Here is a 70,657-nt window from a genome sequence, read left to right as displayed (position 1 = left end):
ACAATATAAAAAGAAATTTCAAACAAAAATATGGAGTGTTCTCATCAATATTAGAGATTGGACCTTGCTATTTTGGATACTATATCAATTTGTATCCATTAATATCTCAAGTTGATTTAGTTTCTTAGGTTACATTTGGCTATCGAGATTTCTAATTAGGATTAGACTGAATAGAATATGAAATTCAAGTGATTATAATAATAAAGTTGGATATATTCACATCATATTATATATATTGTTTGGTGTAAACTCCTATATAAATCACAAATTTAATAAATTGAGATGGTAAAAATCTCTCACAATACTCTTCTCTACTTTATTTTCATTTTCCTTTTTATTTGATTTGCTCTCTTTTCTATATAATTTCTTTTTTTTTCTTCCTTTTCCATTAGTCTCTAATAAAAATTTATTAAATAGAAAATTATACTAATATACCTAAAATACTAAAACACCTAAAATATGTAATAAATACGCATTTTATATTGAATTTATATTATAAGATAGAATTAAATTCAAATATATATATTAAAATAAGATTAAATTTAAAAAACTAAATTTTTATTTTTTTTATTTTTTAAATTTTTTATATATTATAATTCAAATATCATTTATATTAAAATATAATTTTAATTTATTAATTTAGGAAATTTGTTATTTGAGAAAAAATTTCTTATTGTGAATATTAGAAATCCTATCCGTCTTTATCTCACCTCTTTTATGGAATAATTTTATCCAGTTTATATCACATTTTTATCCGACTTTATCATATCTTGAGTAAATAGCAAATGTAGGATAAGATAAATTTTATCTTATCCTGAATTTTATCTTGACCGCCAAATTCAACCTTAACTCTATCATTCCACTTAGAAGCATCTTCATTCAAGGAGAATTTCTTTTATTTAAAGGCATCAGCACTAGCAAAATCTTCGGGTAGTAAACATATGTCATTTGATTTTTTGTCAAAATAATAATAACTTTTGAGCTAAATAATTTTCCACAACCTTTTTTTGTAGGATATGACATTTATGAAAAGAGGTCCCAAGATGCAAAATTTAAAGCCACTGATTGAAGTTGAATTAAATGAGACAACTTTTTCAACGCAACCCATAGTAGAAGCAAGTATTGACTATGCAATTCCACTTGTGAGATAGAGAGAGTGGGAGAGAGGTCATTTATCTTCGTGACTCGGGAAAATATAATGCTAACTAAGGGCGCGTTTGGTTGCGTTTTCGTTTAAAAATTGTTCCAGGGAACAAATAGAAAAAAGTGTTTCTGCTTAGGGGAACAATTTTTGAACAAAACAACGCGTTTGGTAAACTTGTTAGGGAATAAAAAATAAACGAAACATGTTTGGTAAATTTGGATAATTTTTTTATTTCTTTTATTTTTTCTATTTTTTTCTTATTTTTCCTTTTTTTCTTATTTTCTTTTTCATTTTTTTTTTTTCTTTTGGCTGGCCGCCGGCCAAGGCCTTGGCCGGCGACCGCGGCGAGGCCGAGCTCGCCGGGGGCGGCGGCGAGGCGCTGGGCCTTGCCGGGCCACCGCCAGCGACGCCGACTCGCCCCGTGATCCGGCGAGGTCGAGGCTCGCTGGGCCGGGCGAGCTCGGCCTCGCCGGACTGGCGAGATCGAGCTCGCCGGGCCGGCGCGAGGTCGGCTCGCCTTGATCCGGCGAGGCCGAGCTCGCCCGGCGGCGAGGCGCGGCTCGCCGGCCACCGCTGGCGAGGCCGAGGCTCGCCGGGCCGGGCGAGGTCGGCTCGCCGGATCCGGGGCGAGATCGAGGTCGCCCGGGCCGGCGCGAGGTCGGCCTTGCCATGGCCGGGCGAGCTCGAGCTCGCCCGCCCATGGCAAGGCCGACCCTCGCCCAGCTACGGCGAGCCTCGGCCTCGCCGGGGGACGGCGAGCCTCGGCCTCGCCGGGGGCCGGCGAGCCTCGCCGTGGCCGGGCGAGGCCACCGCCCTCGTCGTCCGGCCGGTCGCCGGCCATGGCCGAGGGCGGCGACCGGCCAAAAGAGAAAAGAACAAGAAAATAAGAGAAAAAGAAAAAAATAAGTGTTTCTCAAAAGTGTTTTAAACAAGAAACACAAAATTTGTGTTTCTTGTTTTGTTTCTTTTTTTGTTCCTGGAACAAAAGAACAAAAAAGAACAAACGCGTCCAAACGTTTTGCCTTTTTTGTTCCCAGGAACAAAAAAACGAAAAAATGTTTAAAAACAAGAAAAAGAAACACAAACAAACGCCTAAGGCTCCGTTCGTTTCGTGGAAAATAATTTCCAAGAAAATATTTTCGGATTTTTCGACGTTCGTTTACGAAAAATGAATTTCTTGAAGAAAATGTTTTCCATGAAAGAAAAAGAGTCTTATAAATTAGGGAAAATGTTTTTCACTTTTGAAAAGTGGAAAACATTTTCCTCACTTGATCTATTTTATCTCACACTTCTACAAATCATCACTTCCTCCTCCCCTTTCTTCTTCTTCTTTTCTTTTTTTATTTGAATTATTTCTTAATTTTATTTTTCTTTTTTAATTCAAATTATTTTTAATTTCCTTTTCTTTTCTATTTTTTTTTTTTTTTTCTTTTTTTTTTCTTTTATTTGTTTCCCATCTTCTTCTTTCTTGGCTAGTTATCGTAGTTGCTAAGCGAACCTCAAGCTCGTCGATCTCAAGTTCGCGCTCTACATTCTTGCTTATCATTTTCTTTATTTACTCTACCCTGCAATTGTATATTACTCAAGCAAATGGCTCTATATACTTTGCTTCTTCTTTTTTTCGTTTATTAGAATACAAAAGACGCATGGGAAGAATATGCCACTCAATTAGAAGATTCTCATTAGGGCTATACATGCTTTGCTTCTTTGTAAAATTCATACGAACATTTTTTAGAGTAGATGAACATTTGATGACAATGAAGGAACACATATATGAAGCAAGTTTACCTAGATTTAAAGGCAAATTCATATTTGATAGATTTATAAGTTAATAAGTGATGCATGCCTAAGTGGTAAAGTTTTAGAAAATATTTTTCTTACCAAACACAGAAAATATTTTCCGAAACATTTTCAAATTTTGGCTGAACACTAGAAAATATTTTTTGGAAATAGCCAATTTTTCGTGAAACGAACAACTCTAAAATACTCGGAAAAGGCAAAGAGCAAACTTCAAAAAGGCTTTTGCTAATATGAGGCCGGGCCGAGCCCAATCCGAAAGGAAGTAGCCATGGGCTTTTTCCTTCGCGCTCTTCATGGGCCCATTGCTTGGTCGACCCGGCCCAGTCGCACCGCCAGGTTAAACCCTCGATTCCCACTTCCCTTCCCTTCCCGTCGCCCTTCTTCTCTTCGTCTCCCCCCTAGTCTCTCTCTCCATCGTATGTTCACCTTCCCGCGCCGTCGCCCTCGCCCTCGCCGTCGCCATCGCCGTCGCCCTTCCTCCCGCTGTCCCTCCTCGCCTCCAGTTCGTGTCGGCCGGTCACCTCCTCCCTCGCCGTAGAAGATGCTGGAGGCATACAGAGCGAGCTCGGTCGACTGGAAGCCGACGCCGGTCGTGGCCCTAGCCACCAGCGCCGACGACTCCCAGGTCGCGGCGGCCCGCGAGGATGGCTCGCTCGAGATTTGGCTCGTCTCCCCCGGCTCCGTCGGGTGGCACCGCCAGATGGTACGTCGATTCGCCTCCCAAAGAGCTCCGCCGCTCCTGAGAAATAAGGATGAGGAGGGGTTTATTTCTGACGGCGCCTTCTTATTTTTTCTCTTGTTTCTTCCAGACTATTCATGGAGATTCGAATTCGAGAGTGTCGTCGCTGGTGTGGTGCCGGACCGGCTCGAGAGGCTCGTCTAGCGGACGCCTGTTTTCGTCCGGCATCGATGGTTCGGTCTCCGAGTGGGATCTATTCGACTTGAAGCAGAAGGTTCGAGCTGGGACCCGGGATGCTTAATAGTGCTGTGACTTCTTTTGGAACTTTTCTTGTGCATATGACAGTATTGGAGATGAACGGTGCTGGTTGATAACTACATGTCCTCGAGCTGCTAGCTTGGGTTGGCCTTTGAAGTTGAATTCACCTCTCAGTACTTCTAAGCTTGTGAATAGAACTCTGGTTGGGCAATTCAAGCACCTGTAGTATAGGTTTTGTTCCAGAAGAGATCAATCTCTTGACCTCGTACAAAGACTAGGTTGCACATTTGATGCGGTTTGACTGATGGCAACTGGATAGAAATATGAATGACGTTACCCTTCTTAGCCTGCTTGGCCTATTCCTAAAAACCAATCTTTTTTCATGAGCTTGCATATCCTTTCTTATTTTTGTCATGGTGTAATGTGCTTTTTATGAAGTTGCTTTCTTATGTTTCCAGTTTCAAATTGTTGTGTGCTTGGCAAACAGGTCATTTATTATTTGATTACCCATCTGCTTCTTTTTTGCACTTGCAGACTGTTATAGATTCAATTGGAGTCGCAATATGGCAAATGGCTGTGTCTCCGTATGATGATAAGGAACCCAAGCCACAAAAGATGGAAAATGGGTATGTAGATGAAAGACTGGATAATGGCATGGATGATGACGATGGTGAAGTTGAGGATGATTCTGAATCTGTCGAGCTTCATGCCGCACCATACACGGAAGATGTGTGTATAGCCCTAGGCTGTGATGATGGCTGCGTGCGGTTATACACATTTTCTGAGTTGGAAGATTTGGTATACAAAAAATCTCTGCCTAGGGTCAGCGGTGAGATTTCTGATCCGCAGAAACTGTTGTTCAAGTTTTTTTTGGTGTCCATACTGATCTCAATCCTCTTCATTTCAGGGCGAATTTTAAGCGTCACATGGAGTCCTACTGCAAATATGATATATTCAGGAAGTAGTGATGGGTTAGTGTTCTTATTTCTCGTATGCTTCAATTAGCAAGAATGATGTTGGATCTGAATTCTGACAGTTCAATGCCTTCTCTTGTACTAGATATTGCTCATCTTGTCACTGTGGTTTACATAGAGGTACTCATATCAATCGGTTTCTGCAGATTTATAAGATGCTGGGATGCTCTTTCATCTCGCGAGATCTATAGGATTACAGTAGGCCTTGGAGGTTTGGGCAGTGGACCAGAACTTTGTGTGTGGTCATTGCTTGCACTGAGGTAATGTAACATATTAAGCTGTTTAACTTGTGAGGTTAATGTTTCAGCAGCTTCTATGGCAATTTGGCCTGATGTATAATGGGTATATTTCTTTTGTCAGGTCAGGAACACTTGTTAGTGCTGATAGTACTGGCAGTGTTCAGTTCTGGGACAGTGAACATGGAACACTTTTACAGGCGCATTCTTATCATAAAGGTGATGTGAATGCTCTCGCAGTATCTCCTAACCATAACAGAGTGTTTTCTGCAGGATCTGATGGTCAGGTATGGAATTTAATTTCTTCTGCAGTTTATATCCATAAAGTACAAAGATATCGATTGTAATAGATATGAACATTGTGTTTGATTAATAGGACGTGCTTGCTTTTCCATCATCTTTTTAATTTCTGAGAACTGCATCATCGTACATCATTGTGCTGATCAGGTTGCTTCTATAGATGTTGGTTTCTCATTTTTGCCTTGCAACAAATAGCTAGAAAGCTTCTCTCATCAGACTCTTCACCAGTCATGATGATTCAATGTTCCTCTGGGGCTACTGTAACTTTGGAAGCATGTTAATTGTTTTAGTGGAGCTCCTGTAGCTTGGCTAATTTCTGCATCTAAGTTTGATGTGGCCTTTATACTTTAAAATTAACTTGGAGAAGTTTCTTGCCAATCATGAGGGTACATGGGCCTTTCTTCAACATCGATTTTGATTGGAAAACTCCAAGTAGCTTTTCGAACAGTAAATTAAACAAATGATTGGAAGTATGAGAGATAGACTCCAGTATCAATCAGCAATAGTTACTTGTGATGTTAGGTTGATTGATCAACTAGGACATTTTCACAGTTGTATCTTGTCTATGCACCTTAGTGGACCTTATCAGTGGGGTGATAACTTTCTGAAGAATCTTCCATTCTGCAGGTTATCCTTTATAAGCTTTCCAATGAGACATTGTATGGTGATGACAAGATTTCTCACAAAGAGATGAAGAAATGGGTCTACATTGGTTATGTGAGAGCTCATACGCATGATGTTCGGTCATTGACGGTTGCAGTACCAGTAAGCCGGGAAGGTATGTGTATATCTACGTTATCTAACCTTTCTGAGTAATGACTATTTCATAGTTCTCAAGATATACTTTGCTAGTTTGCAGATTCCCTGCCAGATGAAAAAGTTAAAAGAGTTCGTCGCAGGAAGAAACCTGTTGATTTTAGTTACAGTAAATGGGCTCATACGGGAGTTCCCATGCTCATCTCAGCTGGCGATGACACAAAGCTCTTCGCCTACTCTGTTCAGGAATTCACCAAGTTCTCTCCACATGATATTTGTCCAGCCCCTCAGAGGTTGCCCTTTCAACTAGTGCGCTCAGTATTCGACCAGACTCCTTTACTTCTTGTTCAGGCTCCTTACTGGTTAGATATTCTCTCTGTACGGACCAAGAGTGGTACCTTTCCGAGTAAGGCTTCTGGCCCTTCTGGGGGCTTGGCAGCTACTGGACTACTGGCTCGAGTGAAGAGCAAGGCTTCTCGAAAAATCATTTGCAGTGCTCTTTCTTCTTCGGGGGAGCTTTTTGCCTATTCAGACCATGTGAAGCCAAATCTTTTTGAACTGAAGAGGCATGAGGATGGTAAAATTTCATGGACTGTGGCTAAAAAGCAACTTCCTCAGAGATTACCATTTGTTCACTCTATGGTGTTTAGTGCCGACTCTAATCGGTTAATAATGGCTGGACACGACCGAAAAATTTATGTAAGTTTCTTTTGCCTTTTCATACCTTTTGGAACTTGAGAGTTCATTGCTGTATCTGTTACATCAGGAGAAAAGGCAAATATTACTTGTTTTGTCTTATTAGAACTTCCTCTAAACATAAGTGGTTCAAAGTTTAATAACAATGGCTGAATTTGTGTCCTGATGGCTACCCCTAGTAGGCAGGCACGTATGAAACTGCTCATTCTAGGTTGAGTTGCGAAGAAGTTGCTTCTTGATAACTAATGTTTAGATTTTTCTGTGTGATTGTTTTTATGCAATGGTTTTGGTTGATGGATGATCTGAGCTGAATTAATTTTCTATGTGAACATTTCTACTCCTTGTAATGAGAAATGGAAGTTAGAGTATTATTCTTGAGGTCAATCATCAGCAGTATTCTTTTGGGTTTTTTTTTTTTTTTTTTTGGGGGGTGGTTTTGGTTATTTGATTTTGTTAATGAATGCCTCAGGAGCAAATGCTCCTATTAAGGAAAGTTTGTGATTTTCAATCTACCGTCTCTCGTGTATATGTAATCAATGCATTTCCTTATTAAGCATACTTATCTAGTGCACCGGGGAACTTATTAAAAAGACTCTATTTTATTATTATATTGTTATTTCTTCCTTTTCTGGACTGCGCATATGGCTATAAACTGCGGTAGGACTAGTTGTTTCTAGAAACCCCCCCCAAAAAAAAAAAAAAGCAGTCACTCTAACATGGAGGTGCTTGCTTTGTAGCTATTTCCATGTAAAAGACAATTAGCTTGAATGGAAAATGAACAGATCTCTGGTTTACAATTAATCTTTTCATTTGACGTGTTCTGTGGCACTATAGGTTGTGGATGTCAGAAGTTCTGAATTGCTATATACCTTCACACCATCTCGTGAGGAGCCTTCCGACGAATTATCTCCTGATGAGCCACCAATAACAAAAATGTTTACCAGCTCTGATGGGCAGTGGTTAGCTGCTATTAATTGTTTTGGAGATGTATATGTGTATAATCTTGAATTACAAAGGTAAGAAATTTTCTTATGTTTACCTTATTCTTTGTGAAATGAGGCTTGAGATATTCATTGATCCAAATGTTTTTAGATGAGAATATAATGGTTTGTTGTGTCTACTATGTCCATGATCATTTGATAACTAAATTCGTTTCAGTTGTCTTTTCATGTTATCCAGGCAATTTTGTGTCTTGATATGATTTTGAGTCTTTTTGCTGCTGATTATCATGTGCCATGGAAGATGTTGCTTTTGGTATAATGTCCATAGCCAGTCTTATCTATATAGTCCTGCAAGTTTATAAAGATGCTGTCCTAGGCCTTATTTATTTGAAATGTTGTTGCGGTTGTTTCTCATACCAAATGTAAGTGCTGATGTTAAATCTGATTCGGAACAGGCAGCACTGGTTCATATCTAGACTGGATGGTGCCTCTGTTACTGCTGGTGGATTTCCTCCTTTGAATAGTAATGTGCTTGTATTCACCACATCCTCAAATCAGGTGTATGTACTTGATGTGGAGGCCAAACAATTAGGAGACTGGTCAATGCGAAACACATTCTCTTTACCCAAAAGATTCCAGGAGTTTCCTGGGGAGGTGATGGGACTTTCTTTTCCACCCTCCTCATGTTCATCATCAGTCATTATATATAGTGCCAGGTATGCATCGAGTTTTTATTGTGTTTTATCGTATACTTGTATTTGTAGGAATCTGGGAGTAAGGTCAACGACCTTTCCCATGAAAGGATCAGAAAGGAGTTGCTACTTGTCGCTTGTGAACATCATTAAAAAAAAAAAAAAATTACTCTTATCACTCATGCTCTTGCTTCCTTTGTTTTGTGACCACAGATTCTCTAGCATAAGCCTTACTTAATAATTCATCTGAGCAGTTTACCAATTCAGATCGACATTAAACGGTCGTGATTTGCATCATATTTAATTAGTTGCTTGCTGCATTCTGTGAACAGATTGTACAAACTCACTCTCTTTTCAAAAAAAAAAAAAAAAAAAAAAAAAAAGAGAGAGAGAAGAAGAAAAAAAAACAAAGAAAAAGATGCTTGGCTCCTCCTCTGTCTCTTTGATTAGAGGATTGTGTAAGCTACTTGTATGGACATATTTGCGGACTTTTTAGAAAGATGTCACTTGAGCTTCATAATAATGACAGAAATTGAAAAGCTGTGTATAATATGTTCCCACTTGCCCCAGTAGTAACTCCTGCTAAAGTCACAGGTTCACAATAGTACATACTTTCTGAAGGAAAAAGAGAAAAAAAAACCTTAATTGAGTTAGTAACAGAATAGTGTTATCTGCTCATCTACCTTTGCTGTAGCAGTTACTTGATGTAAACTAGGTTGTTCTGGTTAAATTGCCAATTTTGGCTTGGGGAAAATTGGAATTGAGTTAAAAATGTTTACTAAATTGTTGGCTTCTCTCCAGGGCAATGTGCATCATTGACTTTGGACTGCCTGTGGACCGGGAGGATGATGCAGAGTTGATGAATGGTCGGGATTCGACATTGAGGAAGTTACATTATACGCCTGTAAATGGGAAACTGAAGCGTAGTTTACAAGCGTACGAATTAGATACAAAACAAAATAGTAGAAAGAATTTTGAATTTTTTGCTTTCAGAGATCCTCTTTTGTTTGTTGGGCATCTTTCGAAGAATTCCATCTTGGTTATAGACAAACCCTGGATGGAAGTTGTTAAAATGTTAGAAGCTGCACCTGTCCACAGACATATCTTCGGGTCATGACTGCTTTTGCCAAGATGGTTTTTATGCAGCCTAGGAAGGAGAATTGGGTCAACAGTCAGTCCCTTAGCAGGTCACTTTCTTCCCTGTGATCATGGGGCCTACAGCTTGTTCTTCATTGTATCCCTTAAGTCAATTCTTTTCTTTTTTTAACCTTTATGTTACAATTTTGTCTCTAAATTTTGATCTAATCCAAGTTTCATTGCTTGAGATATATGCATTCATTGGTAGGCAAGGTTTCCATGAATTTTTGTGTCTATCAATCTTCGAAGAACTGTTGAAAATCTTCTTTCTCCATATTTTGAAGATTAATATTGACACCCTTTTAAGGATCCAAGTGAGAATGAAAGAGTTTGGATAATGCAGTTGGAGGTCCACCGTCACTTGCTTTGCACAAGTTGTACTCTTGCTAATGTGTTTGCTGGTTTGGAGGCAATTATTTATTAATGATTTACTTTATCTAAATTAGCTGGCCATACTAAATTTCCTGAACATTTGCTTAATTTCAAGGGCCATTATGTTCCCCTTCTCCTGTTAGCTACATAGTCTTCTTTGTTTTCATGCCTTCCTCCTCTGCACTTTACCCTCTCAACTTGCCCATTGCTCCAACAACCATGGACATTTGCACCTTCTTGAGCAGACGAGTCCTTTTCATGTCTTCAGATCTGTTTCTTAATCATGATTGTGTTCTGATGGAGGCGATGGCATGTTTGTAGTGGTTACTGTAAGAGAGGGATTTCAGGGGTTTGTAGATAAAGCTTTTGAGAAGAGATGCCAGAGGTATGCAGTGAGGGATCACAAAATGCTTGATGGAATAGATAGGCTATCTGCTTTGCTGTCCATCATGCATTTGAGATTGAACAAATGAACCCTTTTGCTATCGGGAAAGGAAAATGGCAGCTTTGAACACCCATGCAGATTGGAGGAAGCCAGAGGTGTTACAGTGGGCTCATGTTCTCGCCAGATCATCAAAAGGTTAAGAGGCATCTATAGATAGCATGATAGCTTCTCTATCCGATTGGAGAATTTCTTATCCTTTGGTAGTCGAAACCTCGTGGCAATCATTAGTGGCTAATTGTAACTGTTACGCACATGAACTTGCTCGAGTATGTTCACCCCTGAATCCTGGTACGGTGAGGTGTTGTGTAATGACTGGTTGGTTGCAGCTGGAGTCACTAGATAACAATCTCTAATTAATGACATGCTATTGACTGGGTTCCTCCTCCTTTGGGTAGCTCATCTATAGTCATTGTTAGTAGTTCTGGCGCCATTGGAGAAGCCTCTGCCGCTCACATGTTTAGGTCAGTGATGTTTTCATGGACGTAGATTTTGAGACATGCAGAGTGGAAGCTAGTTGTGTTTTCCTCCCATCAGATTCACATAGGACTCAAACCTTGTCGCAACCTTTGTCTATAGACAACACCAAAAGTCGGCAAAGGTTTTACGGGGAGAGAAAAAAGAGAAAAAAAGCATCCCCTGATGAGACATGGAATGGAGTCTTGTCCTTTTCCTATAGGCCAGGGCCTTCGTTTTTTTTCTACCTCACTTTTCTTTGGCGAGATATGCTTTGCTGATTGCTGATTCTGGTGATGGGAGCCACTTGAAATAAAAGATGGGGTTCCCCCACCAGGACAAAAATTCAATTATTGTACCGGCTGATCATGTATTTTAGATCGTATTCTCAGTTGGCTAGTGGGTAGTTATCAGGGGGAAGTGATAGGTTGCCGTGTCTGCTGCCTTTCTGGTGGAAAACGAAACTTACCTTTTGGGTCCTTCCCCCTCTCCACGTTTGTCCTTTTATCTCACAAGGAGTGGGGGCTTCTGCTCACCAAGAGATTTCCCGTGCCATGTCCAAGTTCAAGCTAGGCTGGCATCGGTTCAGATGGAGAAATTGAAGTGGTCAGCTTGATTCTGACTCTCTCTCTCTCCTACTGTCTTTTGTTGTTTGTGCGTGATTTGCTGGGCCTTCTCATTTATTCTCGTCTCTGTTGTTTGCGTTTGTGGCTTTGAGAGAGAGAGGGTACGTACTATTTCGAGCTATTATGTTGAGGATACACTCTGTTCTGAAAGGGACTAAACCGATCGTCCTCTCTCGACCCTTCTATCCATCTCCCCCATTCTTATTATTCCTATGTATTGAGTTAGAAAATTGTTCAACCAGCAAAGAAGTGATCTGTTGATTTTAGAAAATTTGCTAGCCAACCAGAAATGTTAGATGGTGAATCTCCTGCCCAGGACGGCAGAAGATTTTTCTTTCTTCCAATTTTGGGTGTGTTAGCTTTCAAATTTCTGGTACAGCGTTAGAAATACGCCTGTTGTCATTAGATAACCACGAGCGTTTCTTCTTTTCCTTTTTTAGGAAATGTAAGCATCTCCTCAAGAAGGGCCCTTCGTAGTACCCCGTTCCCCGTTCCTAAACTTCAGCTCGCTTTTGAAGGTTGACGAACTTATCCTGTTCGCAAATGTGCTATTCCGTTCCTGGCGGGAAGTTTTGAACCGAAATGTGGGACGGCGGTCAGGCATGGGCAACGCCCTTGCTAATCAGGATACAATATTATAATTACAGGTCCGCAAATTTTTGTTTTTGCATAATACGAAAGAACCACAGAAGAATTCCTTAGATACAGAACTAGCGGCTGCCTGATGAATGTGGCTTTTTGGACACCTAGAAAGCAACCATACAAAGATATTTTATTTGCCCCAGGTGGTTTCCCCTGCACCGAAGGTCAAAGGTTGGAAAGAAAAAGAAGTTCGGATAAAGAGAGAAAAGGTAGACACAATCTTCTCTCAGGTTGAGCATCCTCTTTACATCGAGACAGGTCACACCATTGTATTACCAAAACTTGCCTTTCAAACCTCCTGCAGAACAATGGGAGAAGAAAGAAAGAAAGAATAGGATCATGTTAGCAAGCGCCTCGGAGATTCAGTCGTGCTCACGCGATTTATGTCGATGAAGATGAACGTCTCACCCTTTGTCTCGGAAGCAGCTTTCTCATGGTGGTGCTTCTCCAGCTCAGATTTACCCTGTAGAGATCGGACGGCAGAGTGCTTACCCTAGTTCAGAAGGCAAACTGAAGCAACCGAAACTATGCACCACGGTCACTTAAGAGAACATTTAGAGTTTTCTTACCTTTGCCTTGGCTGCATCATTGTCCATTTGAGAATATTTCTTCTGCAAAGCATCAAAGAGGCAAACCATCAGAAACTTCTCTTCTTTCACATTGCTTCTACATGTGGGGGATAGTGTTTAAGCCAATATGCTACAGAAAAGAGACTTGCCTTGCTGAAGCTCATTGGAATGGAGGTTGCAGTGTCCTCATAGCACAAATGCTGCGGCTGCTCCTCTCTCCCGTGCTCTTTCGCCTTCTCCTTCTTCTTGCCACCACCGAAACTGAGCTTTCTCGAGCCAGGGCCGAACGAAGAGCGCTCGTTCTCGTTGTATGAGTCCTCCTCGACTTCATAGAACGGAGGACCGGAGGACGCGTCAGAGACCATGGACGAATTCTCCTCTCCTTCCTTCTCGGTTTTGCCTCTTCTCGACCTCGTGTAAGTGTAGTTCTTGTGCTCTTCTCCCTGCCATTGCTCCAGCGCGACAGTCCAACCAGACTCACAGTCTCCACTGGATTGCGAGGTTGATGTATTATTCATCGTCACGAATCTCTGTGATTCTACAAAAACTCCACAGGGACTTTTTATAGGAACAGAGGAGCAATTTAGTAATGCCCAAGATTTTTCTTTTTCCAAAAAAATTGAGAAAGCAGAATTTCCAGTTCCAGGTGAGAATCTCCCTCCCTCCCTCCCTCCCTCCCTCCCTCTGTTCTTTTTCTGTATTGCAAAAGAGAGAAGGAGAGGGCTGGGGAAAAGAACAAACGTATCACACTCAAATCCTAGACTTACTTTGTCCTTTGCTCTATCCTTTTCCATTCTTAAATAATTTTCGTTTTTGTATGCGAATCAAAAAAAATTGCCAGTTGGCCGCATGGACCTTTCCCTGTGCATGAAATGTATGCATATGTTGGATTGGACCGTGAAAATATATGAATAAACAAAGGAGGTCAGCTGGAAGAACACGAATTATGAAGTGGTAAAAAGGAAGTCATCGTTGATTCAAGGAGCCCCAGCATACATCGGGGTCCGTGCCGGTGGTCGCAATATGATCCATTTGAGTCTCGCCGCTGCCGCCACTATCAACTGATACGATGGGCTCGGTATCGAAGACCTAACTAGTATTTCAATTTCGTATTTCATGACCATACCAGCTATTGGCTTTTATTGCAGAGTCAAGCTTTTGTTTTAATAAATTGGCATGGGAGCTCGAGTCCGTTTCATGATATCCCCACTAGATTGTGAAATTGGGAGCGTACCAGCTCTATTTCTGCCAGCTATCAATTTATAGAACAAGATGGGAAGAGTCTTTTCCTTTGTTGAGTTATAGGAGGAAAAGCAATAAGAATGTAGGATTGATGCAATTTGACTTTGTTTTCTTCACCTACTCCTTCCTTTTCTTTTTCATTTTTCATCATTTTTTCCCGTTAATTTCTATTTTTATCAAGTTATTTTAAATTGTAGAACATAGGTAAGTTCTAACATGACATGTTTCCACATAAAACCAATTAATTTGTTTGTGATATCTACAATTTAGTTGACACTTGTTTTTTAATATCACTTAGAATTCAATAATCGAAGTAAAATATATGCCATGGCCGGTCGTAATGCTTATTGTGTGGACTTATTCTTTTGCTTTGTTATTTTAATTTATGATTTTCAATATGTGGTCCTCTTCATCCTTTACAAGCATAATCAAGCGAATGTGGATATAAAAATTCAATAAGTGTCTCATTTTATTTATAGTAGATATATATTTTTAATTTGGGACCACTAAGAAATGACTTGGTTTGTCATAAATCTCAAGTTAAAATATAAAGGATATGGTGTTGTCATTATTATATTTATGTCATAACTTAAAAGATAAAATGAATATGCTAATAAAAAATGATCGTGCGTAGAAAAGCATGAAAATGTTGTTGGCGAAAAGATATTAGTGCGTTCCCTACTTTCACCCTTTTTCCATTACCTACTTCCACTCACTCTTATCCTTTTTTAATGTTTTTATGTCCTTTTTTCCCGTCCTTTTCAGTTACTAATGCATCATTTGGCAAAAAATGGAGGGAAAAAAAACACTTGCACATCCATTCATTTATTCTATAAGCTAGAGGGGATTTTTTAGAAGGAAATATTACATATGTCACTTCCTCCCTCATTTTTTTTTTTTTTTTAAAAAAATCTTGTTTCATATGTTAAATCTCACTTTTGCCCCTTTTTTCTTCTCCTCCTTTATGTCACTTTTTATGTTATCTAATCCACTTTACTTTATTTTCAAGCTATATTAATTTAATTCCCTGTCTTTCATCAAATGTTTGAATGACCTTAGGTCACTCATATTGAAGTGCGGTTACCAATTTTAATGTTAAAAATTTATGAGTGTCCAAATTTCTTTGTAAGTTCCTAAATAAATCAAGTTCAAACTATTGAGATTTAACAGAAATGGTTGCATGCCGGTATGTCCTTTACATCATTATGAATTCACTATTTGCAAAGGAGACACATAATTTATGAATTACCTTTTTTAACTAATCAAGTAATCAAAAAATTTAGAGTTAATATGGTATATAATTTAAGCATTTATCCGTTTGATTTATTATAATAAAACATGGATGGTATTGGAATCAATCATTTTAATAGGTCTCCCGATTCTAAATTGAATCTCGTTCTTACATAGAAATGTACTTTTGGAGTGAATTTTTTCATTGTTTGATGAAAGGATCCTATAGTATCTTGACATACATATATAAAACTATTCAAACTTTACTTTCATAACGTATTTAGATAAATTGAGATATATAGACAATGCCACAAATTCAAAAATTATAAAATTGATTAAGAAAGTTACAATGTCAAATTTTTAGTATAAAGAAAAGATTTAAAATGTTGTGATTGATAAAATCTTTTTGGTTCAACGGCAACGTGCGGATCAACATTCTATTGATTTATCAAAACATGGTAGGCTTTATCTTTTACTTTAAATCTACACGGGAAAAAAAAAAAAAAGAATTGGTCGTCGTTTTTTTATAAATATCCCGTACATCCCCCATCAGACATGAGAAAATAAATTATCTTTTTCCTAGGTGCTCCATGTAAAGGAGACAACTTTTTATAATTATTTGGTATGTCTGATTTCTGTATATCAAGCTCCACGAACAGTGATGTCATTCGAAATCCAATATTGAGTCAGGCAAAACTGACAAATCAAAGAGGACAATATTATGGACCAGATTCATTCAAGATTTTTGTGTATTTTTTGGGTGGGTACCATTATATGGAGATTTAGAATCACCTCCAAAACCACTTTTTTTGTGGGACTCTTGCTGTACGCATGCTTTGCATGGATTTGGCATTGCAAGCTGTGAACGAGCCATGCTACCCGTTTACAACATACCATTATAGCACCTTCACTTTTGCATGTATTCGCCATCTTTTGTAGGAGAGTCCCGACTCTTCTTTGGAAGGTCCACCATCGCTGGTTTAGTGGTTGGAAATAAGTGCCCACCTACCAAGAATGGCAAGAAAGATCACATAGGGTTGCCACAAGATTGGATCAATTCGAAATAATTGGATGGAATCCCACCTAATCAAATCGATGAGATGATCTCTGGGACACTCATCCATGGTCCGAGTTGCTATATTCGTGAATCACCCTTTTCTAACTATGTGGAAACATTTCCGAGTGTTGCACGTGGGATTGACTTTAACGTGCATTTAGTCGCTAATTTAATCCTTGGGAGCCTGTTTAAGTGTCATATCAGTGGAAGTACCCCTTTCGAATGAATCACAAATGAAGATCACCGCTCTGTTTCCGCACTTTATGGTCATTTGGATACTCCTTTTGAGGATTTGGCCCATGTGGAATAGACAAGTTGTTTTAGAGTAGGGACCCCCTTAGGATACAAATGATAATTATTATGTTCCAGAAATCAATTTCTGCTATTTTTATTCTCTAAACTAGTTTTAAAGCAAAAATACACGTTTCATAATAATACAAAATTTATGTTTCTTAAATAGAAATTCATTTGATGACGACACAAAATTTATTCCTCCCAAGTGGTAGTGGAAGGCAATCAGTAGCTAGGGATCGGTGGCTGGCGGGCATTCAACGGGCGTTTGGTGGTGAACACCGAGTGTCTAGAAACCGACGGTGGGGGTCTAGCAACGAATGATGGGTGTTCGGCGGCCAGCGATAGGTGGCCAGCATTCAACGATGGGCATTAAGCTTTGACGATCAACGGGTGGTGATGGGCAATCGGCGGTGGGTGACTAGTAGGCGGTGGGTGGGTGGCAAGCAATGGACAAGTGGCGGGTGACTAGTAGGCGACCAAGGAGCGATGATGAAAATGAATTATGAGAAAATTTTTTATTTATCACTTTTATTTCAAAATTAAAAAAATAAAAAAAACTCAAAAATTTGTTCGAAGTAAAAATTTGTTCTAGAAACAGAAAAAAAAATTTTGTGTCACCAAATGAATTTCTATTTCAAACATATTCCTAAAAACAAAAAATAGAAAAATGGAGAAACAGAATAATTATCATGCACGCCTTTAGTAGGTGTATGGGAAGATGAACTAAACCTAAAACCTAATTTAATGAGAGTGGGAAATGGTTGCTAGGGCAAGAGCATTTAAATGGGGTGCGGTTATGGAATCTAAAGCTCCATTTGACAAAGGTGGGAAGTGATGATTGGTGCATGAGGATGGAACGAGGTGCTGTTTTTGACAAATTTCTAGAATGGTGAGGGGGTGAAAATGAAACAAACTATATATTGAACGAGGATGCAAGTAACAAGTATGTTGCTGCTTTAGAAGGGAAAATGTGCTACATCCTAAACCCCATATCGGATGTAAGAAACCTCCTTGAGTAATCATCGCAAAAAAGCCATCACCTTATTTTGTCAATTGGGTACATGGGCCGGTAGAAACATCTCTTTCTCAAAATTTGTATTAATTTTTTACCACCAAAAACTCTAAATTGATACATCCGTGACAAATTCATCCTCTATTTTAATCGTCAAATTGCTAAATTGAATAACACATCAGTTGCTGAATATACAAATTTAAAATTTTTTCAATTTGAATGAAACTAATATATGATAAATTTATCACAAATATACTAATTTGAGATTTTTTTTTGATAATCAAAAATTAAAATCAATTTATAATAAAATATAGAGTTTTATAGTTAAAAAATTAATTTAAAATAAATTTATCGGAAGTCTATCAATTTGAAATTTTCCTTTAAGCCATGTATTCTGTCCAATTCACCCCCTTTTGTTTCTTTTACTTGGTGGTCTCCTTCCGTTCTTTTTTTTTTTGTTTTTTTTTTTTTTTTTTTTGTTTTTGGGGGTCCGGTCTCCTTCCTTTCATTGGGTAGCATTCAGCGAGAGGTTTCCAACGATACCTTGTTCGCTCCAATCCGACAGGTAAATCATGAGAAATTATGTCTTTTGTTCTGGACCATCCAATCGCAATGACTTTTGCGAAATTCCTACTTTGTCCGGTTCATAATTTTTTTCAGTAAAATCCAAGTCGCGAGCTTTTCAACCTATCAAGTATCAAATCAATTGATTTCAAACGACTAGAGATTTCACGAGTAAACTTTTCTTTAAAACACAAAAAAATAAAAAAAAACAATAATAAAAATAAAGCTAAGCTAAAGAACAAGACGAATAAGAAATAAGAAAGGCAGGCCCAGGCCTGATGAATTTCGAAACTCGACTGGATCTCTAAGAGAGAAAAATAACTCAAAACGAACTACGACCGAGAGAGACGGCCATGTCGATTGCTAACTCCTGGGACATCATTTCAAGTTTTCCGATGACCGGTCCAAGTGGAGCCGCCTAAGCCATCAAAAAGATGGCCCGGGCCTGAGTTTAAGATCTCGACATCGAAAATGTGATTCGGAAGAATATTTAGAAACTAGCGTCCGAAGTACTCAAATTGTAATCATGAAAAGGCAGAGTAGACAAAACATCAGCGCCTTAGGACGTAAGTTGTTAGCAGAAGCACGCGTGCCATGATGAACATCGATGCCTCTCACCTGTGCCCAACTGAACTGTCAACACAGAAGAACATCGAACGTAAAACTAAATCTAGCTAAATCCCCCCGAAATCGATTAGAAGCTTGATGGATGATATGAAAAGGTTTAACAGAACAGAAAAAATACAAGAGAAAGGCAAGCAGTAGAGGATGATATTTACAAAAGTGAGCTGAGATGACCGAGTATATACAGGCAAGAGTCATGCCAGAATGATCCCAAACAGTACAGAGAATCGGCTCAATGGATCACATTACACGTTAACTCTGCTTCTACCAAATGTTCGTTATCCCTATCGTACCCCACAACTTCAGCAAATCTGTACACAAAGCTGTTTTAATATAAAGCGTGCATGCGCGTGTGCAGAAACAGGTGGAACCAAATGCAAGCCACACAGCAAAGAACAGGCCCTACAGAAAACAATCTCGAAGTATATAATCTTGAGTTTTCCAATCGATACAGTACAATTGCCACGGAAATGATATTGCCTCAATAAGCATCTTAACTAGCCAAGGAGAGATTATCAATTCAAGCACCTACAACCATCTGTAATTGTAAATCCTCGACAATTTTCAGCATAACTGCTTGATAAACATGCACCAAGTTTTATAGACTAGTATGAACTGAGACAATTTACTTGAGCGACCAGCAAATGAGTGAAAATGAAATAGGACACGAAATATTAATCCCAGCTGACAAATAGTCTCAATCAAAATTCATATCTGTGCGCTGCACTATGATTGCATTACTGATGGTCTACATGCAAGAAGATTTTAATAGACTATCTTCATTCTTTCATCAACCAAATATCAGATGCATCTGTAGATACTGACCTTCATCAAACAGCCTCAAGAGAACGATCAAAGACTACCACATCGTTTTTAACCAGATAGGTATCTTTTCAACTTTAACTATTTTAACAGGTGATCAACTTTGGTAGATATACAATGGCTTAGGTTCATAGAAGAACATCACACTACTATGTCTTTTTCAAAGGCTTGATGAATTTAATGAAGCGCAAAGTTCCAATCTTTGTGATATTTCCTTTTGTCCCTGCATGTTCTTGAAGCCTAAGGAGTTCGATAAAAAGGAAAGAAGGAATGACCAACCACCCCAACCACCAATCATGTGGAGGCCGTTTTGATCCCACTTATCCACCAACTCTGGAGTTCCTTCAACCAACAGTTTTCATGCTTAAAATGCTGTCTATACATCTTAATGCTGTGACAGTAGAAAATCTCCAATCAATGGATCTCTGTTTTCCCTATTCCACATATTTGATGAAGAAATGTTAAAAGACATATTAATCATCTTGCATGGACATAGCATTTCAAGTTGGATTCTTTAATCCAAAAGTCGGACTTTACAAGTTCTCCAATATCAATTTCTTATGACACATGAACATACTATCAAGCTGCATATCACTACAGTGAAGCACCAATATTACTTGCGCTATCCACAGAAACTCTGGTTATCAGATGCACCGGGGACTACTGGCCCAAATGGAAGAAACAAATATGCACTGGAGACCTAGAGGCCTTTATTAGATGAAAACTTATAGACATTCACAACTTCCATGGGAATGAAAATAACACGGTTAAAAAGGAATTTTAATCTTGATAGCCTAATTAAAGTAGTCATCATCAGAATGGCCCTGACATCTGCATAATCCAACAAGAAATCGTTGCACACTCCTGATCATCTGCCATATAATCTATTTATTGAGGATCCTATATCTCCCACACCAAATAATTGTCCAATTTCATATCAATCGTGTGACAAGTATAGTGAACTATGATTTTCCTTAGTAAAGTAGACTGCATCACCGGTAGATTAAGAACTTAAAATTTCTGTACAGGCAAAGAGAGTTAATCAGCCACACTTCATGCTGCATATGGATAAAGAAAACACCTACATCATGCCAACAATTACTTCACCATTCTGAAGCAGGTCCAAATGGGAAAGATAAAATGAGAAATGACACAATATCAACATCTTCATATTCACGATGACCATCGCCACCAACCCAGTTACATGGATTGATGTAACAGTACAATCTCCATCTATCCAACCCAAATAGTTTAGAAATCCAGACTAACTATTCATAGCTAAATGCATTGCAGTTGTGGATAACAGCAAATATAATAGGAGGAATTGAAAAGCAGTGAGATAGAAGGAACACTGAAGTCACAGGCAGAAATTGGCAGAAATTGCAAGGAAGTTCAACAAATGCAATCTCACTGCAGATGAAAAACAAAGCCAGTGGCGTCAAAGAACCAGCTTAGCTCGAACTTTCACCAGCATGACCATCAGATATATCTTCTTTCCTAACCCAAACCATATCACTACTCTGCTTTATCACTCTCCTTTGTTGCTCCTTACTTACGAACCCCCTGTAACCCTTACCTTCTCCATGATTAGGCCTCCCCAACTGGAATCCACTCCTTTTACTGTTCCTCAATTTTTCCTCGATCTCCACCTTTGAATTAATGACCCATACTTTTTTATTCAAACCCTCAGCTTTTGCCCTCACATGACTAGCATTCGCAGCAACATTCTTAACCTCCACTCCCACTACTTCATTGCTCTCCGGCATGTCATCCTTGCTCTCCGAACCAGCAGGCTGAAACAGCTTCTTCGCCTCCTTTGCCGTCATGTGCGCTACAACTTCCTCCGGCTTTGCCTCCACTCGCAGTTCCTTGCTCTCCAGCATCACATTCTGTCCCTCAGAACTGGCACGCTGAAACTTCTCCTTCTTCACCTCCTCCGCTGGCGTGTTCATTTCACCTTCCTCCGGCTTCGCCCCCATTTCCTTTGCCCTAACTATGTCCTTATTCAACTTCCCCTTTCCCTTCTGGTTGTTCTTCCTCTTCTTCTTCGACTCCTTGGTTTTCTTCACCTGCTCGGCACTCTCGGCATCAGCAGAAACCACGGCAACCGGGGCCCATTCCGCCTTCTCGTCAGTACCAATACCTGCGTATCTACCACGGCTCGATTTCTGCCAGGACTTCGGACCGTCCGAGTCGATCGCCTCACGAACACCAGTTCCCTCCTTGACGCTTGTATTGCTTGGAACGGCCCAACATTGAGCAGTAGAAGGTCGAGAATCGGACTCGTTCCTCGGCCTCGCCTTCCCTCTCTCGCGCTCGGTATTGGTTTCGCCTTGCGGAAGCTCTTGCTCTGGCTGTTTTCGCTGGTCCTTCACCGAGGCCGATTCCGCTTTCTCGTCGGCGCCAAAACCTGCGCATTCACCAGGGCTCAATTTCCCCGAGGGCTTCGGCCCGTTCGAGTCGATCGCCCGACGAACATCACTCCCCTCCTTGCCGCTGGTATGGCGTCGGACGGCCGAACAATTAGCAGGAGAAGGTCGAGAATCGGACGCGTTCCTCGGCCTCGCCTTCCCTCTCTCGCGCTCGGTATCGGTTTCGCCTCGCGGAAGCTCTTGTTCCGGCTGCTTTCGCCGGTCCTTCGCCAAGGCCGAATCCGCTTTCTCGTCGGCGCCAAAACCCGCGCATTCACCGCGGCTCGATTTCTCCGAGGGCTTCGGACCGTTCGAGTCGATCGCGCGACCACCATCACTCCCCTCCCTGCCGCTGGTATGGCGTCGGACGGCCGAACAATTAGCAGGAGAAGGTCGAGAATCGGACGCGTTCGTCGGTTTCGCTTTCGCTCTCTCGCGCTCGGTATCGGTTTCGCCTCGCGGAAGCTCTTGTTCCGGCTGCTTTCGCCGGTCCTTCGCCAAGGCCGATTCCGCTTTCTCGTCGGCGCCAAAACCCGCGCATTCGTCGCGGCTCGATTTCTCCGAGGGCTTCGGACCGTTCGAGCCGATCGCCCGACGACCGCCACCCTCCTCGACGCTCGCATTGCGTCGAACGGCCCACCGATTAGCAGAATCGCACTCGTCCCTCGGGCCCCCTTCACTCTCTCCCGCCCGACGTCGGCCTGGCGCCGCGGCCGCTCCTGTTCCAGCTGTTTCCGCCGGTCCTTCTGCGCCGGTAGAGGCGGGAACGACGGCGGCGGGGGCGGAGTCCGCTGTTGCGGCGGCTTCCCATGGGGCGATCGCGGCCACGTCTCGAGCCGCTCCGGCCTCTGCTGCTGCTCCCGCCGCTGGAGCCACTGCTCCCGGAGGTCGCGGATGGTCACGAAGTTGGGAGGGAAGAGAGCGTCGCCGCCCGTCGTCGGATCCTCCATTGAAGCTCGGAGGAGAGAGGACCCCTCGATTCTTCTTCCAGAGGAAAGCGTGAAATTGCAGAGAGAGCGAGCGAGGCTCTGAGTCGACCCGGTCAGAGCTCCGTACAGGTGGAGGTCGGTCGGACGTTAACGAGCTATTGGAAGTCTCTCTTTATTTATTTGTATTAAAAAAGGGAATTATTTTATTAATTTTTTTTTTTATATTTAAACGAAAGAGGATTGGGCATTTTCGATTTATTACCCCCTTTTGGCAAGAAAAATCCATGGATATTAAATAAATCGATTTTTTTGGTACGGTAATGAATTCGATTTTATCTATGTCGTTAATGTTAGCAACGGTCATAAACCCTTAATAAATGGTATTTTACAAAAAAAAAATGAATGATGAAATTCATTATAATTTTGACGAGCAGTAAATGCTTTTTAAATGAAGGCGAACAATTGATGCATCGTAAATTCAATGGAGTCACTTGCTCAAAAAAAAAAAAAAAATTTCAATGGAGTCAGCATGTGGTGTGAGATTCTGTGTGAACATGAAGACTAAAGCATAAATGCTTTTTAATTGAAGGCGAACAATCAATGCATCGGAAATTTAATGGAATTAGCATGTAGTGTGAGATTCTACGTGACTATACTAATTCTTCCAACATGAGACGTGGCATAAGCTAAACCACATTTTCCTTCGCCTAATGTGTTGTGGAGTCAAATGGTTTGGCTTGGACAATTTTGGCTTGCGAGATTTAGGCTTGGAAGATTTGGCTTTGGCCTAAAAGTATTAGGCAAGATTTTGTATGATTATTGTCAGCTATCATAAAAGTTTATATTGTTAAATGAAGATTTGATTTTTTATTTACATATTCTAAGATACGGTGCGATCCAAGATGGAGAAAAAATTTTGCAAGAAAAAAAGCTTAGAAAAATCCAAACTATATCATTATCACATTTATTATTTTTTTTGGTGACATCACAATTATGTCCATTGTGATATGTTTATAAAAAAAAATTATTGTGACATAAACTACTTCAAATTTGTACATGTGCAAAACATTTGCTATCTTTCATATTCCACTATATGATTTTTCAGTCAAAATAACTTCACTTTTATTCCACTTAAGCCATATAAGTATTATGTTAACGACATTTGCTTTTCGGCGTCGACGTAAACGAATTTTTAACGGTGAAGTATATGTGTCACATAAGTGTACAATAAATTTTAATTAAATGTATCACTATGAACTATAGTTTTGGGGTTTTTGTGACTTTTGCCCAATTTGCAAAATTAATTAATTGACAATAAGAAAGGAAAAGCACCTACAATAGTTTTTTGATTTGTGAATAAGGAAACATTTGGACTTGAGTTCTTTACCCAAAAAAAAAAAAAAAAAAACTCGAAAGCGGGTCGTCCTTAAAAACTCGAGGTCCTCCAGACAGGTAGGAGAACCACCCTGAGTGGGAGACCTCGCTTGGCTATGGCCGATATTCCCTGTCGGCCCTGGAAGAAAAATATTGGGTTGATTACGAGGGGAGTTTGATGTCATGTCCCCGAGGCTTTGTATTGGGTGAATCCAAGCAACCCACCACCTCTCCTTAGGATGTGGACAGGCGTTGGTGCACTAGATTGGAGAGGCTAGACCTCTTATGGGTAATAGTGGAAACCTACCTAGGTGAACCTTTAAACCTAGCTTAGGTAAGGTAAGGAAGCTGAAACCTACCTCGGTTTGGGGTTTTTGTGACTTTTACCCAATTTCCAAAATTAATTAATTGACAATAAGGAAAAGCACATGCAATAGTTTTGTGATTTGTGAATAAGGAAACATGAACGAAATAAGAAAAAAAAAAAAAAAAGCCATCCGATTATTAGTCGTGCATTTTTTCATGGTAGATGGGCCCCGTAAAATTGGTACTCCCGGAAATTCCTTAATTTGATTTTATTAATTAGTTTTCTAGATATGTATTGTTGTTATTAATTTGTCTAAACATAGGTACCAATATATGGATAATTTTCCAATTTGCTATATTATTTAAAGATGAATCGTCTATGAAATTTAGCGAACTTAGATTTTCCCAAGTCATCAATTTGCTTGATGTGACCATTTTATTTTATTTCGAAAAACCCATCCTTCTCGCATACAATGAATCGATTAATAACTCTAATTAAGATTTGAAATGACAAAAGAAAAAAATAACCCACACTAATCTTGAATGGTCGGTTGTTTATAGTAAGAAAAAGCAAAATAGCTATTTAAAATTTAAAATATCACACATTTTAAAAAGTTATTAAAAAAAGGTCAAGTATGAATTGACCGATCAACATTTATATATTGTGAAATTCTCAAATGATTCGAGCTCGAAAAAAAAAATCAAAATTTGTCCTTCGCAATATTTAAAATAATGACTAAAATGTCCTGTAGGTAACTCCTTGCCAAGCAAGTTGCTTGCCAATCAAGTTTGGTCTTAGGACGAGAAATTAATTAAGTTTTCTCAGGAAGACTTCCTCTTGACCTGGCAGAGTCTAAAGCAAAAACGACAACGCTCTATCTTTTCGAAATGGCTGTCCTTGTCAGCATCTAACTACACCAGGTACTTTGACAACCGGCCCAAAAGGCGAAAAAAGATAATGATAATAGAAAAGGAAAAGAAAAAGAAAAGGAAAAAGAGCTGGCGATATTTGAAAATTTGCTCAAGTGACATTTATCTTTAGTGTTCGGTTAAAACCTAGGGGCCCCACGGATCCTCGTTCCAGACCGGTCGGGCCGAGATCCATTGGAAAAATGAAGCCCGGCCCGATATTATCGGGCCTATGATGTTTGAGCCCGAACCGAATCCAAGCCCGATATTACAGTGCATTTTCTAGTTGCGCGCTTTAGAGGAGTGGATCCTCGTACTCAAAACATTTTTATGCGGTCCATTGGATTTCGAGTCCAAAGATGCATTTTGGCAAAGCGCACTGAAGGACGCTCCAAAATGTGAACCATGCAAATGTATTCTCGCTATATTTTAACGAATTAACCTTTTGAAGTGGATGGTTAGGCATATGACTTTAGATCGGTATTAGCATCTGAGATCACAAATTCGATTCCACTCAAACGCCTTTCCAACCATTTGTATGTTTCTCCTCTCATCAAGCAATTTTTAGGCCTTCGACATCAACTTGGCCTTCCACGAGGAGGAACGTCGAGACGAAAATATATTATATTTTCGGGATAAATGATCAAATAAAACGATGGCGCCAGTGGAGGAGTTGGGAGTGGTTCAAGTTCCAGAGTCGAATCCGAAAACCAGTTCAATCAATTGAACTAGGTCGAGAGCCCGAATCATGAATGGTCTCATACTCAAGCTGGACCGGAAGTACGACCTATTTTGGGTGGAACCGTTTGTCCATTCCTGAAGACACCAAATCAAATGGGTAGAGAGATGATCCTCATCCGCGAAGGGTGGAGGTGGAGGTGGCAGTGGTTGGGGCTAAGGCCGGAGATGGAGGCAGCAACGATGGCAACGACGGAGACACGAAGCAGTCGAGCTGCCGGCATGACCCCATTACTAGACATTGGCACGCAAGTCATGCATATGCCTGGAGGAGAAAAATCTCTTTCAATGGCTGTCCCTCAAATCTGTTCTGGCTGGTCATATTTTGCCCTGTATTATATCGAGAAGCGCCAGAAAGGCCTGTCCCTCAAAAGATCAAGTAGCAGACCATCTACCTCGAAACACATCAAACTCAACGTGCTCAATGTATTTGGTAGGTCCTGACCCGACTTTCTGGCTACCTCAACGTCCTTGATTTCTGAATTAAAAGCATGATTTGTGAATTAAAAGCATGTACGTCAACCTTGAACTCAAATTAAGTTTACATACCTTAAACTCAAATTAAGTTTACATACGAGCAATGTCGAACTAAGTTTAATGCGAGCAATGTTCATAACTCATGACCTACCTTAAATTTTCGTGGTCTAGCAATATCCATAACTTATGACCTGTCATAATAAATTTGTGTGAACGATATCCGATATCCATAACTTAGTGACACATCATTAAATATATATTAGGGATAAAGAATTCTAAATAAGCCCTGTTTTGCCTGCTGAGTAAGCCTCGTTAACCCACGGATTTCGAATACCACCGAGGTTTTTGCCTGTGGAGATCCTCCGATGGTTTTGAGTTACGTCTTTGGTTTAGCGCTTCATAGGGGGCATCAAACATTCCTGTTTATACATGGAAAGGATATCTTGGACTACACGATAGGCTTCGTTGACTGCACAAGTGTCGCGACTCCTCTCAGGGGTCGAGACCCACGTTCACGCACCAGACCCCCCCATGTCTGCCGAAGGAGGCTCGTACAAAGCATGGGCGCATCAGGCCCCAATCAGATCGGATCTGCAACACCCTTCTTTTTTCCTACTTCAAGATCAGGCGTTCTTCGAGCAGAAAACCAACCGTCCGATCTCTGCCAACTTCTCACCGCTTGCGCTCCAACATCTGCTCGCAAACGCTCTACACACGAGCACGAACGTGTCCCCGAAAGGGCATTCGTACATTCAATCCGATCACGAGAAAGTATAGAAAGGTCTCCATCGAAAGCAAAAGATATCTCACAATACTTCTGACATGCTTTATATTTACATAGAAGAAGAAGGAGCACATGAAAAAACCCTACAATCATCTTTAGTACTTACGACTTAAAGGAGCCCTATATGCACGGATACAAATCGACACTTTCTAACCAGTAAAAGAAGAAGAAGAAGGCAAGGGAAGAGAGTCGACGGAGATTTGATTCAGACGGCGCTGGAGCTGAACTCGGACGACGGCCTCGCGGCGTTGGTGTGGAACCTCCAGGTGAAGAGGTAGTCCTTGGAGTCGCAGCGCAGCCTGATGGCGTCGCAGAACGCTTTGACCGAGCTCTTCTCGCCTCCGCTCCCCACCCACTCGATCCTCGCCCAGCACGAGAACCCTTCCGCCCACACCGGCACCTTCGCCTCCTCGTCGCACATCCGGATCGCCACCTCCCCTCCGATCCGCCGGCCCCCGCGGCGCCCAGCCTCGCCATGGCCTCGAGCCACGGGCACTCCGGCTGCCCCACCATCTCCTTGTACGCCGAGTTCACCACCCTCACCCGGTTTTTTGAGTCCGATATCACCGCTGGCAGCGCCTCCGACTCCACCTCCTCCTCCACTTCCTCCGGCTTCTGCCTCGCCCGCGGCGCCGGCGAGTCTGGCCTCCGATCCTCGCTTATGCACCCGACGCTTATCCTCGACCCGACTGGCCGTACGGGCCGTGGAGATATCACGTTGCCGCTACCGGACGCAGGCCCCTGGAGCTGCAGGAGCAGGTCCTTCTCCTTCGGGATCGTTTCCACGGCCGAGTTGACGTTCAAGTCCACGGCGGCGGCCTCCTCGACCCGCACAGTGTTCATGCAGTTGAGCTCCGGCGAGCACGGCAGGAGAGGGAGGGTGACGAGGCTCCTCGGGCTGCTTGCCGCTGCGGCCGAGCCCGCCAGGGCCACAGGGGGGCTCTCCATCAGGCCGGCGAGAGGAATGTGGGGGAGGCCGTGAGTGAAAACCTGCAGAGACAGGCTCTTCGTCGGCGGCAGGGCGCAGGGGGACGGAACGCCCGCCGGCGCCCCCGCTGCTGTGGCAGCAGTCTTCGGCCTCTTGATGGCAGGCGGCGAGATGGCGGTCCTCCCGCGCTTCCGGGTGCGAGTCGGCCTCGCCTGAAGCTGAGGCCAGAGGTTCCGGAGGTACGGAGATTGCCGGATCTTCGGGGACATGGACGTCGGGCTCTCGGCGGCCGAGCTCGCCGCCGAGGGGACCGTCTCGGGCTTCGGGGCAATGGGACGGTACCGGGACATGATCTCGGCCGTCTTCGCCGTGGCGGCCGGCGTGGTCGAGTAAGGACTCAACGTCTTGATCATTTTTTTTCCGTCTGGTGGTATTTGGTGGGGGCGATGATTTTCTTGGGAAAATTTGCAGGGAGTGGAGTGCAAAATTTGAAGAGCGATGAGAAAGAGAGAGAAAGAGAGAGGTGGGTTATAAAGAGAGAGACAGAGAGAGAAGAGGGAGAAGAGGGAGAGTGAGAAAAGTGAGGAGAGGGAAGGGCCAATGGGAGGAGGGCAACATGAGGGGAGGAGTGAGGAGGAGGTGACACGTGGGGGTACGAGGGTACGTGTTTAAGGGACTTGGGAACTCTGGGGACATGTGGGATTTTCGAAGGTGGGTGAGTGGGCGCTGGTCCATGCATGCCTCCAAGGCTCCAAATGCCTATCCAATCCATATACTTGGATATTTTTCTTTTTTATATGTTTTATTATTTCGCGACCGCTATATTGCTGCCAAGTAGAGAGATCACATATAGGTCTCCATTATTATGTTAGAAAGGTATATTCTAATGGGTAAGTTGATAAATAAAGAGAAACCATATATATATATATATATATATAAACTCTAACGTTAAGCAATGTGAAATAATTATGATTGAATTTTTGTCGCAACAATTGCAACGAAAAAATGTATAGAGTAGCTACCTTTAAAGGTTTTTGACAATAGCCTTTAGGAAGTCATTTCACTCAATTTTAGAGCGGGCATAACTTTACGACATAGCACATCTAAGGCTTAATTCCCTTAAAAAGCATCAATTCAAGTCAAGTGCAAAATTTGGCTCAAACCCTTCTTTTCACTTACAAAAAAAACACCAACTTTAAGATGGATTCTAATTTTGGCTTGATTTTATGCCTCGTAAAAGGGTACACGCTTCAAAATCGAATCTTCTGATCAAGTTTTTTTGTGGTCCCATAAAAAAATACACAAACTTTAAGTTGATATCTAAATTTAGCTTCCATCAAATCTCTGCCTAATTATAATATTAAAGATTTGACGTGTCATTTCATGTGTACTCAATAAAATCTCGAACGGGGCTAAATTTGAGTACCCAATCTAAACTCAATACTTTTTATGAGATAGAGAAAAAGTTCCGTAAAAAATTGAAACTCAAGTGATCTTTCTTTACAAGGCAAAATAAAATTTCGGCTACGGTTCGGCCTTCAGCTAGAAGTCGGTGCTTTTTGAGAGAACGGCCCCACATCCACATTTCAAATTTGCCAAATTTTTTTTTTTTTTTTAATAATTTGTGTGTGAAAATAATGTATCAGGCGAGGCTACTCCTGAGCAACCAATGGCGTGGCGCGGCAGGAACGAACGCGTGTGGGATTGGAGGACATGCGTGGGAACACCTATCCTCCCCCATTGGCTCAGCCGTTCGGGGCTTCCCTTGTCCTGGCTGGCTCCCGTGGGGCCCATCGACGGTGGACCCGGAAACCGAGCCCCACCCCCCTCCCGGGTCGGTTACCGCCATTCTCTGCCCCCGTGTCTCGCTACGTGTCGCCCCCACATCTTGCATGACAATGCCCAAAGCAGTAATGAGCTGTGACCTGATTGGCTGGTTCGTTCGGAGCGCGACTCGTTCCACGTGTGGCCTCGTTTCCAACCCTCATTAATTTTTTTTTAAGAATTAGTTTGACGAAAAATCTCGGGTTGATATATTCGTACTAACTTATCGAAAATTAATTCTTGATCAAAAAAAAAAATCAAATTAGTATACTTATAATAAATTTATTCCGAATTAGTTATTAGGTCATAAAAAATCATAAATTAATAAACCAGTGAACATTTATCACAAATCGATATGAATTTTCTCGTGTGTCAAGCTTAATAATTTCATGATAAAATCTGACCTAATTTGAAGTGAATTTGTTATAATTGTATCAGTTGGTGTTTTTTTTGCGGTGTTAACTTTTTTTTTTTTATAATTAATGAGTGTTTGATTAATCGATTAAAATATCTCGTGCTATGTAAAATAAATCCTTACAAAGTATATAATATTTTATGGAGCGAGCCCCTTTATTTTATCTAGCGTTGGGATGAGTTTTTTAAGCCAGTGATCTCTTTCGGTTTCTATGGAAGGCACGCAAATGCCAACCCTGTCGGGAAGAATGGCCCAGGTTCAGCGCACGTGTCGCGTGGTTAAAGTGTTTGATCGGAGACGGGATAGGCAGCACGAGGGAGGGGACGCCCCTTTTTTTTCTCAGTTTCGTTTCGCGTGCCCCTGTCAGAATGAAGGATCAGCGCTCTCTCAAAATGACACGCAGAGCTCGGACCTGATCATGTGTTTGATTGACGATGCAGCTAAGACTTGGAACGAAAAAGCTTGATCCATCCGATTGAGTCCAAACTAAGGCCCGATTGGCCCGTGGGTTTAGAGCCGATCTTAGGGCTTAGGTTCTCCTTTTGATCATTATATCTAGCGGGAGCTATTTTATGACAATTGTTATTGACAATCAAAAGCAAGCTAATATATCCGTATTGTGTCAAATAGGATGACATTCATAGCATGAGAGCATCAATGATTTATCAATTACACTATATTTCACCATATTTGCATGTTCTCTTAAGGCCATTTCTTAAAATATAAATGTTTATGTCTTCGGTTATTACTCAATGTAACACTTGGCAAAGATCAATCAGAGCCATCGGATGGTCAAAGACACCTCGTTGGTATGGAAAAAATAAAAATCCAAGCCTTTCATGTAGAATAGCAATCTTTTTTCTAGGATTTATAGTGGCTATTGAATAAACCAAGCAAATAATATTTTGGGGTTATGTCCGCCCTTGCTTGGAAATTGGAATGGACAATGACTTGAGAGCGACTCCGCTGCTCACAAGCGATCATCGCCAATGACAACGATTTAGTGGTGGCCGGACTCGGAGGGTGGCAATCTCAGCCAAACCCCGACCACTTTTTACGGAAAGCTTGGCGGGTGTCAAAAATTAGGTAAAACATTGTGCTTTTCTTAAGCCGGAAGACAAATAGTGGCGAAAGTTTACTGAATAAAAAGGTTATGCTTTTTTCAAGATATTCGAAAGTTTTCATCATAAGAAGTCATTATAAGAAGGAATAACACAAGTGGTTCATACACTTTGGTCTAATAAGGAATAACACAAGTGGTTCATACACTTTGGTCTAATATAAGATATCGTCCTTGATTTTTTAATTTGTTCAATATGATTTATGAACTTTAACTCAATATACAATGTCGCCCCTAAAATTTTTACTTATTTGATAAATAGTCAATTTAGTCCTCAAACTATATGTAAATAATCAATATTATGCTTTCATTAATTTGAGTTTAAAGTTTTCATAGAGTTCGGGGGCTAATTTGAACATGCGCCAAAGTTCGGAAACCATATTAAATAAATTAAAAGTTAAAAGTTAAAAGACAATGTTACGTATTAGCATAAAGATTAGGGATTACATTTTACAAATTAAAAGTTCATGAATGACATTACACGTTCAGCGAAAATTCAAAAAATCATTTGTGTCATTTTTTTTCTTATTTACAAAGATTGTGTCTTTAATTTTTTTTTTTATCTTTCCTTTTTGGGCATAAAGCCGTAAATGATAAATTCAGTGGGAAATCGTTCTAGCTCGCGGGCGTGACCGTAGCCTAGTCACTTGGTACAACAATTCCCATGCATGTACTCGCAGAGCACCTCAAACTCAGAGGCCACACCGAGTCGGGCCTTCTAATTGATTTTGGGCCAGTAATAGTGTGAATTGCGAAGGCACACCATGTATAGAGCCCGAGGCCCAATTACATTCACGAGAGCGAACCCAATGTACTCACGTATGTTTTAAGAAAATCTTTTTTAAATCATTCATTTTTTACAAAACAAATAATCTCAAAATTGAGCCTATGTGAGTAGCGAAAGTATATTATGGGTCGGCTTTAAAAATTTTCCCTCAAATTTTGTACATAAGCTTTTTTTTTCTTTGATTTTTTTACATAGGTTAACCTATGCGAATTGTAGCATAAATTGTGTTGCCAACTATGCAATGGCCATGCGAATTGATGTGATTTACCACGTTGTTTACAATTAGTTAAAGGTTTTCATTTAGGAAGGGGTTATTTTCACTCCATTTTGGATGGAACCATGCTTGTGTTTATTTAAAGTGACAAAAATGTTGTCACGCCATTAACACCCATTTCAATAATAAATCCTATTACCTAAAAAATCTACTTATAGTCTCAGCTCAACTGAGCAACAGAAAGGTTTTGATTTATAATTTCATTTATTTTGCAGAAAATGAATAATTTTAATTTTTTTTTATAAAAAGAATGATCACTTATATTGCTTAAAAAATGAAGGGTTAATATTTTGAAAATCCCCAAATTGATACACAAGTGATAAATTTACCAAAAATTAATTTTTTGACCATGAAAAGCCTTAAACTGGTACATTTGTGACAAATTTACCTCAACTGATTATAAAAAAAATCATAAACTGATATACTTGTGACAAATTTTCCCTAAATTAATTTATTTAACTGCCAAAAACCCTAAACCTTTGTGATAAATATATCATCTTTAAATTAGATTAATACCACAAAAAATCATAAAAATTGTGTAGCTGTGAAAAATGGAGAGTAAAATTGTAAATTGGTATACTAGTTGACTGTCACGTGTATTATTTAACTTAGTAATTTGACAGTAAAATTTAACGGAAATTAATATAGGGTAAATTTATCACAAGTATAAATTTATCAAATGTGTATCGGTTTAGGGTTTTTTATGGTCAAAAAATTAGTTTGTGATAAATTTGTCACGGATGTACCGGTTTGGGGTTTTTTAGGGTATTAACTCAAAAATGAATAAACGAAAAACTTTTTCATCGTTCATATATGTGTGTGTGTGTGTGTGTGTGTGTGTGTGTGCATATAAATTGTTGTCGACAATGAACTTTTTTTTCATTAATTAATTATTGCAATTGATATGAATAATTATTTTAGGAAAATATTTTCCTAATCAATTATTATCCTTAAAACAAATGGATCTAAATCTAATTTTATTTGAGTCAGACGTGAATAAAGTTTGGAAATTTAATGTGCTTAATTTATTCTGATATAATAAATATCGGATTTATCATGATATCGTGGTAGAAAGATGAAAATCCAATCACACTTCTTTAGAATTTTCGGACTAGGGGTCACATAAGTTACGTGACCTTGTAGAAAACCCTCTCAAAGAACATCTTTATTGATTCCAAAGCTATAGAACATAACCTAAGCTTCTGTCATCTAAAAGTTTAGATTTTTCTAAAAAAATGCTTGTTTATCTCTTGAGTGCTAAACATTCCAAAAACCACTGGGATTCGCCCCAGTGGCCACCCTTCCAACATGGAAGGGGAAGGTGAGGGGTTCAAATCCCCATCTTCTTAGGGGGGATGGGTGGGGACGCGTAAGTTTCAGGAGTGGGTTTCGATTCCCACGCACGCCCTGCAAGAGGCAAGGCAAAAGTCTGAGAGTGAGTGTAAAATAGGAATAGAGTAGGACTGACAAAAAAAAAAAAAAAACATTCCAAGTGCCAAAATTTAGCATGGGTGAACACATAAGTGCCACACTTCCAAAGGTACATGACAAAATTTGAGAAAAAATATATACTTAAATGCCAACGAAGAGAATTTCCGGGTAAATTGTTGATTTGGCATTTTTCCGGCAAAATTTTTAATTGATGTGCCAATTTTTTTTCAAAAAATTATTCATGTGGCGCTAATGTGGTCAGATAAGCCCGAACGACATCATTTTGGTTTAAATTTGATTTTTAATATAAGTATTAACTAAATTAAATTAAAAAAACTAAAAAAAAAAAGAAAAAAAGATTGGATATGGGGCCATGGAGGCCCTTGCCATTGCTGCCACCCCACCATCTCTGGAAAGGGCCGGCGATGGTGGGGTGAGGGTTGGTTGAGGCTATCGGGCCTCGGCTAGTGGTTGACGACCTTGGTCAACTGTCGGTGAAGGTTCGCGAGCCCTCACCTAGATTTGAGGCAATGAGTTGTAGGCCACTCCTAGATTGGGCCAGGGTCTCACCCCAGCCGGCGGCGGCCTTGGCCGATCTTTGTGAGAGCCGACAACCCTCGCTCGATTTGGGGGGTGATTTGGGGACGGCTGTGACCCCTCACCTCAAATTTTGGCAAGCGCTTGCAAGCCTTCATTGATGGTCGGCCAGGATCCTTGGCCATTGGCTAGGGCTTGGTGACACCAACCAACCCTTGCACTCCCATTGCCGACTCGTTTCAGTGACGGTGGGGGCGGCGAGGCCTTCCACGGCCCTAGATCTAATCCTTTTTTATTTAGTTTTATTTTTTATAAATTTAAATTTAATTAATATTTATATTAAAAATAAAATTTGGGGACAAAACAATATTGTTCAGGACAAGGATAGTGAGCAAACATTCCAGCAAGTTATGTGGACCGATTTTATTAATAAAATAATGCAACATTTGGATTTCTAGCAACTTTTCAAAGTTGGCATTTAAGGGTCCGTTTGGTGACCCTTATGTTCTGGAAACAATTTTTTTTTCAAAAATATTTTTTTCTATTTCTATTTTCCGGAATAATTTTTCAATAAAAGAATGCGTTTGGTAACTATATAAAATTTCTATTCTTGGAAAGAAAAAGCATAGGAATGCGTTTCGTACGATTCACAATTTTTTTTGTAATGTAGATTCTTTTTTTTTTTTTTTTGTAATTCTTTTCTTATTCTTCCTTATTGACGTTGATCGCGCCATCGGGCAATGGCGTTGACGATCATTGGTGGCGGTGATGGTGGTGGCGACATCGATGGTCATCGGCGGTGGGTTGCGGTGATGGCGGGTGGCGGCGGCGGTTGGAGGTCGCATCCAGTAGTTAGTGGTGGCGGCCGACCCTTTGGAGGTTGGCGCTGCCACGTCGGCCAGTGGTCGACTAGCAGTGAGTAGTAGGTGGTGGTGGCAGGCAAGCGGCGGCGACAGGCGAGTGAAGAAGCGGCTGGTGGTTGGTGGCGGTGATTAGCCAGCGAGGGCAAGCGGGCGGCGCGGCGGGGCCGGCCAGCGGGGGCAGCGGCTAGGGGTGAAGGGCGAAACGGAGAAGAAAAGAAAAAAAGAAAAGAAAAATAACTTATTTCTAGAAATTGTTCTCGGGAACAAGAAGTTCTTTTTTTTTTTTTTATTTCTTATTTCTGTTCCAAATCTATTCTCCAGCTACTTTTCTCTTTCGGAGAATAGAAAAATTAATTGATGTTATCAAATGGATTTCTATTTTTTTTTAACCAGACAGGCCCTAAGTGTCCAATTTAAAAAAAAAAAGTGGTACTAAAATGTACCTTTGAGAAATTTTGCACTCATGTGTTTACTCTTGCCAAGTTTTGACACTTGGGTATACTTCTTTCTTGATCTCTCACATTCTGTATCCTCTATCTTACTACATTTCTTAGATATATGAAATTAGGCCTTGGCTTGATCTTTTGGCATGCGGTCACAACTCTAGCAGACCTGCAGAAGAGAACTCTGCAAGTCTGTGCAATGGGTGCTAATTCCTTCAGCTTCACCATCTCTACCAGAGATATTGGAATGTCTAATGCTTCCATCACTTTAAGACAACAGTTTCCTTCACCAGTTGAAATTATTCGAAAGAGAAAGAATGTTTCTGTTGCTCGATGGATTTTAAGTCTGTGCAATGGGTGCTAATTCCTTCAGCTTCACCATCTCTACCAGAAATATTGGAATGTCTAATGCTTCCATCACTTTAAGACAACAGTTTCCTTCACCAGTTGAAATTATTCGAAAGAGAAAGAATGTTTCTGTTGCTCGATAGATTTTAAGTCTGTGCAATGGGTGCTGATTCCTTCAGCTTCACCATCTCTACCAGAGATATTGGAATGTCTAATGCTTCCATCACTTTAAGACAACAGTTTCCTTCACCAGTTGAAATTATTCGAAAGAGAAAGAATGTTTCTGTTGCTCGATGGATTTTGCGAAGAATCACCTAAAGTTAGACAAGTTCAATCACATGGAACAACAAATAATAACTGTTTGTTCAGCTGTAAACAGACATATCAGCATGGATATTTGGTGTTTCTTGTCAAACCAGCTAAAGCAAAGGTGTCTTTGTTTCGAATCACAGGGGGATTAGTCCCGAGATGTTCTTCAAACCTAGAACTAAATCATGCTATTTTTCGTCGAGAAGTTTCACTTCGAATTCACAACCATAGTAAATGAAGACTCTTCAAGGACACTGACAAAAGTGAGTCGAATGAATGAAAAATAGGGATGATGCTAGACACACTCGCTGGACAAACTGAAAAGAAAGCAAGCTCAGAGGTTTCACAAAGTCAAGAAGCAAGCACCACTTATTCTACGCTTACAACCAACCCGAGAAATCATCCGCAATCGCAAAACAGAAGCCAAATCAAACCGGTCAAGGCTCACACATCTCAAATTTAGTAGATGGACATAGATTCTCTAATAGCATAACAGGTTTTTGGACCAGCCTGAAATCCGCTGGCCACAAAGTGTGGTGACAGCTCAACGAACAAGGTAGTGCAAGATCAAAGCGTTTTATGATTCAGGAGCCATTGTTTCCCTCTCATGATCGCCCTCGAGTTGGCTGAGATTGCCCTTCTCCTTTATGAGCTGAGTGTGGTGGTGCCTGCAGTAGAGTTTCCCCTCGTGCGCGACGTAGTTGGATGGGCTGATCACGCACCCCCCGTGGGTGCATTTGAAGCAGCTCTTGTGGTATGGAGTCCCATTAACCGTCACCTGTATGCACGTCGATGAAAATGGCTGTACTTAATTTGCAATTTGAGGGTCCTCAAACTAGTTCAATGAGAAGTTTTGCCATCTCAATGAAGCAGCCTTTGGATTAAGTCATGTCCTCGCATCAGAGGTTCTATAAATACACCAGGAAATCCTTACCTTTTCGGTCGGGTAGACGGTGCTCTTACAGCCTACACATTTGTCTCGCGTTCCCCCGAACATACTGGAGGCTTTGGTCGCTGCAGGTCTCTGTTCAAAGAAGATTTATTCAGGAGAACAATGACTGATTTAGCCTAACTGCAAAACTTTCAGGCAAGACCATAGTCGCGGTGAAATTACCTCTCCATCGACGGGTTTCTCTGGCTTTGCAATCTTGGGGGTTCCTAAGAGGACATTTTGTATGAAGGAAGAATCAGAGTGATCCATTTTACAGGGACAGAAACAGAGTAGTGCATGACTTGCGTGCTTCAATTTTTACCTTCAAAGCTTTTTTCGAGGCTGCCAGTTCTCTTGAAGAGCTGATCGAAATGCGGCCGGCAGTACAAGACTCCTTCAAATGAATTATAGTTCCCAAGCTGCATGTGCAATGTGCTTTAGCAAGTTTTCCAGAGTCTACATTTAATCCTCTGTTTACCAATAAATTGTAGCTATCTGTTTCCTGAAAATGTCCCTTCTTATAATGATCATGATGTCTGGCAATAAATCATGCGTGACCCCAGCTTCTTAGCGGATCATGACAATTCATCATAACTCGCATGCACGGATGATCAGTCAAAAGGCTTGTTATATGAGTTCGATCTAATGTTATTGGGGCTGATCTTAAGGTTCTCTGGCTAATTTGGACTCGCCCCCACACATTTCTACAAACTAAAGGGAACCCCCAAGCGAATATCATTCAGGATCTCATCCTGTACTAATGACTCCATGAAGAAGAGCACAAATTAAAGTTAAATGGAGCTACGAAATAAGCATCCTTTGCCTACACCATCAAATTGAAGCATCAATTCAAGAGCTGAGCGGACTAGTCTGGACCGTGATCTACAGAAATGCAACTCTCTTGGACCTCTAAATTGGGGAATATATCAAACTCACATCTGATCATTTGTTAATTACTGAGAAATCCTTGAGATCTAACAGTTTTTATCATGGCATACCTTGAGAGTCCCTTTGCAATGGTGGCATCTGAAGCAGGCCTTGTGGTAGATTCTATTGTCAGCTGTGAGCTTGTCCACCAGATAGACTGTCTTCTCACAGGCCATGCACTTCTGGGTTGTTCCTGCGAATGCCATTCTCTCTCTCTCTCTCTCTCTCTCTCTCTCTCTCTCTGTGTGATTGTGTCTGTGAGTGTAAGGAGAAGGAGAGAGGAGAATGGAGGATAAGAAAGGGAAGCCAAAAAAACAAGTGTTGGTTGGAAAGTTGATGATTAAAGTGGTGGCATTGGGCAATCATTTTGGGTGAAGGGTCTAACTAAACCTTTTATGACATGTTTTACCTTTTCCCCCCCTTCTTCTAGGTTAGTTAATGACCAAACACAAGATGGGCAGCATGCATGAAGCTTAAGTTAAGTAAGAATTAGAGAAAAATAATTTGGCCACTCCCTTTTTTTTTTTTATCTATCATGATCTTTTCAGTCGTCTATTTTAACTAATATTGAAGCAATGATATTGGTGAGAAATTCCGAGAAACCAAAAACCGAACTTCCCAAAAATTCATTAGTAATTTCATCATAGATTGCTCTAATTAAACTGGACCAGCCCGGTTACTATGATCAACTTTTCCAAAGGGCACTACTATGCTTTTAGCTGCATACCAGAAAAATATCTGGCAGATGTGACCCTAGTAGCAAAGGGGCCATGGAATAGAAACTTAGCTGGATTGCGCATGGAAAGGAGGAGAGGACCAGAGAGGGAAATATAATTGGAGTCGCTGAATCGAGCTGGAGCTGCATCGTCCTCCAACTGTTTGTTGTAAGGACTTCATGTGAGTTGGCCCAATGATTGTCCATCAAATGCTCTCCCCCATCATGTCGCTTTGCATACACGTTCTTCAACTTTACTTTCCTCTCTCTTACATCACATTACCTTTCTTTTTTTCTTTTTTGGGCTGAGAGCTCCAGTCCCATCGACGATCCTTGTTTTGAGAAAAATTTCCTATCTGAAAATAGTTTCTTTACTTTTTTGGCTTTGGATTGTTTGCAAAAATAAGTTTGCAGAAAGTGTTTTCATAGTAAATGAAAAGCATGCGTTTAAATTCAAGAAAATAATTATGATAAAAAAATCCAAGAAAATAATTTCTTCTTTTTGAAAATTGAAAATTATTTTTAAAATACGACTAACATGAGATCGCAACCTCTGTACCTGAGTCATTAGTGATTAGGCTCGGGTCCACAAAGGCTTAGTCCAAAACTTACGTGTCTATGCTAGGGTCCCTAGCTGCCATGCTCGGGTACCTAGCTACTGCACCTAAATCACTAGTGCTTGGGCCCGAGACTAGTAAGGTTGGGTCTCATTCCTTGATGGTTGAGCTTGGATCCATAGAGGCTTGGCCCAAATATCTTGAGGCATTGCTCGAGATTCCCGTGCCCGTGCCCAAGTTCCCAACGGTTGTGCCTAGCTACTCAACTCTTGGCTCCCAGTCTAAGGTACCTTGGTTCGACCCTCGAGTTCCCAATGCTTGAGCTTAGCCACTCGGGGACTTTGGCGGCCAAGCCTGACTCCCTTATGGCCAGAGCCTAGTCTTGATGCTCAAACTAGAGTCCTTAGCAACCAGGTCTAGGACTTGGCGGCCGATTTGAGTTCCCTAAGATTGGGTCTAGGACTTAAGCATCTATGCTAGAAGTACCCCAAGCTTGACTCCAAGATCTAAGCACCCAAGTTTGAGTTCGATAAGACAATAAAATAAAATATTATTTACAATGATGTATCCCTCTCTAGGATCAAACAATGGAAAATAATTTTTATTTTGCTTTCATATTTCAATCAAATACCAGAAGAATGACTTTTTGTAAAATATTTTCCAAAAATATCAAATCTTCACTAAAAATGTAGCATAAGCACCCGATAAATCTTAATTAAATATGGTAATCTCCCTGGATCACGGGTAAGTATCAAAGCATATACATTTGTAAATATGAACTCTTTTATCGTTCGAGAAAGGTTTCTTGCATCCCACTGTTACGTACGTTGCACATCAGTCTGGAGTTTTTCGTGAAGTGGAAAGGGAAGGGGAAGGACAGTTGACGGTAAAAAGAAGGTCCAATGATATTTTCACGTACAAAGTGAAAAGCAAAAAGTGAATGCAAACGGATTAAAAACATGGACATAGCGTGTTTTATTTTTACCTTATTCACCTTCATGGAAAACAAAAAGGGTGAGAGGCGATTGCGGAAGAAACTTACTTCTTTCCACGTGGGGAACCTTTTGTTTGGGACAACGTTACGGCATAGAAAAGTTACGATGCGTTATATGCATAAATGTCACGAACTTTCCCTTGAGCAATTTGGGTAAATAAACGACTGTGAAATACAGAAATTAGAATTATATGTGACACATATATTGTACAAATGTGATTTAAAGTCAAATTTAGTGATTTCTAGCTAAAATTGATTGGGAAGACCATGTTGATAAATTACTGAAATATTTAGAATTAAATTAATAAAATTGAAAAATTTAAGGCTGAATTTCCATCATTTATTAGGTTTAGCAATTTTTTTTCCAGTAATTATTCGTACAAGTAGATAGATCACTCCGAAGGACCAAAGAAAAAAGTATATTTCAATATCACGTCCTCTAATTTCGGAAAGATGTGATTTAACGAGCAGAAGGCCCCCAGGAATGTCTCTATCATGAAAGCGACATTTAAACCGATCCTCGCCCAAATTTTCCGCATACTGCCAAAATGGATTCCTTTCCCTCAACTAGGTTCTTGCCTTGCATCATTAGTAATTTGTTACTCGACAGAATTATCAAAAATGACTCATAAAGCTCAAGATTACTCTCAAAAAATGTATTCTTATAGAAGAAAATTCTAAATTAAAGTACAAGGGTGAAAAGAGGTATATTTTCTTTTTTGAAATATTTAATTTAGCTCTAGCTTATTTATTACCGTGCCAATTAGGGCTTATTTGTTTGTGTTCTTTTTTATTCCCCGAAACACAATTTTTATTTTTTTGTTTCGGAAAAAAAAAGAATAGAAACACATTTGTTTATATTTTTTTCCGAAACAAATTTGAAACAGAAATAAGAAACAAGAAAAGCTTATTTCTTGTTTCTGGGAACACTTTTTAAAAAAACAAAATAACAAAAATACAAAACTTATTTATTTATTTTTTCTTCCTTTGTCTTCTTCTTTTTTTTTGGCCGGTCGTCGGCCTCGGCCATGGTCGGCGACCTTGTCGGAGCGTCTCTCGGCCCTCGGGAGGCTCGACCTTGCCTTGGCTAGGCGAGGTCGAGCTCGCCTAGCCATCGACGAGGCTCGGGCCGCGTCGGCGTGAGGTTGACCTCACGTTGCTCCGGCGAGCTCGTCGAACGCGCCCGTGGCCGGTGACTGGAAAAGAAAAAAAAAGAAAAAGAAAAAAGAAAAAATATTAAAAAATTAAAAGAAACAAAAAAATTATACAAGTTTACCAAACATATTTCTATTTTTTTTTCTATTCTAAGAACAAAAATTTTGTGCGATTACTAAACGTGGGAATAATTTTTGAACAGAAATATTACCAAATGCAGCCTTAAACTTCAAGCTTTTTAGGAGCTACTGTTACGCGTGTGCGCACTGTTCATCGAGCGTGCGTCGGATGGAAAGAGACTTGTAATTTCAAGGGACTAGGACACGGTCCACTTTGGCAGAGAAAAAAAAATGGGATTTAGGGCATGACACAAGCCAGAGACTTGGGGAAAAAAAAAGTTTATACATATGTATCTTACCAATGTTCTTAACTTTTCACTTTTTATTAGTGTCTTAAACTCAAGAAGACAAGGTTACGCGCAATAATCTGTACGAGTGGTGGTTGTAAAGATGAATCCTAGCTCTCAGACGGCTCTCTCTCTCTCTCTCTCTCTCTCTCTCTCTCTCACGGGACCTCCGGCCACCTTCTGTCTCGTGCAATCGAAGTGTTCAAATAGAATTCGAAGCGAAACAGGCGTTATTTGAACCTTTTGATGACCTCACGCCAAAGGGTTTGGTTTTGTAAGAGTATAAAGCTTGCAGAGAAGGTTCGTTTCCTCGTTGAACTAGGTGGAACTTGTTATAGCATGGAAAGGATTTGATTTAGAAGGCAACAGAATGTTTATTTTCATTGTTTGCAAGTGGAAGAGGAAGGAAATCCTAAGTAGGACAAGAAACAGGGAAGATATTCTGTAGATAGGACCAGACATGTTCTGATAGTGAAAATTAGATAGCAGAAATCAAAATATGTATACCGTTACATATTTATAGTGAAAGTAAGAATTGAAAACTGTTGTGAACGAATGCACCTTGAGATGCTTCTATTTCATCCGTATACTTTTATGTAGGGAGAAGTATACTAGAATTGCCTTAACTTGTATACGACGCTCACTTTAGTGTCATAATTTTTTACAGGCTCACTTAAGTACTACTTTTTAAAAAAACGATCACTTACGTACCAACTCTGATCCGAATCGCTAGAAATCTGACGTGATAATATTTTATTAATTTTTCTAATCCTATGTGGCTTACCGACGTGCCCAGTTAGCATATAGTCTCTATATGACATCGTGTAGCAATTAAAAAAAGTGATCACTTTAGTGCTAGTCATTGTAAAAAAAAAAAATGATTATTTCAATGCCAATCATTCTTAAAAAGTTATCACTTCAATGTCAATCTTAATAAAAAAATGATTACTTTAATGCAAAAAAAAATTTCTAAATGAGATCGTATAGCAAGTTAAGAAGTGATCACTTCAGTGCCACTTATTGTAAAAAAAAAAAGATTACCTCAATGCCAATTATTGTTAAAAGGTGTTTATTTTAGTGCCACTCTTAATGAAAATGTGATCACTTCAATGTTAAAAAGTGCCGCCTTAAATAAAACTTTTAATTAGAAAAGCTACATAATTTCTCTAGTAGGATTTTTTCATCGAAGGCACTTAAGTAATTGTTTTTATCTGATTTTGGCATTTAAGCGAGCCGGAGAAAAGTTATGACACTAAAGTAAGCGCCATACACAAGTTAATGCACTTTTGGTATACTGCTCCCTTGTATGTAGCAATGGTTGGAATATATTAGAAGTGATGAAGGTGATTCTGAATCTCTCCTTCTCTTTGTCAACATAAGTTCATCATCTTCACATCCCAAGAGGTGCCTGAAAAAGTGAATTTCAAGAAGGTAATATTGTTTGGAAGTCTGGATAAAGGCTTTGGTAGCTTGACTGTGGCTGCAAACATTCCACCAGGAGCCGAAGAAAAGCCGTCCCATACTGCAGATTTCTTGGTCAAAGGCAGCTTCGTACTCTTGCAGGAGCAAGGTGTTGGATCGTATCTGTTGCACGTGATTCATTTAAACTCGCTCCTATGTGAATGATCGGTGCGCGATCATTCTTATGCAATGCTGCCCCGGCCACGCTTGTCACGGGTGCATCATTGTTGTTTTGATATCTGCAACTGTTGTTCATGTCTCTATTGATATTGACCGGTATGTATAGAGATCTGTGTTACGTCATCTGGGTGATTGTGTTACTTTGGTCTCTTCCTTGTGTGTACCATAGTAAACAGCGATGTAAAGTTCCTCAGAAATGGACCGCACGCAGATTGCAGAAAGTCATTTTGATTGCAGGAGGAAAGTATTTCAAGATCAAGTCTGTTTTGTCTTTTCTAGATAAAGTTTAATTAGAGTATAGATAGAACCTGAGACTGCTTAATGCTGGAAGAATGACAGATGTTAATGACCAATGCAAGTGAAGGGGCAGTGATACATAACGGAAGTGGTAATGTGACCGGCCCTGTGGTAGTGAACAGAATCTCACCTCACTATTCTGTCTGTGAAGCCACCTATCACTTAGTAGGCAATACTATGCCAGACCCCTCCCTGTTGATCATTTTTCTCCCCCTCTTTCTTGGCCATGGCTATGTTTCCAACCACTGTTATTCTACTCAACTCTGAGCTTCTTAATTCGAGGTCTCACTTTTTCAGAAAACTAGTCTGTCTTAACAAAATTGGACATTCTCCAAAACCCGAAGGAACAAAATAGGGCCAGATGGTTATTTTTGGGGAGAGAAATCAAGACGCAACTGGCTGAAAGGGTATCCTGCAAGACCTTCACATTTACACGCGTGCTTCAGCTTTTGCTTCAGCTTTTGCTTCATATTCTCTCTCTCTCTCTCTCTCTCTCTCTCTCTCTTCTCCCGTATTTCCTTTGTCTTGTTGCTTTCTCTGTGTAGACTATACATTGGCTTCATATGTATCCTCCATAACCCCAGCCCAAAATAATTTACATCGTCGAGTCCTCAACTTCCAATCCAGTTATAGCTTCCTGGAAATTACGCAGAGTAGGAATCAAAAGTAGGCTTCCATATGTAATATCTAGTTGAAGATTCTTTCAAAGCCTTGTCTTGTCCCATTAGATGAGAATGAGATGACCTTCGTTTATTCTCATCCTCATTTCACCGTCATGTTTTATCTCATGCTGAGAATGAAACAGCACTAAGTGTCATTGTAAGTGAAGCCAAATTAATTAGCCAACCCTTCTTTCAGGACAATAACTCACAAGAAAATCTATCCCCAAAATGAGTCTCGAGCATCATCGATCAAGAAATACGTGGACGATAATTAAATTCTGCGTCTTGATTAGCAGCCACTTTTCCGACTGCAAGCAGTAATATTATATGGAGGAACAAATTGAAAATTAAGGGTGCGCATGACAAAATTTCTGAAACAGAAATTGATTTCTGGCAAGAAATTGATTTATCAATTTTTATTCCCCAGACAAGTTTTTGAGCAAAGAAACCTGTTTGATAACGACTCAAAATTTCTATTTCTAAAATAGAAATCCGTTTAATAACAGTATAAAATTTCTATTTCTAGGAATAAAAATTGATTAGATAACAACATATGAAATTCTCAAATACAAAATAATAATCGAAATAATACTCATACATTACAACAAGATGTTTCAACAGTGCATATCTATTTCTAAAACTAAAAGAATTAACTTCTTTAACATTGGCATCATGCGCAAGGAATGTTGTATAGCATAAAACATTTTACAAAAAGAAAAAAAAGAGTTTTTTTTTTCTAGACTTGTCAAAAATAAAAGAACCTAATAAGTTGGCTTGCATGCGAAATTAGTGGAAAATTGAGATGGAAGGCAAGACAAATCTTGCTTGCTCTTTGCTTCAAAGACAAGTCGATCGAATCATATGAACTTTATAGAAAACTAATAAATATTCCAAATGCGATTGCTTTGGCATGAAGTTGAGACAATGATATGTCATTTTGAAAGGTTACTTCTGTTGGACGCAAATTGCGAAACCCAAGATCTCCATAACCAGAACAAGAACATACATAATTAGGTAGAAAGATTAACGCACCTGTTTTGGGATTCATCGAACATAAAGCGGAAGCGAAAAGGATTACCCACATATATCAAGGGGATCCACACATTAAGTCATTCTCCTCTATTGCCCTCCGTATCATTAGCTCAATGAGGCGGCCTCCCTCACGTGTAGCGTTAGGTAAACGCCCCTTAGGTGAGGATACATGTGAGAATTAGGGTTAGAGAAGAGACTTGAGCACTATTTATAGAGTTTTCAGCCAGTTCCTCTCATTACGGGACATGCTCAACTTGGCTCACACTAGCCAGCCCATATTAAACTAATTAAGAAATCTTCTATCTCACCTTAGACCAAACCCCGTAAAAACAGTAAACGTTAAACGGTAAATTACAATATCAATTAATGTAGTCCATAATTAGAAAAACTCTTACATTCTCCCACTTGAACTATATTAATTGAAATTGTACTGTATGTGCGCACTTTGGTCCAGAGATAATTCTTAATAGTCAATCCTATCCCATAAAGTCTTAAACATCGAATCATTGCGGTAACTGCATGTATACACACAGAGCCTTCCATGGTCACGAATGTTCTCAACTTTATTGATATGGATTCAATATGGTAGTGTGTCAAATGGATAACATCTCTCATAGAGATCCCATTTGTCAGTCACAATTCTCTTACCTTAGGCGTCACAAAAACTTGTGCCACAAGAGAATGTTTTATGGTTCTAATGAACCCGCATATGTCTTGTCCTTATGGTTAACATTTCTTTATGTATCACAAGACATATGCAAAAGGCTAATAACCGGATACCCGGATGCCCCTAGCCTTCACTCAAGATTTATACAATCCCTTGAGATTTTATCAATATGTATTCAACATGATAACAACACATTCAAAATTATTTTATTGAATGCAAAAGTTGATACATATCAAACCATTACTAAATGTAACGAACCATAGATGTGAACTTTATCAGAGTAAAGCCAAAATAGTTCCCACTAAATAATAGCATCCGAAGATACTTCTAGGCCCATGCTAATGACATGTCACTCAAATACACATGGGCGTAGGTCTTTAGTTAGTGGATCTGCAACCACATCATCTGTGAAAATATGTTATATTATAAGTCACCTTTTTGTACCGTTCCTTTATGGTCAAAAATATTTGACCACTATATATTTAGACCCCTTGAGACCTCTGTAGTAAATAAATAATATTACAAATTTATTATCTCAATACAACCATATGGGTCTACGCATCAAGTTAAAACGATCAACTCCATCATGAGGTTCTGGAGCCTAATAGCCCAAGTAACAACCTAAAAGAATGTTACTAACACTGCATACATAGTAGAAGATGTCATAGAATTTTATTTATTGCATTTCCTGCTAACATAAATATGTATTATGTTATTGATCTCTTGTCATCATAACAGACAACAAAATTTACATCTAAATACCCTACTAACTACAAGAATTAAACATGTTTGTAAATTAGCATATAATTTCTTGTCCTTTTAAGTACCTCAAAACCTTCTTGGCAGCAACCCAGTGATCACGTTTTGAATTTGATTGATATCTGCCTAGAAGTCTCGTCACAAAGACAATATTTAGTCTAGTGCAAATTCGAGCATATATTATACTTTTAAGTGCACTAACACAAAATGTACACCATTTAATTAGATTTTCTCAATATGTAAATAAGAACAATGTGATAGATTTAGTCTATCACCCTTAACAACATGAGCAATTCCTGACTTGCAATAATGTATATTGAATATTTCCAATATACAATTAGCAAATGTCCTCCGAGAAAATCTAATATAATATGGTAAAAATAATCCTTACAGACCTTAGTACAAAAGATATAAGATGTCTCAAGGTCACAACTTAAGCAAAATATTATGTACATAAAATATGAGAAAAATAAATTTCCTCCCACTAACCTTGCAAAAGTATATTGAATTACTTTGTTTCCAATTGAACAAAATAACAATACTATGAAACTTTAATAATATTATCTGGAAACTTGCTTAAGACTATAAATAAGACTTTTCAGTCTTCACACAAGTTTACTTGAAACATTTGTTGCAAAACTCTCTAGTTGCACAATATAGATTTTGTGTCTATTTGGTGTAACTTTATATCAAAATAAATTATTAATGCCACGTTCACTTTGAAAGAATATTTAAAGAAATAATTATTTCTTTACTATAAACAATTATTTCTTCACTATAAACAATCCACCCCTCTTTCAGAGTGAAAACATTATTATCCTTTTTTTTATGGCATTTAATCACATACTTAATTGAGAACAAGAAATGACATTTATATAAGTTGCTAAAACAACCATGTAGTAGATATAGTAATCATGCTCTCACAAATAGACTATATAGTATGATGATATAACTGATTGTCTTTCCCTAACAAATCTCCTTAATAAAGCTGCAACCATTTCATTATACACTTGAGAGGTTTAAGAAATTTAATTATAAACTATATCAAGAATAGTACCTTGAACCTCAACAAGTTTAGTCTATGGTACATGAAATTCCATAATTATTTGTATAGGTAAAGACAAAAACATAGTAATCTCCATTATACTATTATCTTTAATAGTTCGAGAGCAGTTATCCTCTACAATTACGTCAATCTTTAGAAACTTTAGAGTATGTGATTCCATAATATTTATACCTTCTTTAGGGTCATAAAATCAATACCCCTTTAACAATCTAGATAAGATACAAAATAATTCCGAATGGATCTGAATTCCAATACACTTAATATTGTATTAGATAACCTCACTTTTGCATAACACCTCTAAATTTCATATGATTCAAGTAACTTTTGTCCAGTCTATAACTCAAAAGAAGTTTATGAAACAACTTTGATAAGAGACACATTTTCTCATCACCATGTTCAATATGGTGCATTTATGCCTTTCGACCAAATCTTTTTGTCAGAATTTTCAGGTATAGTAATTAAATTACCACCCCAGACCAAGTATTTGACAAATGACCCTTTAAGCTATTTCACATTATCATACTTGCCAAAATACTCATGGCCACTGTTAAACCCGACAACCTTTTAAGACTAATTGTAATTATTTTATTCTTTGTCTCGGTCATTTTCCTTAAATATAAAATTTTCAGAAATAACATTTTAATCATATACGAGATGTATATGTCATTAGGACTTAAACACAATATTTGCAGATGTGTCCTAATTTCAATATCAAACAAGACATAATTTCAAGCAACTAAGGTTTCCATCATCTTATAGCAGTGCAATCCGTAAGCAAACCTCTTTTCAAGTGTTCTCATGGATAGTAAACAAATTCTATTACTCTTTTCTCAAGCAGCAAATCATATGTCCACAACTTAAAATTTGAAGCAGTAAAAACCTCAATAATAATGAAGTTATTAATTACAGAAAATGTGACTGAAAACTAAACAATATATATAATTAGCATCATGTGAGCATTGTGTAACTTGACATACAAGTACACATCCAGAGAGTTACACCCATAATCATATAATCACCTTAGGACATAATACATGACATGTAGTTGTACACTTCTCACATGATAGCGATTATGAGAATATATTCCAATTCTTCGTGAATTCATCACCTTTGGGCATATGAATTACTAGAATCAGTCACTCCTCCACCACACTATCATGTATCAATCCATGAACTAATACACAATCACCTCCTTTGGGAGTATGATTATGCATTAGACCAGGAGACATCCCAATCATCATACGAGACCGAAATTTCTCAAACCCAATCAAGCGTGCCACTTTAGCGATCACTACTCAATTGAATCATTGAAATTTTCTTATACCAGGGATATAAACTTTACTCATCACATATACCATATACATGTGATTTTAACTTTAGTGATAAGGGCAGCATATCACCAAAATCACATATCATGCTAATTACATTGCTTTATTCATTGCATTCAAATAAAAATAGTTATTGATAAATACTTACACGCCTCAGAATGTTATCTCTAACTGATGAGCAGGTTTGTCAATCAACTATGAAGTTATCTTGACTAAATCATCGGGTTTATCCATCAATTATGAAATGATTTGAACTGATTATGCTGCCGTTAGTCTAGTGATATTTAGCATAGCATTATTGTCTCTTTACATGTCTTCCCTTATCTTCATCCAGCTTTCAAGTTTGAATACATAACTCTTATATGAATGAAGATCTTGCAGATTTTTAAATTTCCAGTGGAGCATCTAGAGGAGACTCATGTCAGTACCCAACTGACCTTTTGAAGCGAAAGGCTAAAATTCTTGATTAAGCGAAAGGCTCTTGATTAATGAGTTTGATGCAAAGCTAACCATGATGCCTTTCTTTCTATTCCAATCTATATTCTGTCAGGTTGGTTTTTCCTTGTGAGCATGCGGCAGCAATTTTGTTGATGATGCCTCAAATAGGAACTGTTATTATGTTTATATTGGTCGTCTTATGCCTCTAAGCGCTACCCGAAATCGATCTGATTTAATGAAAATATATAAATGGAGATATCAGAATGATATTCACTTTTTCGAGTTCTCCTGTTGACTTTCCTGTCAGGTACTTGCGAAGAGACAAATTGATGATGATGACCTCACAGCACGGACTTGGTTCTTTTAAGAGCATAAAGCTTGCAGAGAAGGTTTGTTTTTTAGCCTTATTGAGCTATATTGAATCTGTAATGGCATGGAGGAATTTAATTTAGATATTATGCTAGTATCGCTCACGTGAGTTGCCGAAGAGAAGTTTGACTGGATGAAACTTTTCAGGAAAGGAATGTCCTTTGAGAAAAGGTGCCTTAGACAAACTTGCTTTTGAGCTTGGATCTTCAGAGGCATGAGGTCATTTTAAGCAGAAAATTCAATTGTTATTTATCAACATCTGTTATATCAAGAATTCTTGCACAATACATTTTTATTTAAGAACATGTGGTTTATACGTAAGCTGCCCTGAAGTGGCCTCTCCAATGGGTAATTCATAAGATAAGTGCATGGTATGTTGCAGCGTGGCAGTGAATTTGGATTGGCATCATGACCATTTGTATGCTGCTGTTACTTTCAGCTTAAATTCTCATGGGCTGTCTGATGATAGGTTGCAGGAATGAGCATCAAATCAGGGGTTCCATCCCATCATATGTGCATTATTTTACTGGAAACTGTTCATGAGAAAGTAACATCTGATATTGTAGGAGAGGTACGAGTAAGTTCTACATGACCTGATAGTTTCTACTATAGGCTTGAATAAAAAAGGCGTCCGGCCAAAACAACTGTTTTGCTATACCAGATTTAAGTATGACTCCTGCAGAGCTGCTAAGCTTTTCACATTTTTTTCTATGGTTCATCTGTTAATAGTAAACATGTTCAAAAACTGAGAATTAAATAGAAGAAATCAATATATATAGTGAAAGTAAGAACCAACTACTGTCTTAATCAAATGCACCTTAAGGTGCTCCAGTCTCATCCGTGTACTTATTTGTAGCAATGGTTGGCAGATATATTAGAAGTGATGAAGCTGATTTCAAATCTTTACTTCTCTTCAACAACATAAGCTCATTATCTTCACGATAAAACAGGTGCCTGAAAAAGTATATTTCAAGACTATGCTGAACTTAAAGGCCAGAGGGTAGTTTTTACTTGGAAGTTTGGGAAAAGGGTTTGGTAACTAAACTGAGACTGCAAACAATCCACCAGGAGCCAAAGAAAGCTGTCCAATTCTGCGGATGTCTTGGTCAGGGCAGCTTCAAATTGTTGGAGCAAGCTGCTGGATCGTATCTGTTGCACCTGCTTCTGTCAAACTTGCTCCAGCTGTTCTAATGCAACTCTGCACCGGTGTTGCTCGTTTTGGGTGCATTGGTTGTTCTTGACATCTGTGATTGTTGTCCATGTCTCCAGCAATATTGACCAGTATGTATAGATATCTGAGTTATGTCATGTTGCGAATGTGTTACTCTCTTCCCTGTGTGGATCATAGTCAAGAGTGATGTAAAGTCTCTCAGAGGTGGACCACACGCGGATTGCAGACATGACTGGAGAAAGTCATTTTGATTACAGGAGAGAAGTATTTCATTAAAGAAATGATTGAACCCAAGATGGCTTAATGTTGGATCTGTTTACTTTGAAGACTGATATATTTTGAAGATTAATGCAATCAAAGGTGTAATTAATACATATCGAAGTGGAAATGTGACCGACGCAGTAGTAAAACAGAATTTCACCTCGTCCCTTGCAAAATTGTCACAATTCTGTCTGTAAATCCACCTATTGCTCAGTAGTCTATACCATGCCAGAGTCTTCCCTGTTGAGCATTTTTCTCGCCTTCTTTCTTGGCTATGGCTATGTTGTCATTCTTCTCAACTCTGAGCTTCTTAATTTGAGGTTTCACCTTGTCAGAAACAAGTAACCTGGTCTGCCTTAACAAAATTGGACATTCAACAAAACACCAAGGAGATGGGGCCAAATGGCATTTTTTGAGGGACAGAGTCAACCAGTAGCCCGGGAGTGCAAATTGTTGTATTTAATATCAATATATGAGTATCCACAAAAGCAAACTCGCGACAAGCCGGTGCGCGAGAAATAGCAGCTGGTGTGCATAAAGGAAGACATTCATATTCACGCATCAAGTCCTCTCCTTCCAATCCAACTATAGCTTCCTAGAGGTTTCGTCGAATTGGAATCAAATTGAAGGCTTTTTACTTAATGAGGCATAGTGTTCCATCGTTTTATCAGCTGAGATCTGACCAATCGTTCACTTGGAGTCATACAAATGCACTGGCCGCCAAAGGCATTTGCCTAACGATTTACGAAGTAATGCAAGATGCTATAACGTTTGGTTTCTCTTTCGTTATCCTCAACAATAGCACTAATGGCCAATCAGTGGTCAAAGACTGGTTAAACTCCCTGGAGTCTTGGTTTCTAACGCCAGTGGTCATCCTTCCCGTGCATTGATGAGAGCTTTGAGGCTCCACATCCCAAAACTAACAAATAAATAAGTCTTGTTTAGTTCTATCAAGCATCCACATATCGTCTCAAGTCTTGCGCTTATATCGGTTTCATCAGTCATGTCATCTATGGATATTTATCCAATCTATTTTCATCAGAGAGAATTCCCAAGAAAAGCAGTTTATCTAGCCCTCGAAATTCGGCAGTAAGTACATTAGAAATGCTAAAAGTTGTGTACAATATTCATTTTGTTCAAAGTTATTTCATGTTGCTCATTATCTCATACATCGATGGACTAGTTGTGGTTCTCTCTACTATATGCTAGCGAAGCTAGATAAACCTACATTTATCACCTAATTTTCTCCACTTCTTCCAAATTTTTGATAGGGAAAATGATATAAATGATTTATGAACTTTGGTCCAAGGCAGAAATTTTATTGATGATGCCTCAAGTGGGGACTTTTATTATGTTTATGTCGGTGCTCTTATGCCTCTAAGCTATACCGAAACGCTTTTGAGAACCAGAGTTTGGAAAATGATGAACAGCATGAAAGAATTTAGGAATAAAAAATGAACAAAAAAAAAATAATCAGAAAAATTAAGCTAAAATGGTGTAGTTTCGATTAAAGTTGTTCGTGTCGGGTCACTAGCCGTGCCACGTAGGGTGGCCGATGATGATTGGATGCCACATCAGCAATTTCAGCGAAAACTAACCAGAAATATTATATTGAAGTTTCACGCAAAGGTTTATGATTATATTGGAACAATTGAAAGATTTAAGAGTATATTAGAATCTATACAATAGGTTTATAATTGAAAAGATAATTTCCCGAATATAAATGCCCAAGTTATATCTATCGCCAAAAGAATTCTACTCCTCGCCGCAAACCGGTTCTACGTTTGGTCATTCATTTCTAATCAAGATATGAATGAATATGATATGATATAAAATCGAGGGGATTTTAATATATCATATCTACTGTTCGGTGATTATAGTAATAAAATCGTATATATTCACATCTATCATGTACATTGTTTGGTATAGACGACACATTAGTCAAAATGAACAAATAATTTTATAAATTGAGATAGTGAAAATCTCTCGCGACATTCTTGCTTACTTTATTTTATTTGATTTTTTTTTTTAATTTTTCCTCTCTTTTATTAATTTATTTCCCTTTTATTTTTTCCCCTCCCATCGAGTCTCTAATAAAATTTTATTAAATAATAGACTATACTAATATAACCAAAATACTAAAATACCTAAAATGTATAATAAATATATATTTTTATTTATATATTGAAATTATTTTATAAAAAATAATTAAATTTGAATATATAAAAATAAAAATAAGATTAAATTAATATAACTAAATTTTTATTTTTATTTTTGTTATTTTGAATTTCTTATGTTAGAATTGAGATATTATTTATATAGAGATATAATTTTAATTTTAATGAATTGGCAATGCAGTCGATGGTTGATGGTTGATAGTTTCTCATTCACTGAATGGCATTCATTGTTGTGACTTGTCCGTAGAAAAATTAAAAGAAAAGGAAAAGAGAAGCCCTTCAAAAGATTTGAAAAATCAACGCCTTCTTATAAGAGGTTATTTCTAATTAAATGCTGAATAATAAATAATTACTTAATTACTTATGTTAACTCATACTAGAATAATAACTGTGAAATCTTTAATAAAAAGATTTGTAATTTCTTATGTCTCAATAGTTGAACATAAATTCATGCGTTTGCTTCATGTGCCAAGAATCATGTATCCATGTTATGTGATGTGGCACTACATGATATATTATTATTGGTCAAACTTTGTTTGACTCGTTAAATATAATATACATATTATAATCTATAGTTACATGTAAGTAAGTATGTTGCATTAATTGTATCAATTAATTATTAGTCATTTTTATAAAATGAGAAATACTCAATTTCATAGTAAGTGCGGAGAGAAAATTCTATGAATGCAGTGCTAAAAGAGAATAACATTTTCCTAGCAAAAGTTCCATGAAAATTTGCTACAATATCATAAACCATAACAACAAATTTTCCTTTCAAATAATTCTATGGAAACCAATTATGCTCCAAAAGTATTGAATGGACAAAATTCATTGACTATAGTGACCACTTTTCGTTCGTTCGTTCGTTCGAGAGAGAGAGAGAGAGAGTGAGAGAGAGAGAGAGAGAGAGAGAGAGAGTAGCTGCATTTTAATGGGAAAATAATCTCTCTTTTCCTTTCCATAAAGCATCAAGTGATACTTTTAGGGCGCGCTTAGTAACGATTCTATTCTAGAGAACAATTTTTTATCGAAATTTTTTTCTAATTCTGTTCTCCGAAATAATTTATGAGCAAAAGAACGCATTTGGTAACTCTACAAAATTTTTATTCGAGATAGAAATGTGTTTGGTAGGAGTCTTAAATTTTTTTGTTTATTGTAGTTTTTATACTTTTATTATATTTTATTATTTTCTCTTTTTTTCTTTTTCTTTTCTTTTCTCTTCTCCTTCCTCCTTCTTTGTTGCCGGTCACTGGCCATCACCATGGCTAGCATCTGGCTAGGCAAGGTCCGATGAGCTCATTGGAGGCTTGTCTGGCCACAACGAGCCTTGGCCTCGCTAGATTTGGGCGAGGCCAAGCCTCGTTGGTGGCTAGGCGAGCCTCTCCAGGCCACCGGTGAGCCTCAACCTCGCCTAGGCGGCATGAGGTTGGCCTGACCTTGGCTTGGCAAGGCCTAGCCTCGCGCCGGCTGGGGTTGCGGGAGGCTCAACCTCGCCTAGCCACTGACAAAGCTCGGCTAGCTACAGCAAGGCTTAGGCTGACGACACTCTAGCAAGGTCGTCAGTCCTCATTTGGTTGATTGCTAGCCATCGCCGAGACCGGTGACTAGCCAAAAGGAAGAAAAAGAAGAGAAAAAAGAAGAAACAAAAAATAGATTTTAAGAATTTTTCCCAAGAACAATTTTTTTTTTCTATTTCTTGATTCCGTTCTAAATTTATTCTCAGGAACAAAAGAATAAATTTTTGTTTCCATGGACAAAAAATTTACCAAACGGATTTTTGTTCTTTTTTTGTTTCTAGGAACAAAAGAACAGAATTAGTTGTTCCTGGGAGTAAAAACAAACAGGCCTTTATTGACCGAGAGAGATCTGTCCTTTTTTTTTTTCTTTTTTAATAAAGCTCTAGATGATACTCACTAAAGAAAAAACAAGAAACCAAAAGAAAAAAAGAATGCTTTAAAAAGCCCTCCCCATAAATCGACTCCTCCTTGTAAATCTCTTCACAGTTTCCAGGCTCAAGCCTCACCGAAGGTTGCCAAAGCCTCGGCAATGTTTAGTGACCTCCGACGAGGCTCGGCACCATTGTGGCCTGGTGATTGACCAATGAAGAAGAAAAAGAAAAAAAATCACAATAAAGATTTTAAAAAAATAAGATTAATATCTTGAAAAATCTCAAATTAGTACACATGTGATAAATTTACCTCAAACTGGTATATACGTGGCAAATTTACCTCAAACTAATTTTTTAACTATGAAAAACCGCATACTAGTACGTTTGTAGCAAATTTACCCTGACTGACCATAAAAAATCATAAACTGGTATACTTGTAATAAATTTACCTCAAGCTAATTTATTCAACCGCCAAAAATCCTAAACTGGTACATTTTTGACAAATATACCCCTTTGTTAAATTGAATTAATACCACAAAAAATTACAAAAATCGTAAACCGTGACAAACAGATGGTAAAATCGTAAATTATTAAATCAATCAACTGTCACGTACCATTCAATTTAATAATTTGACAGTAAAAATTAACAAAAACTAATATAGGGTAAATTTGTTACAAGTGTACTAGTTTCGAGTAAATTTGTTAAATGTATACAAGTTTAGGATTGTTTATAGTCAAAACATTAGTTTGAGATAAAATTGTCACAAGTGTAATAGTTTGGGGTTTTCAGGGTATTAACTCTAAAAAATAAAATAAAATAATATATATATATATATATTTAGATTTTAGTTTGGTTTGGTTAACCAAACCGATTAAAAAAGTTTCGGTTTTTAATGAAAACCGAATCGAATGAGAACCAAATTGAAAAAAAAAAAACCAAACTTTTTGTTCGTTTTGGTTCAGTTTTTTGGAAACCCGAAGCAAACTAAACCGATAAGGAAATTTATTAGCGAACATAAATTCAATCCAAAATGAAACTGAATTGAATCGAAATCTCGGTTAAGTTAGGTTTTCCAATTTGTACTTTTTTTGTATTTTTTTCCCAACATGCAGCCCTTTTAATTTTTATTTTTTAGAAATCTATTTTTTACTCATTTTTTATTCTTCTTCTTCTTCTTCTTCTTCTTCTTCACGGCCGATCGCTGGCCACGGTGATGGCTAGCAACCCACTTGACCGGAGGTAGGTTGATTCCGATGAGGTCGAGCCTCGGCCGTGGCAAAGGCCAAGCTTGCTCGATAGCGGCGAGCTAGGCGAGGCTCAAGCCTTGCCGAGCCTCGTTGACTTCCAGCGACCTTAGGTGAGGGTCGAGCCTCGCCCAAGTGGCCAAATCTAGCAAGGCTCGAGCTCACTAGCATTGGGCAAGCTCAATCTCGCCTCACCATAGGTCGGCCGAGGCTGGACTCACTAGCCTGTGGTGAGGCCTGTGGTGAGGCTCCGGCTCACCTCCGGCCGCTGGCAACCGCCACTACGGCTAGCAACCTTGATCAATGATGAAAAAGAAGAAAATGAAAAATCACAAAAAAATATTTTTAAAAAATAAAATGAAAATTTTTAAGATTTTATCGATTTAGTTCGATTAACCGAATCACTAAAAACTGAAACTGGTTAAAAAAAATCAGTTTTTTTAATGAAAATTGAATTGAATGAGAATCAAACTGAAAAAAAAAAAAATCAAATTTTTCAGTTTAGTTCGATTTTTGACACCTTTAGCCATAGGCACTAGAGGGTCATGGTCCTAAAATTGTGATCACAAAGATTCTTTGGATCCATCTCTCCTCATATCGAAACCTCACTTAATTGCATATAAAATTAGGAATTAGGCGTTATAAAAAGGGAAAAAGAAAGAAGAAAAGAAAGAAGAAAGAAAGAAAGATATTTTCTTTTCTTATTTTATTATCGTGTTTTCATTATTGCACAGTGTATTGAATGGTCTTTATTTTTCCAAAATTGTCATAAAAAAAAAGTGAAAAATTTCATTAAAAGGTATAAGAAAAATCGAATAAGGCCGGGCGGAGGGTTTTCCTTCGTGCGTGGGCTCGCCTAGCATTCGATGCTTGCGGTTATTTTGTTCTTACTGAACATAATTGGTTATTCCGCTACAAAGTGGAACCTCGCTTGCTGATTGTGGTATAATTTCATGTCTCCAATAAATGCGAAACTTCTATTTGGCCGATGCCCTCGGCGTGTTCGATGATATGTTTGACCAAAATACCTACATCCGTTCTTAGTCCTCCTTGTGTTCCCGGATCTTTGGCTTGTCAAACGGGTTTAAATAGGTCCCTGCTACCATCTTCCGTTTTGTATCTTCATGTTTCAACGTTTTCTTATGCACGGCATCTAATGCTTACGGGGCCTTGGTTCACTCTCCCTTAACCACCCCATGAGGATGGATTATAGGGTTACGTAACCACTCCACTTACTACAAGATGCTTACCAAGCCAGTATTTAGATCTGGCTCCTTCCTCCAAGGGATTGTTGTGCAACAAGCGCTTTGCATTATTATAATTTTTGCTATATGTGTGAGGTACTTTGAATCAGTAGTATAGATTATAGGCATAAATCGATCACATGGAACAACATTTCAATGAAAGGATTCTGCCTCTGCCTCTCGTTCTCCATTTTTTTCCCCTTTCTTTTGTGCTCTGTGAATGGAGCAATAGTTTCATTGGCAAGACAATATCTAGTGCAAGATTTAATTTTACACACGACTTGATCGCAATTGGGAGAGTAATTTTACATGTCAATTTCTAGTATTTATGGTGAGAGTTTTTAAAGTTGTGATCATTGAGCTTTTTATAAAGCGATGGCATGGGCAATGCACTAATTGACTTGAAGGAAACGTCCAGACCCGCCTTCTCGAAGATTTCCAGCCCAACCAACAGGGGAATACTTGCGCAGACCATGGATAACGTGCAATTCCAACCATTGAAATTTGCGGTGATGCCCACATGACTGACAGCATCGATTGGCCCCGGTACACGAGGATTGCGACCGGACCATGCCAAGTCAATAATTCCATCCTGAAATACACGCAGTTGTACCTACATCAACATCACCGTGGCTCTCCTGCAACATAAGGGCGCACATGATAAAATTTTTACTTCTCTATTTCTCTGTTTCTTTATTCTTTTGGAACAAAAATCTGTTTGATAACACGATTTGTTTTTCTATTTACAAGCATTTCTATTCCGTAAATAGATTTAAAAAGAAATCGTAAAACTAAAATTTTAACTTCTCAGTTTTAAAATAAATTTAAATCAATTTCTGATTGAAATCAATTTTTATTAGAAATTTTGTCATGCGCACACTAAGTGGTCAGACAAAAAGTCTTCTAGAGTCGATGAATAGTCAGCGTCAACGGCCAAAGGTTGATAGTGGTGTCTCATTCACTGGTGACATGTCTACAGGAAAAAATCACTTTTTTTTTTTTCCCTATAAAAGCACTCTGAAAGTGCTAATATTGTCATCTAGAGGGGGTGAATAGATGTAAAGACAAATTTAGCAATAAAAGATATTTTCTTCAAGTAGAGCCTGACTAACACAAGACTTCTAATATAAATTCAAACTTAAATAGAATGTTTTGGAAATTAGTCGAACTTAGAAAAATATGGTAGCAAACAAATTAAAGGAGTTAAAAGAAAAAATTGAACACAAGATTTATAATGATTCAGCTTAGATCAAGTTTATGTCCATTCTTCCACGCTGACAGCCTTTTGGTAAATTTCACTATGAATCAAAAGAGAATTACAACGATTTCAATATGATCACTTAGTGAAGAGTTTTTTTCCTCTCACTAAGTCACTCCTTTATATTTTTCTCTCTTGAGTACAATTGTAGTCACTTATCAGTGAAGAACAAGTGATTTGTAAAGCTTCATACTTTCGAATTTTAATTATAACGCACTATCTCAAATGAACCGAATGACCTCCTTAAATATTCATCTATGCCTTTCTAACCGTTGGCACTTTTCAGAGGAATTCTATCAATCAATCCGTTGGACAAAATCAATTAAGGAAATATTATAGCTGTATGAAGATTGAGGTGAAGATTCAATGATCCTATCGTCCATAGAATCAGAATCTTGGCTTCCATAAGTAGATATTTCCCAAAAAGAAATTTGTCTTTGAAATTAATTTCACCAATCTGTGATTGATTTTATCAATATATTTAATAAAGGTAAGTGAGATTTTCTGCCAGAAAGCCAAATATATCTTGATCGTATTGAATCCTTGTTGAAAGATCAATAATCCTAGTCTGACTATATCTCCATTCTAGGCTTGGTTTTAGTCTAGATCATCGTCAGAGTGGGAAAGACTTCTTATGTAAAATAAACTTTGATAGCATTCCACGATATAACACAAAAGTCTAATATTCCTTATAATAATAATAAGAATAAGAAAATGAAAGTTTTGTCAATTTCAAAACTTAATAGGAATTTTCTCAACACACTCTCAATTGATAACTACTCCATCTTTGTCAAGAAAAAAAATTGAAGTAAGGTCAAAGTAAATACATTTTTTTTTAAAGCTTTGATGACCATCTAGAATAACTAGTGAATTACAACTCTGTCATACCGCAATTGGTGCACAATAGTCTCCAACTCCTTTTAGGTAGAGCTGATGCTTACGGGGCCTTTTGGTTTGCTCTCCCTTAACCACCCCATGAGGATGGATTATAGGGTTACCTAACAACTCCACTTACTACAAGATGCTTACCAAGCTAGTATTTAGATGCGGCTCATTCCTCCAAGGGATTGTTGTGCAACAAGCGCTTTGCATTATTGTAATTTTTGCTGTATGTGTGAGGTATTTTGGATCAGTAGTGTAGATTATAGGGATAAATTGATCACATGGAACAACATTTCAATGAAAGGATTCTACCTCTGCCTCTCGTACTCCCTTTTTTTTCCCCTTTCTTTTGTGCTCTGTGAATGGAGCAATAGTTTCGTTGGCAAGACAGTATCTAGTGCAAGATTTCATTTTACACACGACTTGATCGCAATTGGGTGCGTAATTTTACATGTCAATTTTTAGTATTTATGGTGAGAGTTATCAAAATTGTGATCATTGAGCTTCCTATAAAGCGATGGCGTGGGCAATGCGCTAATTGACTTGAAGGAAACGTCCAGAGCCGCCTTCTCGAAGATTTCCAGCCCATCCAACGAGGGAATACTTTCGCAGACCATGGATAACGGGCAATTCCAACCATTGAAATTTGCGGTGATGCCCACGTGACTGAAAGCATTGCGGATTGCGACCGGACCATGCTAAGTCAATAATTCTATCCTGAAATACGCGCAGTTGTATCTACGTCAACATCACCGTGGCTCTCCCGTAACATAATTGGCCAGACAAAAAGTCTTCCAGAGTCGATCAATGGTCAACGTCGACGGCCGAGGTTTGATGGTGGTTTCTCATTCACTGGCGACACGTCTGCAGGAAAAAAAAGGAAAAAAGAAAGAGAGAGAGAGTGAAAAGAGAAGCCCTTCAAATGATCTAAGAAATTAACGCCTTCTTATAAAGAGGCTTATGCTAATCACTGAGTATGCTAAATGATTAGGAATAAAAGAATAAGAACCCTCAAATCTTTAATAAAAAGATGTGTAATTTCTTACATCTCCTTAATTGCACATGAATTCATGAGGTTGCGTCATGTGACGTGACTCATGTGTCTATGTTACGCGATGCAATGCCACATGACAAGTTATCATTGGTTAAACTTTATGTGACTCATTAAAGATAACATAACTTGATATGATTATAATATATTGTAATCTATAGTTACATGTGAGTAAGTAATTTGCATTAATTGTGTCAATTAACTATTACTCATCTTTATATCATGAGAAATAGTCAATTCCATAAAACATGCAGTGAGAAAATTATATGAATAAATGCCGAAGAGAATAACCTTTTCCTAGCAAAAGCTATACCAAATTATGCTATAATAACCAAAATCCACCGACTATAACAACAAATTTTCATTTCAAACAACTCTACGGTTCGGCAAGTATTGAATGGACAAAACTCATTGCCGATAATGACTACTTTTTCCTTAAAAAGAAAAGAGTGCCACTGGTTGCATTTCAGTTGGAAGATAATCTTTCTCTTTTCCTTACCATAAAGCACTGGACGATTGACTGGAGGACACTCTGTCCTTTTCTTTTTATAAAGCACTGAATGTTACTCATAAAACGAGGAACCGAAAACACACACAAGAAAAGTGCTTCAGAACGCTGTCCGAGAAAAATCGACGCCTTCTTACAAATCCCTTCACAGTTTCCTCTAGCATTGATCCAGCCTCTTGATTCCTTGCCTTGCTTTCATATCTACCCGCTTTCTTGTGCTTTTAGTCATGAAACTCGGAAGCATGAGTTTTGCAGAGCTTCAAGCACGCCACTTGTTTCTTGGAATTGCTCTTGCGCTATGTTTTAACCAAGTCTCCTCCACCACTAATGAAACAGATAGACTCTCGTTGCTCGCATTTAAGGCCGGCATATCCAGAGATCCTTTTGGCGTGCTCAACTCATGGAACAATAGCATTGGGTTTTGCCAGTGGCATGGCGTTACGTGTGACCGTAGGCACCAAAGAGTTACGGTCTTGAACTTGCAATCACAAAGACTCTCCGGATCAATCTCTCCTCATATTGGAAACCTCAGCTTTTTAGGGGAATTGTTGCTCCAAAACAATAGCTTCAATCAAGAAATCCCTCCACAACTCGGCCAATTGCATCGCCTGCATATCCTACGATTGCACAACAATTCATTGGTTGGCGAAATTCCCAAAAACATGTCAGGTTGCTCAAACCTGGTTGTACTCTGGCTCGTGAACAACAAACTGAGTGGAGAAATTCCTGAAGAGCTTGGTTCAATGCTAAAGCTACAAGAATTCGGTTTGGGTGGGAACAACCTAACCGGGAGCATGCCTTCCTTCATTGGGAACTTTTCTTCACTAAAGGAACTTTATTTAACCCAAAACAACTTGGGTGGGAGCATTCCCCAAGTTCTAGGCCCTTGACAAACTTGCAAGTGATTAACATTGCAAGTAACATATTATCAGGTACAATTCCATCTTCGTTACTCAATCTCTCTTCCCTCGTTGTGTTTGAAGCTGAAGAGAACCAAATAGAGGGGACTCTTCCTGCAGCCATAGGCCTTAAACTCCCAAATCTTGAATCTTTTAGCATTTCTTTGAACCAACTTGAAGGGCCAATTCCTCCGTCGTTATCAAATTGCACAAAGCTAGGTTGGCTTCTACTAAATGGTAATCGATTTTCGGGGAAAGTACCTTTTTTGGAGAAGTTGCATAAGCTAAGTAGGTTTCTAGTTGGTTATAATCAACTTGGAAGTGGAAAACCTGAAGACTTGAGCTTCCTTTGCTCGTTAACTAATAGCACCAAATTAGAGTTTGTGGGTGGTGGGTATAACAAATTTGGTGGGGTGTTACCTAAATGCATACGTAATTTATCCACCACTCTCACAGTATTTGCTCTACGCAAAAATCAAATCTCTGGTGAGATTCCAAAAGAAATGGGGAATTTTATCAAACGAGATATTTGCTTATGGGTTATAATCAGCTTTCAGGTGTTATACCCTCAAATTTGGATACTCTACAAGATGTAGGGATGTTGCAATTAAATGATAATAATCTAGGAGGGACCATCCCATCATCTTTGGGAAATCTAACCAAGTTGATTTCTCTATATCTTGCCGGAAACCACTTTCACGGGCAAATTCCTTCACATCTATCAAATTGCCAGTCTCTTAATCTACTTGACCTGTCTGACAACAATTTGAGTGGTACCATACCCCCACAGCTTATAGGTCTCTCATCATTAGCGATTATTCTGAATTTGTCTTGGAACCATTTGACGGGGGATCTACCCATAGAAGTTGGCAACTTGAGAGCCTTGACTGCTTTGGACATTTCAAACAATTTGTTGGAAGGTGAAATCCCAATCGATTTAGGTGATTGCACTGCATTGACATCAATGAGGATGGGGGGCAACCTCTTCCACGGCTCCATTCCTCAATCAATCGTATCATTAAGAGGCATTGAAGAATTAGATCTTTCACACAATAATTTGTCCGGTCAAATTCCAGCATTTTTAGCAGAATTTCGCTTCTTGAAACTTCTGAATTTATCGTACAATAATTTTGAAGGCATGTTGCCACGTGAAGGAGTCTTTAAAAATGTTACCGGTGCTTCTATTATTGGGAACAATAAGCTCTGTGGTGGATTGCCAGAATTTCACCTCCCCAACTGCATCTCCAAAAGCTCTAAGAGTAGAGAGAGAAATATAGTGATATTGTCTGCTTCTATTATTTTCGGAGTTTTTGGAATAGCTTTTATATATCTTTGTTGGTCGAAGAAGAAAGTAAATGAACCAATATCAAATTCGAGAAATGATTCACATCCGAACATGTCATATGGAGCACTCCTAAAAGCAACTGATGGTTTTTCTTCAACAAATTTGATTGGTGTTGGAAGCTTCGGTTCTGTTTATCGGGGGATACTTGAAGACAATGGAATTGTTGTTGCCGTGAAGGTGCTTCATTTAGTCCATCATGGTGCTCTGAAGAGCTTTTTTGTTGAGTGCGAGGCATTTAAGAACATTAGACATCGAAATCTTTTGAAGATATTAGCAATTTGCTCATGTAGTGATTATCAAGGAAACGATTTTAAGGCGTTGGTCTATCAATTCATGGAAAACGGAAGCTTGGAGCGGTGGCTACACCCAAATGCAGCATCATCTCTTGGGAACAATCTCCCGAGAAATTTGAATTTCATTCAAAGGATAAATATCGCTATTGATGTTGCTTTCGCATTGGATTATCTTCATCACCAATGCCACATCCCCATCGTTCATTGTGATCTAAAGCCAAGCAATATCCTCTTAGATGCTGAGATGGTTGCACATGTTGGCGACTTTGGATTGATGAAATTCCTTCTCGGATCATCCATTGATACCGTAGCTAATCAGATGAGCTCGATGGGTCTTAGAGGGACAATTGGTTATGCTCCACCTGGTACTCTCTCTCTCTCTCCCCTGTGAAGTTTGGTAGCTAATGATAACTCTTATAATCTTAGCCACATTTTTTTTTTTTTTATTTGAAGATGCATACTCCAATTTGACTTGCACTATGATCTAAATGTGTGACAGAATATGCAATGGGATGCATGGTTTCAAGAGAAGGGGATGTCTATAGTTATGGCATTCTTTTACTAGAGATGTTCACAGGGGCCAGTCCCACTGATGACATATTCAGAGACAATTTGACTCTTCATAATTTTGTTGCAAAAGCTTTGCCTGGACAAGTGCTTGAAATTACAGACAGTGTTTTGCTTCAAGAAAGAGAGAGCCATTTAGGTCTCTATAGTCCCCAGCATTGGCTTTTTGAAAGCGATGACATATATCGAGATTGTTTGGTTATGCTGTACAATATTGGAATTGCTTGTTCATACAGTGTGCCTGAAAGACGGATGAGGATTAGCGGAATTGCAAATCAGCTGCAACAGATTAGGGAAAAACTCTTTGCGTTGGGTTTATATGGAGAAGATGAACTACCGACAGCTTATGTTTAGCTGTTATCCTAGAGTTTTATAAGCAAACGGAATCAGACAGGTAAAATCTATGACTGAAGAGCATCTATTATTCTTTTTTCGTCAAAAATGGTAAGTTGATCGTTATTCTCCATCTGTATCCATACATAACTAAGCTAGCACCAGGCCCATGGTGCACACCCATTCTTGAGTACGGTTGGTTTACTTAGAATTCTGTTTTGGTGCCACAGTATTTTAAATTGAATCCAACATAAATTGCCTCGCTTCATTTTCTCTTTTTTGTTTTATTGTTTTTCTTTTTCACTAGTATGATTCTCATTAAGAGGCATTACAATTGATTAGTTGTTGGAAAATTTATTCAAAATATTCTACTATAGACGATACGGTTACTCTGATGGGTGAATAAGGACGTATATTTTCTGGATTCAGCATTCTAGCATGCGGTAATCTGAAGCTCGTATTGACTGTTGATGCGCATAGTAGGAATCATTTCGGTAAATTGCCTTTTTTATGGGGAAAACACTAAATGACATATGCATAAAACCTATAAGAGATATATCGACAGCCACTTATTTCACAAGGGGATTCATTAATACATGAATAAGCACCTTTCGAAGGTAAAACTAACTAAGTCGAGAAATTACTAATCACCAATATACTTAAACTTACTTCTCTAAATAAATATTGGTTTTTAGCATGGAGAAGTTACTGAGTTTGAGGATTTTGGAAGTAAAGTTATTTTTTATCATGACAAAATTAGTAGTCATTGAAATGGAGACACCTTCTTTCCCCGGTAAAAAGTTACTGTGTTAAACGACTTAGTATGTTCACCACTCAATATATACACATACCTTCATTTCATATAAGAGTTATTAATCATGCGGAGAAATTATCAACTATCAATAGGTGGACAGTTAATTTTCCTCTTAGAAAGTTACTATTCAAATTGAAATGTAACTGGAGATAGATAGATACGTACAAGGATACATGCCTTCCGATTTTGTCTCTAACTGATGAGTAGGTTTATCAATCAACAATGAAATGATTGGAACTGATTAAGCTGTTGTTAGTCAAGTGATAGTCGTTGATGACTATGACCTGCTCATCAATCACGCTTCTAAATTTGTCTCTGTTTATTTTCCAGGGGGACTTCAAGATTTTGTGGGCACTGGTTAACTTCAAGTCAAACATCTGGAAAGCCATCTAGATGGATCCATCATCCATTCTTTAATACACGCCCTTGCCCAAAGAACTTGTTTTATGTATGCCAACATCTTTGCTAATCAAGCTTATAGCATTTGAAAATGCGCAAGTATGCTTGAAGACAAAAACTGAGCTATATAGGAGTATCACAAACGCTTTTTGTTATAATATCAATAATGTGATCCCATTCAATTTATTATTACCCATATTAATTAATTTCGTTGATGTCTTATTGTCCGCATTAAGTTGCGTAATAACTATGGTGATTGCCTAATTTTAAGATAACTATCTTGATGGGAGACGTTATTAGAAGTGGTGCATATAAATAGGTCATCTAAGCCAAACCTACTCTTAATCCGAAAATACACTTTCAACTTCGAGAGGGTAATTAGCTAGAAGTACTCATTCACTGATTGTTCAAGGCTTTGTGTATTTGGTTTTCTGACTTCATCAGTGGCTAGAGATTAGTATAGAATTTTTCACGTTTTCACGCATTTGATCTTGACTATGTATGAGTTTTGTTTATCCATTTATAATCGGAATCTTCAGTCTTTCACAAACCAGCACTTTTATCGTAGCATTCTGTCACTTTAAATGTCTTCCCCTATTTTCATTCGCCTTTAGGAGATAATCACTGCCGATGTTTCACCATCATCTTTACATGATGATATCATATGCTGCAAGAACTATTCTGAAGTTGACCGAGCTTCTTGAGATATACGTTTCAAGTACTGTTATTCTTCATTCCGAATGGACACAACTTCCGGAGCAGCTTCTTTCTACCTTCAACGTGCGATTATCCTGAAAGAAATGGAAAGGAATACAAAGCAAAGAAAAGAACAGCTGAACTATATATTGATCTTGTGAGGGGAATATTAAGGTGGCTAAACAAAAGGATAAACTAAAATTATGTGGTATCTCTTTGTATCAAGCCTGCCCTCCTGCGAAAGGGGCTGCGACGCCGTGATAAAAAAGTGGTGCCTTATTCAGGTGAGCAACAGTAAGAGTATCCAGGCTGCTATTCATCTATTGAGTGGCTGAACTTGCATTGCAGAATATAATCACTTTGTCGACTTGGGCCCCTGTTTTGCGATTCTCATTCGCCAGTAGCTGTTCCCCGCCTTGTAATTGTGTTCATAACTCGAATCAGCACACATCATACCCTATGATATATCTCTTATTTCTTCTCGCCTTGCTTCCATAGACACCCACTTCCCCTTTGAGTCATGAAACTTGTAAGTGCTAGGTCACTATGATGCCGCTTGCTTCTCGGTTTTGTTCTTGCAATGTGCTTTAACCAAGCCTACTCCACCACATAAAAAAGAAGTGCAAACTCGCGCTGCTAGCTTTTAAGGTTGGAATGACCGGACATCCCTTTAATGTGCTCAACTCGCAGAATAATAGCATTGGTTTTTGCTAGTGATTTGGTGGCACATGCAGTCACAGGCACCGAAGGGTCCTCGTTCTCAAATTGGGAGCACAAGGACTCTCTGTCCTGGTACCGAACTTGGGAGCACAAAGACTCTCTTGTCGATCTCTCCTCAGTCCTTGAGAGAATTGCGGCTCAGAAACAACAGTTTCGATCATGAAATCCCCCACATGTCAGCTGGTTGCACCATACCAGCGTGTCTTACAACTAGGATACAAATCATTGAATGGTGAAATTCCCAAAAGCATATTAGCTTGCTCTAACCTTGTCGACCTCATCCTTGTACGCAACCAACTGGAGAAATTTATATAGACAACGATTCATTATCGAAGCTGAAGTGGTCTTCTTTGTATGCAAATAATCTCAAGCCATACTCAGGTGGCAGGATTTGCCAAGCGAGGTAGAGCCTCGCCATGAGCCAGTGAGGCTCGACTTCGTCAGAATCAGGCGAGCTTGAGCCTCGCTGGCTTGTGGTGAGGCTCCAGCTGGCCAGTCATTGAAAAATCTCAAAAAATATTTTTTTTAAATAAGGTTAATATCCTGAAAAATCTCAAATTAGTATACGTGTGATAAATTTACCTCAAACTGGTACACATGCGACAAATTTATCTCAAACTAATTTTTTTTTAATGACCCTGGAACCCCTATATAGCCAGCAGTTAGCGCGGTAAACCAGGGGCGGTGCTAGCCTATAACCCACCACCAGGGCGCTACACTTAAGAATCCCTAACGACAGCATTGGGATTCGAACTCCCCCCCTCCCGGATGAGGGTGAGAGTGTGAAGCCAGCACTGAAAAAAACCTCAAACTAGTACGCTTGTAACAAATTTACCTCGACTAACCATAAAAAATTCTCAAACTGGTATACTTGTAACAAATTTACTTCAAACTTATTTATTCAACCGTCAAAATCCTAAACTGATACATTTGTGACAAATATACATTCCGTTAAATTGGATTAATACCACAAAAAATTACAAAAACTGTAAAAAGCGTGACAAACAGATAGTAAAATCACAAATTGTTAAACCAATCAACTGTCACGTGCTATTCAATTTAGTACTTCGACAGTAAAATTTGACAAAAACTAACATATGGTAAATTTGTCACAAGTGTACTAGTTTTGAGTAAATTTGTTAAAGATATACCAGTTTAGGATTTTTGATGGTTAAAAATTAATTTGAGACAAAATTGTCACAAGTGTATCAATTTGGGGTTATTAAGGATACTAACTCTAAAAAATAAAATAAAATAAAAAATAGATTTTATCAGTTTGGTTTGGTTAACCGAACCAATTAAAAAAATTGGTTTTTAATGAAAACCAAATCAAATGAGAACCAAACTGAAAAAACCAAACTTTTATGTTCAATTCAGTTCAGTTTTTTGGAAAACCGGCGAATTGAACCGATCAAGAAATTTATTAAACCGAACAGAAATTCAATCCAAATTGAAATCGGAATTGAACCAAATTCCCGGTTTGGTTCGATTTTCAATTTTTACTTTTGTTTTTGTATTGTTTTTATTTTCCCTACATGCATCCCTTTTGATAATTTTTTTTTAATTTTTATAAAATCTATTTTTACTCATTGTTTATTCTTTTTTATTCTTCTTCTTCTTCTTCTTCTGCTTCTTCTCCTTCTCCTTCTTCTTCTGCTCCTTCTCCTTCTTCTTCTGCTTCTCCTCCTTCTTCTCCTTCTTCTCCTTCTCCTCTTCTCCTTCTTCTTCTTCTTCTTCTTCTTCTTCTTCTTCTTCTGCTTTTGCTTCTTCTTCTCCTTCTCCTTCTCCTTCTCCTCCTTCTTCTTCTTATGCTCCTTCTTTTGCTTCTTATCCTTCTCCTTCTCCTTCTCCTTCTTCTTCTTCTTCTTCTTCTTCTCCTTCTTCTTCTAGCCATGGTGGTGACTAGCAATTAACCAGGGAAAAGTTGATTCCAACGAGGTTGAGCCTCTCCACGCCAGCCTGTGGCGAGGCCAAGCTTGCTCGACACTAGCGAGCTAGCTTGAGCCTCGTCGAAATCTAGCAACCTTTGGCGAGGCTCGAGCCTCACCAAGTGGCAAGATCTGGCAAGTCTTAAGCTCACTGGCATTGGGCAAGCTTAGCCTCACCTAGGCGAGGCGAAGCCTCACCATAGGTTAGCAAGGCTGGACTCATTAGCCTGTGATGAGGCTCCAACTATGACATCCCGAAATT

At 38.8% G+C, this 70,657-nt stretch overlaps 6 protein-coding genes and 1 long non-coding RNA gene across 10 annotated transcripts; 3 read left to right on the top strand and 4 right to left on the bottom strand.

The window, feature by feature from the left end:
• The first annotated feature begins 3,323 nt into the window (after positions 1-3,323).
• On the top strand, positions 3,324-10,790 carry LOC104449250 (WD repeat-containing protein PCN). Of its 3 annotated transcripts, XR_726516.3 has the most exons (13): positions 3,324-3,647; positions 3,754-3,897; positions 4,416-4,710; positions 4,789-4,852; positions 5,002-5,115; positions 5,216-5,378; positions 6,019-6,169; positions 6,251-6,846; positions 7,678-7,859; positions 8,240-8,500; positions 9,278-9,663; positions 10,307-10,370; positions 10,509-10,790. XR_726516.3 is itself a non-coding variant. In XM_010063345.3 (11 exons), exons 1-11 carry the CDS (start codon positions 3,486-3,488, stop codon positions 9,591-9,593), a joined length of 2,448 nt encoding a protein of 815 aa, XP_010061647.2. In that variant the 5' UTR covers positions 3,324-3,485; the 3' UTR covers positions 9,594-9,806. The 3 variants fall into 3 exon arrangements, 1 of the variants encoding a protein (XP_010061647.2); XR_726517.3 differs by lacking the exon at positions 10,307-10,370; XM_010063345.3 differs by lacking the exons at positions 10,307-10,370; positions 10,509-10,790 and having other exon boundaries at positions 9,278-9,806.
• Positions 10,791-12,105: 1,315 nt separating this feature from the next.
• On the bottom strand, positions 12,106-13,397 carry LOC104449252 (protein SOB FIVE-LIKE 6). The gene is made up of 4 exons (XM_010063347.3): positions 12,870-13,397; positions 12,721-12,762; positions 12,560-12,614; positions 12,106-12,449 (listed from the first exon to the last, which is right to left on the bottom strand). Exons 1-4 carry the CDS (start codon positions 13,236-13,238, stop codon positions 12,424-12,426), a joined length of 492 nt encoding a protein of 163 aa, XP_010061649.3. The 5' UTR covers positions 13,239-13,397; the 3' UTR covers positions 12,106-12,423.
• A 7,619-nt stretch (positions 13,398-21,016) lies between these two features.
• LOC104451827 (serine/arginine repetitive matrix protein 1) lies at positions 21,017-22,926 on the bottom strand. Its single transcript, XM_039314510.1, has 2 exons — positions 22,552-22,926; positions 21,017-22,468 (listed from the first exon to the last, which is right to left on the bottom strand). The coding sequence occupies exons 1-2, from the start codon at positions 22,924-22,926 to the stop codon at positions 21,017-21,019; spliced, it is 1,827 nt and encodes a 608-aa protein (XP_039170444.1).
• Positions 22,927-27,524: 4,598 nt separating this feature from the next.
• LOC104449253 lies at positions 27,525-28,932 on the bottom strand. Its single transcript, XM_010063348.3, is given in 2 exon segments — positions 27,525-27,959; positions 27,962-28,932. Coding segments are annotated over 2 exon segments (1,134 nt in total). The 5' UTR covers positions 28,835-28,932; the 3' UTR covers positions 27,525-27,698.
• Positions 28,933-36,990: 8,058 nt separating this feature from the next.
• Positions 36,991-38,991, bottom strand: LOC104449254 (LIM domain-containing protein WLIM1). Its single transcript, XM_010063350.3, has 5 exons — positions 38,702-38,991; positions 38,026-38,122; positions 37,887-37,930; positions 37,707-37,796; positions 36,991-37,550 (listed from the first exon to the last, which is right to left on the bottom strand). The coding sequence occupies exons 1-5, from the start codon at positions 38,834-38,836 to the stop codon at positions 37,350-37,352; spliced, it is 567 nt and encodes a 188-aa protein (XP_010061652.1). The 5' UTR covers positions 38,837-38,991; the 3' UTR covers positions 36,991-37,349.
• Positions 38,992-50,055: 11,064 nt separating this feature from the next.
• On the top strand, positions 50,056-51,224 carry LOC120294972. Of its 2 annotated transcripts, none has more exons than XR_005552322.1 (3): positions 50,056-50,459; positions 50,655-50,736; positions 51,186-51,224. It is a non-coding gene; the product is annotated as an uncharacterized LOC120294972 (long non-coding RNA). The 2 variants fall into 2 exon arrangements; XR_005552323.1 differs by lacking the exon at positions 51,186-51,224 and adding an exon at positions 50,864-50,901.
• A 12,611-nt stretch (positions 51,225-63,835) lies between these two features.
• LOC104451828 (probable LRR receptor-like serine/threonine-protein kinase At3g47570) lies at positions 63,836-67,237 on the top strand. The gene is made up of 3 exons (XM_018876258.2): positions 63,836-65,303; positions 65,438-65,899; positions 66,983-67,237. Exons 1-2 carry the CDS (start codon positions 63,836-63,838, stop codon positions 65,857-65,859), a joined length of 1,890 nt encoding a protein of 629 aa, XP_018731803.2. The 3' UTR covers positions 65,860-65,899; positions 66,983-67,237.
• Positions 67,238-70,657: the final 3,420 nt, after the last annotated feature.

This window comes from Eucalyptus grandis, chromosome 6 (genome assembly GCF_016545825.1).
Source record: "Eucalyptus grandis isolate ANBG69807.140 chromosome 6, ASM1654582v1, whole genome shotgun sequence".
NCBI classification, from domain to species: domain Eukaryota; kingdom Viridiplantae; phylum Streptophyta; class Magnoliopsida; order Myrtales; family Myrtaceae; genus Eucalyptus; species Eucalyptus grandis.
The sequence above is the reverse complement of the archived record's forward strand: the minus strand, read 5'-3'. Positions and strand labels throughout refer to the sequence as shown.

Bases quoted from the DNA above. Each gene is read 5' to 3' on its own strand.
- LOC104449250 (XM_010063345.3), top strand. From the start codon at position 3,486: ATGCTGGAGGCATACAGAGCGAGCTCGGTCGACTGGAAGCCGACGCCG. The intron at 3,648-3,753 runs GTACGTCGATTC...TGTTTCTTCCAG, and splicing joins TCGGGTGGCACCGCCAGATG to ACTATTCATGGAGATTCGAA. The intron at 8,501-9,277 runs GTATGCATCGAG...GCTTCTCTCCAG, and splicing joins GTCATTATATATAGTGCCAG to GGCAATGTGCATCATTGACT.
- LOC104449252 (XM_010063347.3), bottom strand. From the start codon at position 13,238: ATGAATAATACATCAACCTCGCAATCCAGTGGAGACTGTGAGTCTGGT. The intron at 12,615-12,720 runs GTAAGAAAACTC...CGATCTCTACAG, and splicing joins ATGATGCAGCCAAGGCAAAG to GGTAAATCTGAGCTGGAGAA. The intron at 12,450-12,559 runs GTGAGACGTTCA...ATTGTTCTGCAG, and splicing joins AGCTGCTTCCGAGACAAAGG to GAGGTTTGAAAGGCAAGTTT.
- LOC104451827 (XM_039314510.1), bottom strand. From the start codon at position 22,926: ATGGAGGATCCGACGACGGGCGGCGACGCTCTCTTCCCTCCCAACTTC. The intron at 22,469-22,551 runs GTCCGAAGCCCT...GCCTTGGCGAAG, and splicing joins TCGGGCGATCGGCTCGAACG to GACCGGCGAAAGCAGCCGGA.
- LOC104449254 (XM_010063350.3), bottom strand. From the start codon at position 38,836: ATGGCATTCGCAGGAACAACCCAGAAGTGCATGGCCTGTGAGAAGACA. The intron at 37,931-38,025 runs GTAAAAATTGAA...ATGTCCTCTTAG, and splicing joins CCTCGAAAAAAGCTTTGAAG to GAACCCCCAAGATTGCAAAG. The intron at 37,797-37,886 runs GTAATTTCACCG...TTCTTTGAACAG, and splicing joins AGAAACCCGTCGATGGAGAG to AGACCTGCAGCGACCAAAGC.
- LOC104451828 (XM_018876258.2), top strand. From the start codon at position 63,836: ATGGGTTATAATCAGCTTTCAGGTGTTATACCCTCAAATTTGGATACT. The intron at 65,304-65,437 runs GTACTCTCTCTC...AATGTGTGACAG, and splicing joins AATTGGTTATGCTCCACCTG to AATATGCAATGGGATGCATG.